General features: G+C 38.1%; 2 protein-coding genes and 1 non-coding gene across 4 annotated transcripts in view; 2 read left to right on the forward strand and 1 right to left on the reverse strand.

Annotated features, from left to right (window-relative positions):
- The first annotated feature begins 26,475 nt into the window (after positions 1-26,475).
- On the forward strand, positions 26,476-38,635 carry EIF4G2 (eukaryotic translation initiation factor 4 gamma 2). The gene is made up of 23 exons (XM_059826109.1): positions 26,476-26,643; positions 26,966-27,004; positions 28,869-28,933; positions 29,092-29,157; positions 29,598-29,723; positions 30,122-30,224; positions 30,907-31,038; positions 31,126-31,192; positions 31,276-31,427; positions 31,822-31,932; positions 32,531-32,614; positions 32,718-32,816; positions 33,057-33,198; positions 33,290-33,450; positions 33,883-33,996; positions 34,785-34,910; positions 35,160-35,264; positions 35,355-35,570; positions 35,887-36,145; positions 36,359-36,563; positions 37,027-37,238; positions 37,387-37,508; positions 37,812-38,635. Exons 1-23 carry the CDS (start codon positions 26,476-26,478, stop codon positions 37,875-37,877), a joined length of 2,940 nt encoding a protein of 979 aa, XP_059682092.1. The 3' UTR covers positions 37,878-38,635.
- LOC132318564 (small nucleolar RNA SNORD97) lies at positions 34,038-34,195 on the forward strand. The gene has a single exon (XR_009484339.1). It is a non-coding gene; the product is annotated as a small nucleolar RNA SNORD97 (small nucleolar RNA).
- Positions 38,636-53,307: 14,672 nt separating the features above from the next.
- CTR9 (CTR9 homolog, Paf1/RNA polymerase II complex component) overlaps positions 53,308-72,089 on the reverse strand; it is a 21,554-nt gene continuing 2,772 nt past the window's right edge. Inside the window, exons 3-25 of one of the 2 annotated variants that reach the window (XM_059826036.1) lie at positions 72,067-72,089; positions 71,447-71,564; positions 70,704-70,793; positions 69,259-69,407; positions 66,572-66,679; positions 66,013-66,120; positions 65,660-65,896; positions 64,855-64,944; positions 64,626-64,754; positions 64,338-64,521; positions 63,223-63,311; positions 62,768-62,953; positions 62,500-62,587; positions 62,102-62,250; positions 59,935-60,051; positions 59,612-59,757; positions 57,964-58,035; positions 56,663-56,798; positions 56,010-56,156; positions 55,428-55,585; positions 55,059-55,155; positions 54,604-54,716; positions 53,308-54,357 (exon numbers count right to left, since the gene is read on the reverse strand). The exon at positions 72,067-72,089 is cut by the window's right edge and continues 217 nt beyond it. In XM_059826036.1, the coding sequence (XP_059682019.1) occupies positions 53,949-54,357; positions 54,604-54,716; positions 55,059-55,155; positions 55,428-55,585; positions 56,010-56,156; positions 56,663-56,798; positions 57,964-58,035; positions 59,612-59,757; positions 59,935-60,051; positions 62,102-62,250; positions 62,500-62,587; positions 62,768-62,953; positions 63,223-63,311; positions 64,338-64,521; positions 64,626-64,754; positions 64,855-64,944; positions 65,660-65,896; positions 66,013-66,120; positions 66,572-66,679; positions 69,259-69,407; positions 70,704-70,793; positions 71,447-71,564; positions 72,067-72,089 (3,143 nt within the window). In that variant the 3' untranslated portion in view covers positions 53,308-53,948. The remainder of the gene's footprint in view (positions 54,358-54,603; positions 54,717-55,058; positions 55,156-55,427; positions 55,586-56,009; positions 56,157-56,662; positions 56,799-57,963; positions 58,036-59,611; positions 59,758-59,934; positions 60,052-62,101; positions 62,251-62,499; positions 62,588-62,767; positions 62,954-63,222; positions 63,312-64,337; positions 64,522-64,625; positions 64,755-64,854; positions 64,945-65,659; positions 65,897-66,012; positions 66,121-66,571; positions 66,680-69,258; positions 69,408-70,703; positions 70,794-71,446; positions 71,565-72,066) is intronic. The other variant, XM_059826037.1, reaches the window with a different exon arrangement.

Below are 72,089 nucleotides of genomic sequence, written 5' to 3' on the forward strand. Positions count from 1 at the left end.
CAAAGCAGTTGGGGTTTTTTAAATCCTTTTTTCGGTTAATATTCTGAAGCACTAGGTTTAATCACTGACACAGCAGGGCAGAGTCAATGCTCAGCTGCACACTGCATCACGCGCGATACTGACCTCCAGTGGATGCAGGTGTTCAGCACTATCACTTCTTTAACTTAAATATTTTCCTTTATTTGGAATAGGAGGATGTGAGATTATCCCTCTACTTCCATGAACTGGCAGAAAACTAGCATTCCTGAAGTCCTAAGTACACAAAAATATTCTACATTAACATTATAAAATATACTCGTTTTTGACAAAAAAAATTAAAGCCAGAAATAACATGGCACTAATTAAAGGACAAGCAGTATGCTGCATCTAAATTTAAAGTCTGTATTTGTGCCATACCTCAAATACAAGTACTAGAAATTTTGTTCAAAGTCATTTATTCATAACGAGATTAATTACAACTCTCACATAATGTGTGCAACATTCAAATCGTGCTTTGGTGCAAAAAATACACAACTGGAATGAAATATTTGTACAAAGTAGAGAGCAGTACCACTAACACTAAACTGGACTATGTTAATTACAGTAGAAGAAAATGAAAACGCTTAAGTTTCTTAAGCTTTGGATTTAAATGCAGGTATTTATAAAGCTGTATTTATAATGCTCAGACTCAGAAGAATGTTCACAATTCATATTCAGCAAGTGAGAAAAATTACATAGATCCTTCTGATTAGAGTAATAATCTGTAACAAGATTGATACCTTTTATATAAATACATGTCTGAATGTTACAGAATTTTACAGTTGAAATTGGAGTGCCTGCATTCGATGACTCTAACCTAGGTTAGGAGGACATCATGTGGCAGAGTAACATATGAACAGACACTGTAATTCCCACACTCAAAAAAAACCCCTGTCTACAGCTGCTACCCCTTGCAGCCAAAAATACTAAATACTGTTGACAGACTCTGTGTATGTAGAGGCAATGTCCAATATTTGACATTAGGATAAAAGAGAGGATTATTAAGATCATCTGCAATTATGTTACAAAGGTGTGGATGAACAATTGGACTCAGAGGTTTCCTCAGTTACTAAGCCCTAAGCGGCCATTTTACAATTTTAGAAGTACACAGTCCCATTTACAGGATTAAATTTCACCCTTTTATGCACTTAGATGAAACCGTCTTTGCCAGAGCCCTAGCAAAAGCAGTTATTTGTGCATCTGTGACCTGAAAGCATCAATAAGCAACTCCAAGGAGTATTATGAAAGAGTCCCATCCTATCCCATCAGTCAAATCTCCCCTGAACAACTCCATGATGAGTAGCACATAAATACAAAAAATACAGTGCTAGACAGGTATTTCTGGAACTATATGGTTTATGTTACCTTTCTCTAAAAAATCCATATTATTTCCCTTGTCAGAGGCCATTAATAAATCCTTAGAATATCAGATGAAGATGGAATCTACTTAAATCTTAACTTCAGAAGTTAGAAAGAAAGCAATCCACTTTAGTTATAATACTGGTCAAATTATGGAATCAATTCAGATTGTTCTGGTATCAGTGCAAGAAATCAGAACTGGAAGAACAAAGAACAATTTAATAGCATGGCTAAGGATGGACAAACATCTACATGTTTAGAATTTAATTTCAGATAACCACTGAAGACAATGGAAGTTCTGAATCAGAAAAAAAGCTGGAAAACAGAAATTCTAAGGAGATTTTTCTCTTTCCTGTTTCTGGCCAACAGACATAGGCTTGGCTTATGCAATTTCCTTTCACAAAATCATAGGATCATTCTTGAAGTACTTTTTTTCACTGAGTTAGAAAAGCTATCACAGAGACATTAACACTACTTTTCAATGCGTTCTAAAATTAAATCCTCCCTATGGATGAGAAGAATTCTGTAATGCTGACTTTAAACACAAAATTGAGATGTCCTGAAATATTTCTATTTACAAGGCTTTTGTAATCAGTCTCAGCCTGTAATACTCAGAAAAGCCAAACATTTCTTCCCTACTACAGTATTATTTAGCAACCTGGATCTTCCACCCTATTCCTACATTCTTTATGGAATACATATTGACAAAATAATACTTTGTGTATTCCCAGAACTCACCTCAGAGAGCAATCTTAGACATATCTTAAACAAAGCTTTAAACAAACCTCCTCAGAAGAGTTTTGACAACCCAAGAAACTGCATGATCAAGTCTGCAAACTGGGTAACTACCTTTCAAGCACAGGCTGACTAGCCATGAAGGCTGGACAAAGAAATCGGGTTTCTCATCAGTGGGATCCCAGAACAGCATTCTGGCAGGAGTAACTAGAAAGAAACAAACACCTAGACACTGTATTTTCATGTGTATATCCTGCATTTAGCAGTTGAAAAAAGCTTACTTAGTAGTGTTGTTAGAGGAGGGGAAGTTTATTATGAAGAGAGGTCTTCTCGGCTAGCAGTGAGCAGAGCTAAGGCCTTTGAACTTCATGAACAGCGTTTTTAAAACAATGTAGGTCATCTCAGTACAGGTGAGGTGGGTGAAGAAGTAGTTTCAAGACTAAGTTTGGTTGTTTATAAGGGGATTTATGAGATGTGATGCCTGTGATTACCCTGACAGAGAAAAAAGCAAAAACTGCATGGCTAAAATCATACCATATAAAAAGGGTCGTAGGGTCACCAAGTTTCCTAGTGGCTACATCAAGTAAAACTCCTAAGTGACTCAAAAAAAAAAATTTTGTCCTTACCTGCTCTCAACAAACCTGCTGTGAAGCAGTCAACAGCATAAAGTTGTTCTTCTGTCATACTCACTTAATCTCTTCTACTTTATCTGCTTTTGCTTTTTCCTAGGCAAATACATCAATAGACACAACATAAAAAGATAAAAAAAAATCGGTATCAATGAAAGCACATTGGTGTTGCAGAGGAGGCTTCTATTTGAGCAATAGATTCCTCCAGATCTATTCAAATGAAGCCACAGAAGCATTACAGAGAATGTACCACCAGAGCGTTATTTTATCTCAGTGAATGGGGGAAAGGAAGAGGTGTATTTACAAAAGAACACACTGTTTTTAGAACCCTGAAGGAACATTTCCCAAGGTCTCTCTCCCTGCGAGGGACAGAGAAACCTCTGCATTCCAGCAAGGCAGTTTACACAATGGGATTTCAGTCTCACCTGCTCTCATCAATCCTTTCTGGTGAAGCCAGTAGGATAAAATGCAAAAAGTAGGAATGCAAATTTCTTCAGACACAGTACTCAGACAGCAAGGAAAAGGTTTCTATCAGCCAGCATCCAAAATAACCCAAGGTCAGATTTCCTGGAACTCAGCTGCAGAGGGCATGCACTTGAGCATACAACCCTCTGCCATTCTCCTATCTCCTGATTCTCTCCAGGCTACTGATTTACATCTCCCACCTGCTGGGTAATCATATGCTATCTATCGGTAAGATTTGTTTGCACTGTCGCACGGATGGCTGTTTTTCATCTCTGGGTTGCTGAAGTCCAAAATCTCAGGTGAATACCCTCCGATACAGTTCCAAATGCAATCTGAAGGAGTTTCTAGTTGCCTGAGACAGGATTGTACAGTCTTGTTTGGCAGGTGTTTTGAAAGGATTTTCCATCTCATCTTGTTGCCTTTCAGCAGTCAGATGAAAAATTCCTTGAGCATCTGCAATGACATGTATTTGGGATTTTATACTTAGTCAAAAAAATATTTACCCAACAGATGGAAACATGATAAACTAGTCTCTAAACTAAGCACGCCTTTTGAAAATTTCATGCCTGAGTCAACATCCATAATTGGCAGTAGACTTACGATTTCAAAAGTGTCACTGCACACAACTGAGAAAATGTCAGAATCAATCCTCCTTCTTTATATAAAAAAAGCGTTTATAACCTAAGAAACATATGGGTAATAAGAGTAATTGAGAAAAATCTAATACCTTAGAGGAGCTATTTATAGACAGAATGAGTCAAAATTACATTTGCTTTACGTACTGTAATAAAGTAATCCAATCTTTGCAAAAATCCTCTATAAGGCCTGATCTACAATTAAAAGTTTTTGCCATCCTAGCCAGGTTGACTAAAAGAATGACCAAAAAATTCGCAACCCTACTCAGTACTTTTATGCAGCAATGCACTCCATAAAGACGTAACTGTATTTGAGAAAAGAAAATTGCTTCTGAGTTTATTTTATTAAACTACAGAGGCAAAAGAATTAACTGTTTAAGTTGGTTTTATGCAAGTGGGGATTGCCAATGTAAGCGCAGAAAACTATGGTAGGAAACAAACTAAACACTGGACCTAAACTAAACAACAAAGTTAACATTGGTCATCTCTGATATTTAGTTCCAGATCTGAACTTTGCAGACAGATTTTTTATCTAAGAGGTGGTACAGCTGTGTTTGTATTAGCAGGTGCGAATATTACCTCAATTTCCTTTACTTCCATCACATATTGTGGCCTCAGAGTTACAGAGAAGTGAAAAACCTCCTGGGCATGTAGACATAATAAACTCTTTCCTAACAAAAAAATTAGTCACCCTAACATTTCGATTGTACGACTTATCACAAGCCACAGGAAAAAAAAGATGTGGCATTTCATCCTGAAGAGCCTTTTGTCAACAATTATTCATGGAGGTAAAGTTCAGGAAAAATTGCTTTCTACTTCCTCAGTGATAACATTTATGAATATCATAAATTAGATCGTAAGAGTATGTTTAAAGCTTTTGTTCTACTTCAAGGGAGTTTACAGATTATCTGTACATAATATATTAACCAAATCAGCAAGTATAATCTGTATATATTACCAGAACATACTTGTCTCTATTTTTCACACTTTTTCTTTTTTTTAATTTAAATATGTACTGCTGCCTTCTGGAATAGAAATTAATGAAAATGATCTTCTGGAGACTTCATAAACATGACCATGGACTTGGAAATCAATTATTTCTGTAACACCTAATTTTTGGTAAAATAACTTCCACTCCTGTGTAGGACCTTCAACTTGACAGATGTCAAATATCACCTTGAAGAAAAACAAAAAAAAAAAGCAGGACAAAATATGTTGTCTTTCACTACTGAGAAAAAAACCAAAGTATTTTCTACATCAGTTCTTCAATCATCAGAATATATTCCTTTGAGATGATAGGCTATAGTCATTCTGTTAAGGTTAGGACAAAAAATTTCAGAGGTGAGTGAAATTAGGATTTTAAAGTGTACTAGGCTCATACAAAAAAGTTCATTTCCAAAAATATCGAGTCAGTTTCCTTAAGTACTCAAAATCTTCAACTTTCAGTGATCTTAACTGTTCAGTACTTCTGAAAACTGCAAAGACATTTGTCTTAGACCCCCCCCCAAATTAGTAATTACTTCCAAAAGTGTTTTTTTTACTTGTCCAAATACACACAATTAGCAAATGTGTTCTGGTTTGCAACAACTTTACTTTGCCTTTACTTCTATACATCTGTCATAAGACTTCACTTGTCTGTGAAGCACACAAGCCATTGATGTGCTTTTGAGTAGCATATACATCTGCACATAAACTAAGCATACTGTATCACATGTGTCTAAATGCACCTGAGTGTATCTGAGAGTCATCTATTCAATTACACTCACACAAATTTCAATAAACAGAAATCTTTTGTTTTGAAATACTTTTTTCTGGTTCTCACTTATTGATATTGCCTACTTTTCAGATCAACCAATTCAGCCCAGGTAATTTAAATTCTGAGGCATTTCCTATTTTTTAAACGCTTTAGTTTGCAGACTTAATAGGTTTTCTGTTAACATATAAATATACCTTTTATGATGATTTGTGCTTTTACTTGTGATTATCCAATTACAATCGGAATGTAGTTCCAATTGTATTTGAAGTTAAATAAGTTTCACGGAACTAAATAATCAGATCACAACCCTATGAACTCGTGAAGTTATACTCAAGCATAAATAATTTTTTCCCCAGGAAAGTCTCTCTGAGTTCTACAGGACTGCTCAGTGAATAATTTTTGAAAAGGTGAGTATTTGTGGGGTCAGACCTTAGTACATAACGTTATACTTTCTTCTTTGCTGCTTTCTCAAAAAAGGTGCTTTTAACCTGCATATTACACTTACTCATTGCTCATAAACTGTCAAATCGCATAGAAATTGTTCTTCTTCTCCTCCACCTGTATCCAAAAATTTAAAGTAACCTCTGATTTCACCATCGTACACACTGAGGAGCTCTCACAGATGTCGCACATACTTCAGCAGAACTAATTCACCATCTTTACAGTGCTGCTGATAGATGCTTCACCTTAAAAGTGTATTGAGAGCCACCATTTCTCAAAAGGCTTCAGAAGAAACATACTTTTAAGCTTCATTTCAATCAACAATAATGAACAAAGACCACACGGGAAAAAAATGTTGTGCCGTTATTTGTTCTCCTAGGTCTCAAATCAGCTGGCAGTAAAATTCCTGACCCTCTCTGTTGCAGTTATCCTATGAAAGGTTTGAGAAGGGTAATGCCATTTCGGTATTTTACAGTGACCTTTTTTTTTTAACCATAGTTGCTTAGCTGCTGAATACATATGAACACGCAGAAAGATCCAGAAAATCAGACTGGGAGTTGAAAAGAATACAAAGACCTGCAGGGAATTAATTAATTCTTACATATGCCATAGCCTTTTTTCAAAAAACAACCCTGAGGGACCAAGCAGCACTTAATAATCAAGCAATGGTTAGAATTACTCAGGCCCTAAATATGATTAAAAAGTAGATGTTCACAGTAAGATACCAAAGCTCAAATGCTCAGGGGTCAGAGACTTTTCAAATGTGTCATGCTAGACTATATTCTTCTTTCCCAAATGGGAGGCTAATGACACTGCCAGAAACCTAGTAGAATTTAAAAACCCCTCCAACTCACACAAATGAAACGCTGCTCACCAGATGATCTTAAAATCAGCAGTATGATGAAGAGACTTCCCAACTCCGGGATTTCTGCTGAATTATGAAGAAGATATTGGTTGTCTTAGCCAACTCCCTCAATATGTTACAGCTCCTAACCCCATGCTAGCTCTGCTGCCAGCCTTTCATAATCTGCAGTCATGGGTTGCCAAAACCTGCTTTAGACTGTACTCTGGCAAAACTCCCACTGACCAGCAGACATCCTGACGTAGTGCTGAAGGAAGTACCACATGTGGAACACCAATATATAGTGGTTCAGAAAAGGGGAGAGAAAGTTTGAGTTTAAAGAATGCTTGTTTTACAAATATTTTTAAAAATATGATTTTTTAGTTATGATTTCCTTTACATAAAGCCAGTAATACTTATGTTTAAAGCTACATAAATGCTGCAGGTATCGTGCTAAGGCTTGTAAAAGCTTTGGTAACAAATTTCTATATGGCTCATTACCTCTGCTCACTCGATCAATTACCTATTTTTAGCAAAGTCTGCGTAAAAAATGAAATGGCATCTGTCTTTTTGGTTTTACCTATGTGGTATACACTGTCACCAGCTTCCATTGAGAACCATACCAAACATTAACTGCAGTAAAGCTTTGTGCATTCAGTTATTTAAACAGAGTTTGAACACTAAGATGTAGGGTTCGATTCCATCGTGCTTTAGTATTCCATTATCAGGCTACCTCATTAAAACGAATGCATTCATTGCTCAGAGCAAGTCCTGCTTCACCTGAGTGAGGCTGCAGAATCAGCCTCCTCATATCATCTTTCCTCACGGGCTTCTGTGCTAGAGCTCCTGTAAACAACCGCGGTCTCAGAAGACAAGCTTTGGCAAGAAATCCATAATTCTACTAATTTCACAAGTGTTTGAATTACATAACCTTCTTCACTTCCATCATTATTACAGAACTATTATATTTCTCTGTATCTGCTGCTGTAGTATTTTACAGTAACGACTCAGAAGAATAAAGGTAGCAATAGTTTCACTGTATTGTCTGCAACTAATACAATAGAATTAAGTGGTGTACTGGATTTCATGCAAAGTCTTAAATTTATCAGTTTTCAGATTACGGAGAATAAAAAATTTGAAATCAGGGAAAGTTCTCCTAGTTGTAGCTTTATAAAAAGGTAAATATTGAAGGCTTTCCTCTTAATAAAATTTCCTTTGATTAACCTATTTTTGAAATGGATCTTTTTGTTTGCATAGGAGGAATGGATGCAAGTTAGATCCATGTCTGTCAGGAAGTTCAAGATGGAAACTCCAAGTTCTAGCAATCACAGCCTGGCATGTTACATGCATGTATGTCCATGTTATCTGCATGCACAAAGATGAATATACTGAATATGTGGTTTACATAATTCTTTTTATCATGTTTAGAATCTGCTATCATGCTTATCCTGTGACTCCAACACATTTCACCTGAAGTTTAAAAACCTATGTACTTATTTCAGAATATTTTGTGGCAAACAGCTTCACGTCTTCACTGAAGCACTGTAAAAAAATGCAAGTTTGGAAATCGCAGTTAAATCAGTGAGAGAGAACTAAGAAATCTGATAAATTAATTAAATGCACTTATTTAGTCTAGCTATGAACTCACAATTGAGATAAGTTTTGCTATTTTTGAAGCACCATCATGGAAAGGCTGATGAGGGTGGATGAACTAGCTCTATTAGAAGACTGAACTGTTTTTTGAAAATAAATCCAATTTTTCTGTCAAACAAAATGAAAAATAAATGTACTTGATAGGCTAGGCTAGGCTAGGCTAGGCTACGGTAGGATAGGATAGGATAGGATAGGATAGGATAGGATAGGATAGGATAGGATAGGATAGATATTTCAGTTGGAAGGGACCTACAACAATCATCTAGTCCAACTGCCTGACCAATTCAGGGCTGACCAAAAGTTAAAGCATGGTATTAAGGGTATTGTCCAAATGCCTCTTAAACACTGACAGGCTTGGGGCATCGCCCACCTCTCTGGGAAGCCTGTTCCAATTATATCTTCACAGAAGATAGAAAACGTAGATGCAAGTTTTTATAATCTAGAGATTTGGTGATGTAGGTTAAGAAAATTGTCCTATAAGAAACCAAAACCAACAGGGGTTTTTTAGTGAAATCAAGCTAAACTCACAAAAATATAGGATTTTTTAACGTCATAAAATATAAAAATATTATTAACATTGCAGGTGTTATTTGTAATTATTTAATAACTTGTTGTTTTCATGCTTTCATCTGTTAGATCTTAGAATTAGCTACTCTGCAACAGAAATCTCATATGACAAGGGAAAAAAAAAGACTGGCTAGAATCAGTAAGAGAAAATAGCCAGTGTATAAGTATAATATAATACTATATTAAGAATAATATTTATAGTAGATACAGCTTGATCAGAGGTAGCAACTTGGGATTCAAATTGAAATTTATAACTGAACAATGTGAAATATAATATAATTTTGTGGATTTTGGACAGCTTAGTGGATTCTTAATGGTAGGATGCAAGCCTCTCTTTAACCTGAAAGCTATTTGGTGGGTTATATGGAATATACCTGTGTTGTTAGCTTGGTTTACATCTGAGATGTACATCACCACAACCAGCATTATCTGTCACCTATTTTTGCAGTTCAAGGAGGGGCTAATTGCTGCATAGGTATGTAAGAATGAGATACTATTTCCTCTTTCGAAGTGTTCTCTTCAATTTAAATTGGCAGAAATGGAGGGAGAAACTTCTGCTATATCCACATGTTCTGTGTCCTCTGCTACACAGTCTGACTTCTTTGTGCACTCAGACAACTGATATACGATGACCACAAACTGTCATGTGGGCTAGCCTGAGCAATAGTGTGCTATCAGTGCCACCAGTACACTGTGAGTGCCCACTCGGCCCCATCAGCCTGTTTCCCTGCACTCAAGAAAAGTAACAATGTCTCTCACAGTACAAACACCTGTGTCTACGCATACTTCCAGGAGAGCAAGACTGAGAGGGCTTGAGCATCTCCCTTCCAATCTCCCACATCCTTGGCACAGCTGACAGCACCACTAAAATACTAAGTATAGTGCAGCCCTAGAGCTTTTCTCCATCTCCTCAACTGTACTTGCCAGATTGCCTCAGTTCCTAAATACAGCAAGTGAATTGAACAGGTGAGAAAAGCAGTGGTGCGTGTGGGAAATGCAAATAATAGCAGTGCTATAACAGCAAAGCAGAAAAAAGGGTTTAAAGCCTACCTCCACCTGAAGACCTATTCCATGGGATCACCCACAGCATGTGATCATTTCTATTTTTAAATGCTAAATTTTCTAACATGAGTCAGTTACCAATCTATTTCTGATTTGAAGAGGAAGGACAGCGGAACAACTTTAATCACAGCTGAACCAAAATTAGAACAGAAAATGGATCAGTTCAGTTCCTTTATTTATACTAACCAACTTTAGGTATACCTCTATGAGTCAATGAGAATAAAAAAAGAGTATCCATAAGCTCCTTCTGTAGATACTGAGGATCAGAAGCTGGTTTAAAGTGTAATTCAAAACACAGAATTGGGTATTGGAAGGGGCCTGTTCTCTCCAAAGCTTTTTACTTAGAAAACTAAGTAATTCAGCCAGCTAAATTAAGTGATCATCTAAGGGGTGGTGACAGTAGCATGCCTAAGCAATGCCTGTAAGATCCACCTCTCCATCACCTTGGTTTCGTTATGGTGTTTGTGCAGACCCAAGCACACTGAGGCCCTGACAGAGACGGGAGCTTCTAAACACGGGCAGAGAACAGGGCAGCAAGTTGAACCTGAGTCAGCGATGTGCTTCTGCAGTGATGAAGGCAAACCACATACCCGACCGCGTTAGCATACGCATAGCTAGCGTATTGGGGGACGCTATTATTCCCCTTTGCTCAGCACTTGTGAGGCCACATCCAGAATGCCCTTTACTGGAATACTGTGTCCAGTTTTGGCGCGCAGTATACGAGACAGAAAGACAAACTGGAAGGAGTCCCGAGGCAGCCTCCCCCAATGGGGGACTGCAGCATATTACATGAGCTGAGACTAAGAGAACTGGCTTTGTTTAGCAAGTTAAAAAAAACAGCTGCGAGGAACCCAAATGTGGCTTTCTACCACCTAGAAAGCAGATACCGAGAAGACAAAAGCAGACTCTTTGCAGAGCTGCGCAGAGAAAGAACAAAAGGCAATGCCGACTGTGCGCAAGGAAAGAAATCTTCGCCATCTTCGCGGCTAAGCACTGCAGCAAGGCCCTGGAGAGGCGGCACTAACTCCATCTGTGGAGGTTTTCAAAACCAAACAGGACAAGGCCCTGAACCTCTGACATTAACCATGCTTTGAGCAAGACTGTGAACTAGATAACCTCCACACATCCCTTTGGACCTTAATTCTACAATCCTAAAACTGAGACTCACACATCACACATACAAATATACATGTTAAAAGCATGACATGAACTGGTTAAAAATCAACATAAAATAGTTTTTAAAAAAAAGTCATGCCAATGTGTGACATCAGAAGCCTTTTTCTCCATGGCAGAACAGTGATACTCTAGCTACAAAAGTGAGACTGAAGAAAAGAATAAATCCTTAGTAATAAGACTATGATGTTATTGAGGACATCTTATTATTAGAAAATCAACAAAATAAGTTGGATGGCACTGGAAATGCAATCAAGCACCAAGATGCAGATACAAACTCATTAAAGTATTAAAGGTATAAGCTTTGTTAAAACCGCAGAAAGACCGCTGTCTGTACAATCTGCTGAAGCCCTGCTGTTGTTTTTTCAGACTAACTCATCTGTCTCGTAATTCCTCTGGAAAACTTGCAAACAGAGAATTACAGTAATTAAAATCTTACAGAGACATTAATAAAAATATGGAGGTATCCTGATGTAAAAAGATATAGATTGTAGTGGTTAATACATGTTCGGGTTATATATATCTAGGGCTACAAAGATGATTAGGGGGCTGGAACATCTGTCTTATGAGGAAAGGCTGAGGGACTTGGGTCTTTTTAGTCTGGAGAAGAGAAGACTGAGGGGGGATCTTATTAATGCTTATAAATACTTAAGGGGTGGGTGCCAGGAGGATACAGCCAGCCTTTTTTCAGTGGTACCCAGTGACAGGACAAGAGGTAATGGGCACAAACTTGGTCATAGGAAGTTCCATCTAAACATGAGGAGGAACTTCTTTACTTTGAGGGTGGCAGAGCACTGGAACAGGCTGCCCAGAGAGGTTGTGGAGTCTCCTTCTCTGGGGATACTCAAAACTCGCCTGGATGCATTCCTGTGCAATCTGCTCTAGATGAACCTGCTCTGGTGGGGTGGTTGGATTAGATGATCTCCAGAGGTCCCTTCCAACCCCTATCATTCTGTGATTCTGTGATATATATAGCTCTTCTTTTAATAGCCCAAAACACAAAAGTAATTTTCAGCACCAAGGCTGCCCTTAAAGCTAGTTGCATGTGAGGGAAATAAATCTAAAAAGAGGAAGAGAAAAACCTGTGTCTTTTTCCAAGCTGTTTTGACTACTAACAACTCAGTTTCAAGATAAATTCAGTATGTGTAATATATGCAGCATGTTTACATTTGGTGTTTACAGCTGCACTTAGGTAATTTTATAGATGTATGTATAGATAAGCATAGGGTCAGGCATGGATACAGCAAACTGCTTAATACAAAGATGGAGATTTCTTGTTTAGTTGCCTAGCAATAAGATCTGACTCCTGGAAGCTAAGAAATACTGATCAGAGAATGGAATAGAATTATTTAATGTATCTAATGTATCATAAAAAAAGGAACATAAGGCTATTGGAGAAAGGGAAATGTTAGGCTAGAAAAAATCAATTGTATCCAGCAAAATCTATTCAGGAAATACGTGATACAAAGAAACTACAATATCTAAATTAAAGAAAGCCTCACTCTGTTCACCCTGTCAATATTTTTCATTGTTCTTCTTTTAGCAGAAAGTCTAATTCCATCTTGGCTAATGGATCTGGCTTTTGAATTGCTGTTTTAACTTTGTTCAGCCCCCTCAATACTGTTTGGAAGCTGGAGAGAGAGAGAGAAGTATTTTTAAAAATTGAACTGGATGAACAGGATGGCATTTCTCTTCTTGGAAAACACAGTATGATACTCATGGGAAGTTTGATGACATTTACTACACTGGTGGAGAGGCAAAAGTCCACACTTGTGTTTTATTTGTTATGAAGAGATTTAAAATTGCATTGATGCCTTTTAACACATAATTTATAAGGTTTCTTCTCCCAGTTCTTTCAATATTACAAGTGTTTTTCTCTCAGTACTTCAGAGGTGTAACAGGAAGGTCACAAGCCAAGGATAGCTAGCATACTGCAAGTCCAGCACAGATCGGAAGTATTTACTTCTTGGAGCAGTACTGACATTGATCTTTTTCCCTCATAATCTAAATTTAAATAGATTAGTGTACATTAAAGCTGGGAAAACAGAGGCCACTGGATAGTATTCCAACATTATAAGCAATGTGGACTTATAATGCACTATTCATGCATTATTTAAACTTAAAAGAAGACACGTGACTTCTCTTTCTGGTATTTCCAAGCTTTCTTTAAAACATTCTTCTTTAACACAGTCTTTAAAACAGTACTTCCCAAGATCTGCTCCTGCTGGAGCTGTCACTTAACAGTATTCTGTCTGCTTGGGACAGAAACAGTCATAAAATTTCTCTCATGTGTCCTGTTACACCAGCATAAATCTAGAGTAACTCCACAGACTTCCTGTGTGACGCACTTACTCTGGGTTTGTCTACACAAGGAAGTAAACATAAAGGAAAACTAGCCTTAATTCAGAGCACAGTACCAACTCTGAACTAACTCCAAGTATAAACATTCTTACCACACAGAAAGCAAAGGTCATTTTTCCCACTCTCAATATGGATTAAACCACTCTGAACAAAGACAGTCCTAGTAAAATCCAACGGTGTAATCACATTCCACAGTGTAGTGCTTTACAAAAATAAATTAAAGTTTCAGTATCAGAAGCAGCATGTCTTCCATCTAGTCATATATATCCTGTTTCTCAAACGTTCCCTAATTTAATTTAGGGGTAGTTTTAGATACTGTACACAGCTTTGCATTTTGGCATGAAAATACCCTTTCACTGTCCATAACGTACATTTGTACGCAATAGCCCATAACTTCGTACTTAAACAGCACTAATTTTTCTGTGAAGACAATGCCTTTGTTTCTTAATCTTCCTTCCCCAGTTGCAGAGACTGCCACACAGATTAATTAACTACATCTTGATTTGGCCTTGTACTGTGGCTCCTTTGTCCTTGTTACAGCAGTGTGAAACACTCTTAAATGGGACATAAATTATATTATTAAGACCATGAAAGGTCTTAATAGAACAGGAGTTTACATTACTGATTTTTCTATGTTGTTCAGACACTATAGCAATAGAAACTACACAAATATCTACAAAAGCAAAAGCATATAAAAATGAAGGAGACACAAGTGAAGATTTTGATGTATGAATCATTGTAAGTAATTCAACCAGTGTTAATTTACTGAGATGCAAATTCATTGGCTATTTCATTACAGTACTTTCTGTAAAACAGTCATTTACGGATTTCTAATAATTGAATCACCTATGCTCCTACCACCTATATGCTAAAAAAGCTAAGAGACAATAGTATTTATTTGCACACACCCCTTAGAAGACACTTGGTCTTTACAGAGATCTGTCAATAAAGAATAGATGCTCTGGGATGAAACACATTGTTCCTAGGTCTTTCTACACACATCTGTAATTTTGAGACTGTACAAAAACATGCAGTCAACCCTCTCTACCCCTCTCTCTCACAGATCCTCAGAACAATCTGGCACTAAGGAAATCCATGTGGTCAACATGAAAAATCTTAATCTCATTGGAAAAAAACTGTAGAGGGAGTAGGGACACAGAGTTGGCTCTGATCTCTCGTTGATTCTCACAAGTTTCATACACATTCTGTGGTATAAACAGTGATTTCAGAGAGTTTCTGAAAAAGATCAAATTGGATAGAAGCCTCCAAGGTGGAAGTAATTCGTTTCCTCATTTGTGGTAACGTGGTAATCTTTGCATTTATTCTGATATTTTGAGTACAGAATCCAACTTTTACTTTTTTCCTATGTCATAAGAAATAATATCCTGAGCTAGTCATTTCAGTCATATGCACCTGTAATTTGAGCTCTGCTCTTCACTCCACTTTTTTATTTTGATCTCTTTTGACAAGTCACAATACTAAGTTTGAACTCTTAATTCATTGTGAAAGTAGTACACTCTCTAACCCACTTTCATATTTCCACGTCACTATTGACTTAAACAATATTCAAAGATCTGCTGCCAATTACATAGCAAAGATCATGTCTAATTTGTAAGATGAATTGAAAGCAACTGGTATTTATAAACATATTTACTTACAATAGTCACCGCTTGCAATCTATGCTGCCAATGTACAAGACAATGTATCTTACTTGGTGTATTGTGACAGTAACAGGTTATTCTGCATTTGACATTTTTCAGCACTTCACACTGCACAAGAAACCAAAATACTTCATGTTCCCAACCAAGATCCAGTAATCCTGGTTACTTACAGTTACTCCAGTGTAAAGAATGTGAAAGGGAGATGTCCTGGCAATTATTTATACACCCTCCCCTTATGAAGTGTGACTACTCTTTTCTATCTTTTTATCTAAATTATACACAAGCAAATAGTCGAGAAACTGTCTTAGCAATTAAATTTTATAATAAACCATATGTTACGCATATACGTAGCCCACAACATTTTTTAGTCTGGCCTAATAGCAAAGGTTATCAAGCTAAAAGCACCATAAATTCTACTCACAGTATCATAAGCAAAGTAGTAATGCCACTCTTTCTTCAATTAGATGTCCGTATGGTCTACGCTGCTTTAGGTAGTCTTATCCTCATCCTTTTTTACCACCCAAACCACAAACCCTGCTTTCACCATCCGTTTCTAAAATTCCTTTCAAAAACTAGTAATTATAAGGTCTGCATAAATCCTGCAACTGAATAACAAAAAAGACATTTTGGTGCAAGCATATTTTGTATACTTTTGTCTACAGATTTGGAGATTTACACTCACTGTCTAAGTAAACATACTTAAAATTGAGGTACAGCAAGTGTTGTACTCTCTCACTGTAAGTAGGAAATATCCATCCCACTTTCTGTGTTTGTTGTCCTCTCAGCCAGGTACACCTCAGGCATATCCTGCCTGTGAAGTAAGATGTTGTCCTTTACGTGAATCCCTTTGAATTCTCCCTCTTACAAACCAGTCCATGAAAGCAAGAATCAGTATTATAGTAGTAGTCTGACCATAGTTTTATAGAAGGGTTTAATTACAGTTGTTATCTGTAATAGGTTGTAACACCATACGGAGGAGATTGCATATGAGGCTAGATCATCAATTGACATCAAAAGGAGGCCAACAGTGTTCTCAGGTCTTTTTTTTTCCAGGCAGCCCTAGTTGCATTAGTAGTGATTTCCCTTCAAGAGCTGAGTGACAGCAATTCTGAGAGGAGACAGCAGAAGTGACAACTTTGCATCTTGTAAAAGAATGAACAGTTTGAAACATCAGTGCCAAACCTTTCAAGATCAGCTCTAGGAAGACTGAAGAGTGAGATTTCTGACATCAGTTTTGTTCATTTACTGTCCAGTAACATTTCTAGCTGCAAAAGCTTCTTTCTCACTGATTCTGAGACCTTGCTGGTCTACAGTATAAATACTGAAGCGGAGGTTTTTTCCCTCTTTTTCTTGATAGCTGGCTAAACCCCACAGAAAACAATGAATGCTTCTTAGTAATATTTACAGGGATTGGGGGGGAAAAAAAAAAGATATTAGATTTCATCAGATATAATAAATAGTTAATATTCTTGAGATTACTTCACATCTCAACACATAAATACCATGGTGATGTTCTGCACTTCTGTAAAGAAGCCTGAAGACTTCTTTTAGATTCTTTTTGCCTAAAACATGTCAATCAGTGAGATAGCAGTTTGAATAAAGAAGCAATAATTGACTGAAAAAGGGGCAATAACTGACTGATCAAATTTTGCCCTACCAACAAGGATGTGTTTTCTGCTGAAATATCCTTGATCTTAATAAAGACTTGTAACTTGTGAAACCCACCTGTCCTGCAAAGATTTGTGGAAAGAGACCACTCTCAGAATGGAGGAAGTCACTAATGAATTTAATAGATCAGCAACACAAGCATAAGGCCTTCAAATGCTGTATCTTACTCAGAATTTCTGCAGATCTGGGCAGTCACTGGATCTCAACATTAATTACAATTTATTTTAAAAGACTTTTTGTTCTTATTTCCATTGAGAAGTGACAACAATCTCCAGCAAGTATAGAGTTAAATTTCCTGTTCTGCTTTCACACAGGTGCTCAAGGTAGGGTAAAGAGGCCCCAGCGAACTAGGTAAGATTACACTCAAAGGTTTAGAGGGTCTATGCAACTTTGATTAGAGGAGAGAAAGGCCTTCAGAAGAAGTATCCAAAACATAGCTGCTAGAAGATAGACTACATGCCCAGGTGGGTTAGGGTTTTTTTGCCTGTATTCTATCTGATGTTTCTGTAGCAGTTTTGATACAATTTGGGCAGGATGAAGTTTGTTACAGATAAAATCTGTCTTCTGTAACTTGGCTTCTACTGCTTTGCAACTTCTGCTAACACAACAAAGAAAAAACAGTTAGACAGGAGCACTCTGCGCCCACAGTTCACCTCCAGTCAATTAAATGGCATATAACTGTTCTTGGCTTCTTTGCCTTGCCTCTTCATGTTGTATTGCTGCTAACAATTCAGGGAGTGCAAAGCAATCGTCAGTCCCTTTAAGTGTAGTCTTATTAATGAAAGTATCTTTTCTGTGAGTCACCCTCCTGCTAAAGCATTATCTGTAGATACAGTTACGTGTTAAACAGGAAGAGTATAACGTAGGTTGATTACAGGTAGAAGGATAGATAATCTTCTACCCATAATATAATCTAGCTTTGTGCAAGTTCTTCCTCATCTTAGTCAAACTGACGTGACTATACCTGTTGCCTACCAAACTTCATTACCTATTTCCTGGAAAATAATGCTTACATTGAAATAATTAATGGTATCCATGGTCCTTGCTAGGAAAATACAGAGGTTAAGGATGCCACCCAAATCTGTCGTTAAAGAAACAAATGTGCATTTTATTTTTACTAGTAATTGAAGGGTACAAATATGAAAATAAGAAAGCTGTATCTTATGTTTATGAGGAATATGTGAGTCAGGAAAAGCCAAAAAAGACAGAACAAAAATTAAGTTTATGCTAAATAAAGCACAAATGCTCTTTTTTCCATTTTTAGTACACCCAAACACCGTAGCCTATATCACTAATACTTGTGCAGGAGCAGTGTACCACTTGTTTTCCCTTTTGCAAATGTTAGTATTACCAAAATAAGCATATTTTTTTCAGTACATATTCTACTTGAAATCAATCCCTTATGGGTTCTGATTGCCATGAAAAGTGACACTGGGAAATGTAGCTTAGAGGACTGAAAAAGGAAAAGAGTTTTATAAGGACTCACAGAATATAGCTATTGTTTCACCCCACTTTAAAGGACTAAAGAGCTTTAGTCCTTATTTACATATAAGAAGTGAACTGCTTTGCTTATGTCTTTTGACTTTTCTCTGTGGCTTCTATGTAGTTATACCCAGGAAAAGTACTCTTAGTTATCTTTTTAAATTACCAGTTAAACTGTGCTATATTTCTAATCAGACATTCTTATTGATCACAATTAATTTGGTTTAACTGTTTTTTTTTTACTCTACTTGGACAGTGCTTTAATAATTTAATTTAAGACACCTGGCTGAAAGTATCCAAGTTCTAATTTCAATTAATCCATAAACTCTCTGCATTTGGACTCATGTTCCAGAGTGTTCTCCTGCTGACACATCTTCAACCGTGTACTTTTACTATTTGTCACAGCTCTACCATGATTCTATATCTGTTTGGCTAAAAGACATAATGTGAGTATATCTACATTGTGGTTGCTGGAAGCGATATGAATGTGGACCTGGCTAAGAATGTATTCATTACTTAAGAGTCAAATTCATCCCTGATAAAACTAACATTAAGTCAGTAGTTACGAGGCTATGTCCTTTTGTGTTTGTTTAGGCCCTAAACAGAGTTCCACTTGCTAAAAATATAGTACTAAGAGTCTATAGAAGGAATAAAGGCTTTTGATTAGCTCAAGGGTGTTTTTTATGTCACTCTCTTAAATAATTCCAAGCCCAGCAGGCTCAGCTCTCACAGTAGCTGAACAATGCTGGAACCAGAAATTAACTAGAAACTTAATCTCTAGAAAATTTTGTAATTCAACCCAATCTAGGGATCCAGCTATTTACACATGAAACAAACAGGTGTCTGTGGGCAGATATGTTAACTTGGATTCACTGTGTGTGGGACTTCTGTTTCAGACACACAGCATGTAAATGCTAAGCCTGAAAGCCTTGCAAAATTAAAATAATTTCAGTCAACCATTTATATTAACCAGAATAACTACCTAGTATGAAATTATGTTTACTCATATTTTTTCACTTAAAAAATAACAACAACAACAAACCCAAAATAAAAGACCAAAACAAACAAAAAACCCAAAACCACTTGCTTTTTACCAAGGAAGACCAGGAAAAAATGTCCCAGTTGGAGATTCTTTTGATTACAGGTATTTTACAATAAGCATACATACAGCTTACCTCCCCCCACCCCCCCGCCCCACTCACCTTGCAACCTTCATGAGATTGCTCCCCAACCATAATATAGCAATTCCTGCTATTCCTGAAGCTGCATGTGAGGCTGTTGCCAGGTGGCAAGGCCATACTAGCTCAGAACTTTTCAGACCTTCCATTTTTACTCAAAATTGCACAAGAGAGAATCCAGACAAATGGGATCATGTTATTTAAATATACCTCTTAAGTCCTTTTTAACTTTTGTTAATGATTATTCATTTCCTAAGTTCACTAAACTTGTGAAGCTGGCTAATGGGACATAATTCTGTGGTGCTGAAATGGCTTGTATCACCCCAGAGGATTAAATATTTTTAATCCGTAGAACACATTTAACCTTTTCACAGAATCATAGAATGGTTTGTGTTGGAAGGGACCTTTAAAGGCCATCTAGTCCAACACCCCTACAATGAGCAGGGACATCTTCAACTAGATAAGGTTGCTCAGAGCCCCGTCCAACCTGACCTTAAATGTGTCCAGGGATGGGGCATCTACAAGCCTCTCTGGGCTACCTGTTCCAGTGTTTCACCACCCTCATCCTACAAAATTTCTTCCTTATATCTAGCCTGAATCTACCCTCTTTTAATTTAAAAACATTACCCTTGTCCTATCGCTACAGGCCCTACTAAAAAGTCTGCCCCCATCTTTCCTCTAGGCCCCCTTTAAGTCCTGGAAAGCTGCTATAAGGTCTCCCTGGAGCCTTCTCTTTTCCAGGCTGAACAACCCCAACTCTCTCAGCCTGTCCTCATGGGAGAGGTGTTCCAGCCCTCTGATCATTTTTGTGGCCCTCCTCTGGACCTGCCTAGGTTTTACTGTATGACATAAAATCATGCCACATGAAGCCAGAAATACCTACTGGTTAATAAAAGCTAGCTTCAGAGCCAGATCTGACTTCTTTTTTTAAACATCTGAGGGCCTTCAGATGTTTGGCCTGATTTAGGTCACATCCTGATAGTGGTTTCAGTTCTATTCCCCTTTCTCTCTTCCCAAAGTAGGTATAAGCAACAATTTGGGTACAAATGGCAAAAAGCCTCCTTTATGCACTTTAGAAACCAAACTGATTTCACCAAAATAGGAAAAAATTACATAATTTCAGTCTCTAGTTGCACTTGCTTTAAATGGATTAAGGACTAAAGAATGCCAATATAAAAATACTCTGCAGAAATGCGAAACAATTTTAACACGCTGTAAGTAGACTGGATTTAATAAAGGGAACCATAGGTCAAACAATGAAAAGCTGTTTCTTGTAATCTATTGGTTTAATGTTCTTGAACCTATTTAAAAATACAGGTTTGTAATAACATGTTTATATGTACAAGTAATCGTCTTTTTACGTTAAGGAAAGGTTTTGAACTTTTCAGACAGCTAACAAGGGAAAACAGAAGGACTTCACTGACTTCCAAAAGGTTAACATGGATTTATAACTATTTGCCTGATTTCCCTGTATTTCTCCTTCCTCTTGATGACTGAAAACACTAAGTAACTTTTCCTCATCCTTTTTCTAGCTCAAGTGGATCTTTGATCCCTAAATAACAGAAAATCTGTTCCTTACAGAAACCTAACAGAGTATTAATGCTATCCTTTGTCATTAATAGAAATTATATTAACAGCAACCATTGGTAACTATTATATGTGAATATTACCTTAAATTGTAAGAAGACACACTACATTTCTGCCCATGGAAAAGTACAGCAAACAGCAAGGAGTAGCTCACTATATACAACAAAAGCCCTTTGCTACAAGCAACTAAAAGTATATACATGTTCTGTGGTATTCCTAGTGTTTCCTACACACACAAACCGTGACAGAGCATTTTCTGCAATTAAAAAGATAATACAAAAATATTTTGGTAACACCAAGTGCAGCATTTTAATAATAGTAATTTCCTATCCATGCTTCTGAGTTCATCAATAAGAGTGATGCAATGCAGCTATAGGACACTCTGATGCTCTTCCAACTCAATCAGCTGTAATTTGTGTTCAGCTCCAGTAGGTGTTTATGAATATGGTAAGTATTTCATACAGAAGATGACTGCCACAAAACCACTTAAGCAGGCAGATTACAATGGAATCAAGCCAATACACTTTAAAACTGATACAAGGATTGTTACTTTTTAAACACCATATAATTAAACCACAGAACTCACTAAGACATGATATTGGAGGGCCAAAAAGTTGTCAAAATTAGACATTAACATAGAAAATTGAAATACTAATAACTATAAAAATTACAAATTACAGACATGCTTTAAGTTAATTCAAACATGAATTGGCAGTGGTTAGGAGAAAGAAAAGCTCTTCTCTTGGCAAATAATGAAAATGATAAATTTTAAAGCTGTCTTGTAAAGCTGGTGCTAGCCAATGTCAGAAACAGAACATTGCATTACAGCACACTTACTCTCCTGATGCTAAAGAATATTAACAAAATTGTCATTTTAGAAGACTAGAGAATGTAAAAATTTTGCAGCTTACATGTTTTATTGAACTAGACCTGCTGAGAAGGCAGTCACTGTTGGGTTTGGGGTTTTTTTTTCCCAAACAATTCTGGGATACATAAGCAATCTTCTCCTTTGAAAGTTATAATGATTATGCATTAGAACAATTACATTGGCTAAAAATATTCACTGTTCTAAATAGGACTCTGAAGGCACAGCAGGCTGTACTGTTATGGGCATCGCCCCACTTTCCTTAGTTGCCTGTATAAACATTCACTGACGAAATATCAGTATCTCTGACACCCGAGTATTCTAAGCATTTTTCACTGGCTAGCTATAAAGTCACACCCCAAATATCCTTCCAAATTTCTGACAAAGAACCACCATGAAATTCCTGTGCAATTGAATTGCCAGACTAAATGTTATACTTAAGAAATCTGGCAAGTCTTCAGGGTCTTCAATAGAGAATAAGGAGATTTTTAAATTTTTTTTAAATATATCTGATAAAGTATAGAGGACTGGTTCTGAACAGCAGGAAATCCAGGTGCTGAGTTAAGGTCTAGGGAACAGCATTTCAGAAGACAACTGTGTGAAAGCAAAATTATTTGGTTTATGAGACAGAAGACTCACTGAAGTCTACTGCAAAGGATTTTCCAAAGAAAGGGAAAAGAGAAGTGACCTCCCAGGTAATTAGAAGTCCACCACTGTTTAGAAGGGTTGGAATGCTCTTGCCTCAGCGAGTATTGTTAAATCAGCCTCACTAAAGGTCATCTCTACAGACATTCAGAAGTTTTATACCAATAAATATTCTGCAAATTAAAATCCTGTAGAGAACAACCACAAAGCTTTCTACAACACTTTCACACCGGCCGTGCTATATTGTACAAATTAGGCACATAACCAGTATATTAGTGCATTTTTCCAAAAGACAATGCAAACAATTCTTATAATAGTGCATCTGCACTGTATAAATCGGTTTGCCGTTAAGACCATTCTGCTTCAGCAGAAGTGTCAAAAAATTGTTTAAATGAAAAATATAGGTGTGTTTTTCAGTTTGAGTTTGGTTTTTGTCATTTGTTTTTTCCCCAAGCCTTTTTTCTACAGTACAGCTCTCCTTGAGACAGACCTCTATCACAGGAAAAACTACATGAGTCCATTTGGTTAAATGTTCATTCCAGCTGCTTCCTTTATGGGGTGGGTCAGGAACTACATATACATGGCTTTGGGGAAAAATGAGGTTCACCTGAAAAGGCAGGCAGAAAAACTGTTTGGAAAGTAAGAAGGTGCAGAGGTGATTATGTTGGAGAAATTAGCATGGAGTGAACCAGGGTGTGAATTCTCAGTGAATTACTCTGCAGTAATTCTCTACGTGGATGCTTTGGTTCGTATTATATGCATGTCTATCCTACATTAATGGGGCACTCTGCATAAAATCCAACCTAGCCAGATCCACAACCAGTACAGTGATGAGATGCAGGATTTACTGGAGATGGTACAGCACCACACTGCTACAGCTACCCTGTCATCAGGACTCCATCTGGAATCTCCACCCAGCAGGGCTCAGCTTTGTAATCACTGCAATGCAACCTACTACACAGGATAAGCCACGGTGATTCCAGCTTGGCAATAGTAAGGAAAAACTTCTAGTTCTGTAAAGCTCCTTTCCCAGATTTTGTGGGTTGTTTTGGTAGATGACAGCAGCCAGTCCAGGTTCTGAGCTATGCCATATGTGCAGCAAGAGACATTCCTCTTCCTCTCAGCCAGATGCTGCATCTGTGGCAGCAACTCCTGTTTCTGTGCCACACAGTCTGCAACACAGTAGGTTCCTCATGACACTTTACAACCCTTCTTCTCCAAATAACCAGTGGCAGTGCACTCAAGTTGGAATTATGCATAGATTCTGCAAGTACTGACTTGCAGAAACAAATCCAGAGGCACCACTATGTCAACTGTAAAATAGCTTATTTGAACTAAAGCATCACTGGTGTTCAGAGCAAGTGGAAGAGAGAAAGGGGGAAAATACAAAGGCAGGGGGCAGGGGGGATTTGGACAATGTTCTAAGATGACTGATGGGTGCAGTGCAAGGTGATACTGAAACTGATAGCTATTAAATTCTGTTTGCCGATTTTTTTTTTTAAATTTTTTTTTCATGGAGTCAAGGGGACAAATTGAAAAAAATTCTTTAGGTAAATTTGTTACTGAATAATCATATAAACAATTGGGCTGCTACATTCTCAGACATGAATAATGGTGTCTTCCACAGTAGTTTATGGAATTTAAGAAGGAGGTGAGATGTATAAAATAGAAGGCATTTCACAATCTTTTTTGCCCTCTGTACTACAGTTCATTGCCTTCATCAACTGTACTAGTGCAGCTGGTCTACGAGGCTGACAAAATGTGGCACAGATGTGAAGGAAAGCTATGAGCAGCCAAGCACAGAAACTTCTTAGGTTCCCACCTGCCAAAGTCAGTGTGAGCTACGGAATAGCATATATCCTGCTGGTCTTAATATAATGCAAGACTGAGTCCCAAAAAACCACTCACAGTTTTAAGAAAACAGTGACCATTTGCTGCTATTCTCCTACTGACCAAATGTTGGGGTTTTTTCTGTTGTTATGGTAGTAAGTATTTTATAGTATGCTTTAAAATAAAGAAAAAAGGTGATACTTCAGTCTGTCAACATGTACCTACCATGTTCTGCAGGTTTTCCTTTCTCTTCTCCACCTCTTTCCCCTCCCCCCCCCCCAAAAAAAAAGATAAATTCTCCTTAATTTTCACTTGTTGGGTCTCTGCCCTAAACAGTGTTGGAATGCTTATGCTGGAAACACTGCATGAGAATATTCTGACATTCAATGCAAAACAAAATCCTTGCTTTCACTTCAGTTTTTAAGATTTGCAAGTATTTTTATTACCCTTTTTACTCTGAGAACATTTATTTCAATAATATTAACTGGTTTTAATATTGGTTTAAATCTTGGTGGCTTTGCTGTTGCCTCTGTGCCCATTGACCCCTTCTTCCAAACTGGATTCCATTGATTTCAACGGAGTTCTGCACAGTTCTGTTCTTGCAGATTCACATGTGAGTCCAAGCTCTTGCAGTAAAATGAATATTTTTAAATGCAGCAAAGTGTCATTGTATAAAAATTCTGGTATGACAAGTACCTATCACAGTTGTGTTCACCCTTACGCAATAGGTATGCGCTCAAAACTTACTTTCAGGTAGTTAATTCAACATTTTCTGTAACACAGTCGGATAGGTAAACTGTCCTTAATGCTTATGGGTTTGAGATGGGGAAACCTATCTCGAACAAACTTCATCCCAGATAAGATGCGACATAAGAACTCCTGTATGACAGCACCCTTTAGACCTTTATATAACCCTTGGGACACTGTGGCACACTGTGTTGAAAGCATTAGGAATGAGATTGGCTCTGGGAAACTGGAAGTTCTGTAATATTATTTGTTTGGACTTGCCATCTACACGGTTCAAGAGTTATGACATGTATCACTTTCTCCCAGTCATCTGAATTATGAGTCATACAAACCGAAAGCAGAAGGCATATGTGTGGACAAAGCAGATGTGGATGTTTGTGGAGTTTCTTGTCAGGTTTACCTAGCTCTTATTTTCTGTCCTGCCCCATCTAGGGCAAATAAGTTCGATTCTTCAGCAAGTCCAGGTAGCTGCTACCTCAGCAACAGCCTGGGACTGACACCTTACCGTTAAAGGATAAAACCTCACGCTGGTAAGTCTCTGGAAGTCTCCCATGACTCAAACTTCCACCTAAAGCTAAAAGTCTGGCCATCTTTGTTTTGTTTAGCTGAGCAGGAGCAAGAAAACCCCACCAGCTATGTGCTTAGCGTGATAAATATATAAAAACGTCTCTCAAGAATCCTGGTTTTCTATGGGTTGCCTGGAGGATGCCCCGCCATAGACAGGCCAGTTAATAGCTAAAAGCTCATGCAGAGATAGAAATAGTTTCCAAACCCAGGAAGCAAACCTGAAATTGGATCTGTACAGAAAGGCTCTTGGGGCTCAAATGGCAAGTCTCCTCCTTCGGATCTGATTGCAAGCTGAGGACCACAGCCTATAATCAGTTAATTTTTTACCTCAAACAAATTTGAAACGTGATCTGACTGAAGGGAAAGCTAGGCTGAAATGAATTTATTAAATAAAACCAAACCAAAACCTTATGAGAAAAAAAAAACTTATGAGAATACATATATATTAAACTATCCTTCTATGAATGTGACAGAATCAACTGTAACTCACACTCTAGGCCTCTAGACCTGGGACTCTGTAATCGTTGAAGCACAGGAGCAAACAGCGAAGATGCAGCCAAATTGCCGCCATTACCGGGTACGCCACTTGCGCAAATTTCCCTTCCCTCCTAGGCCCTACCGCCAACCATGTGGCGTAACGGCTTTCGCGAATACGGATGCTGCACTGCGGCGGTGGCACAGTTCAACCAAACTTCCTCCCTCCTCCTCCCACTTCGACGTTAAGGCCACCCCCTTTCTCGGTTATGATTGGCAAGACGGGCGGAGCCCTTCGCGGCGATTGGCGGCTGCTGGAGGGAGGTGGGATAGGTTGCGCGAAGGGTAATAAAGTTAGTGGGGCTGCCTCGGTGCGCTTTAGACGCGGCAGCGAGTCGGCTCTCTATGGAGGTGGCGGAGGGTAGTGTTGGGCCGTTGCTGCTCCTGCTGTGGTGACTCGGAGACTCGCCCTGTCCCGCGCGCTCCCCCCTTCCCCTCCCCAGCCCCGGTCCCCGGCTCCCTTCCCCTCCCCCCCCTTCTCTTGCCTTTTCCCCTGCCCTTGGTAGCCGCCGGGACCCGGGGAAGCTGACAAGGCCTTAGGGAAGGTGAGAAATGCGGGAGTGGCGGGAGAGGGGCCTGGGGCCGGGAGGGAACGGGTGCTGCTGCAGCTGCCGCTTAAAATGGCGGCTGCCCGGAGTGGCCGCCATTTTCTCGTCGGCTTCTTCTCGTTTTCTTCCGCACAAAATGGCGGCTTGGGTCGATGGCCGTTTCTGTTGTCGGCTTTCGGATTACCGTGGATACTAAACGAAGGTGTATAGGAGATCGGCAGACCCCGGTAGGCGCGGAAGGGAAGCTGGGCAGAAGTGTTTGGGGTTAGAGCCGCATATCTGCAGCGAGGGAGGTGGGGTCGGGTAGTGCTGGTTCATAGCTCGGCTTTTCGGGGGACCAGATGGGCTGCAGGATCCTCGTCTCTAGTCGCCGCCTCCGGGTGCCCTAGAGGTTTGTCCTTGAAAGGGAGTAGCCCTGGTACATGTTAGCGGGCTGCGGTCTTAGGATCTTTTAGGATCGTGGGGGGGGGGGGGGGGGGGGCGCAGTTGGTTGTTCTTAAGAGTCGGTGGCGAGAGGATTTTTCTTTTTTCTCGCCGTTCATTTATTCCTGTTTGCTTTTCGTGGGAGGGAGACCGGACTACCGAAAAGCCGTGTCTGTCGGCAGCAGCTTCGCCTCGCCCGTGTTTCATGTTAAGGCTTGGGCGGCGAGTAAAGCGAAAGCGCCGCTTGAGCGGGGGCATAGCGACTGCTTCCCCCCTCCCCCCCTTTCCGGGCGGACCGGGGCGGGTGCCGCGAGTGGACGGGGCCGTTTTCCGCCGGCGGCGGCGGAGCGGAGCCCGCTCATCTGCGTCGCAGAGAACAAAGAGCCGGCCCGGCTCCTAGCGGCGCCTGAGCCTGGAAGCGGGCGGCGCCCGGTGGGGGAAGGGGAGGCGGCTCGGTGCGCCCGGAGCCGCCAGCTCCATGCGGCAGGGTAGCGCCTGCCTCCTGCGGGGGGCGCCCTTCCCGCTCGCGCAGCCCTTTTGTTCGGCGGCAGCCATGTTGGGAGCCGTTCCTCGTGCCCGCGCTGGCTCCTCAGCCGCTGCGAGCGGCTGGTGGTGGGGTGCGGAGGGCTGTCTGGGGCGCGGTGGTAACGGCCGCCGCCGCCTTCACGGGCAGAGACGCGTTCTGTGGGGCGTTTCTGAGGCTGGCTTTCCGAGGAGTTGGCTGTGTGCTCAGTGCTGTAATGTCTCCGAGCAGATCTGTGATGGAGCCTCAAAATGCCTGTGGGGTTTTCTACGTGCTCCCCAGGCGTTTCTATCCCCGTGATTAGCATTCTGCTACGTCAGCAGTGCAACGAAATTTTTCTTCCTGCTGCTGTCTTGAAAGCTAGAATTTGAGGTGGGGAGGGGCGATATTTTTTCATTATTTAGTAGCTTAATTGACCGTTTGGACTGGATGTGGAATACGTCTCTTTTACTATATTAAGAGTGCGTTTTGAATCTGGTGGTACTTACTCCTTTCTTGACATAATTAATCATAGTTTGTAAAGCATATCAATAAACGATTCCTTCGATTATGCTGTACTAGCAGAAGAAAATACCTTTTTTTCTGAAAGTGCTTTTGGGGGGGTTGACGGGGTAAATTTGAGGCTTTTACGTTCTCAGTCCGTGATTCCCTTATCTCCTCCCTCACCCCCGTTGGGAAACGGCTATGATGATGAAATTGTCCTTTCTGTGAGCATCCCGAGTATTGCATAAATGCTGTCTTAGCTTTTACGAAGTCTTGTGTTTGGGGGTTCCCCTTTCTCTAACCAACACTTGTACTTCTATTGTAAGTTAGATACTATGGCTGCTAGTAAAACAACTGTAATATGAACGCTTGATTTGTCTTTCTAGGTTTTGTTTTTCCCCACCCGGTCAATTTAATTTTATTCTTTTGAAGATTCTTCGTTGTCAAGCCGCCAAAGTGGAGAGTGCGATTGCAGAAGGGGGTGCTTCTCGTTTCAGGTACTAGTAGTGTTTTTTTTGTTTGTTTGAACACTTGGAAGTGGAAACTGTCCTTTGAGGAGAATTTAAATTTCTTATGTGTATACCAAAACTGACATGTAATTGAAAGCATTGGGATTTTGAACTTACACAAGATTACATGGTTGTCTTTTTAACAGTGCTTCTTCAGGCGGAGGAGGTGGTAGGGGTGCACCTCAGCACTATCCCAAGACTGCCAGCAACAGGTATGTCATCTTGCTCTTCCGTTTGGCATGATTTTAAAGGCAGAGAATGCTTTGATGGTCAATACTGAGTTGAAAATAGAGTATCTTTAAACTTCTACAAGGAGTACTTGCTGAGTTCATGACATGTTAATGTCCTCCAGTCTATGGCAGGATAGCCTATAATCTGTTGAAAGCGTGCATCATGATACAGTGAGATGAGGTGCACAGGCTTTTCCATGCATTTAACTTGAAAAGTTTGGAGGAAGGCTTTTCTTGGGTGTCTTTTCTTAATTATTGTTGAGCGAATACTAAACAACAGATGTTGCATTGTTGGTAGGGGTAAGTGCATGCTCTTAGCAAAGCTAATGACAGAGTTAGCCTAAGTAAGGCAATACTGAAAGGTTAAAAGCACAGTTCTTGAAATTGTTTGTTTAACAGTCATATTCTTAAAAATTCTACAGCGAGTTCCTGGGGAAAACCCCAGGGCAAAACGCTCAGAAATGGATTCCTTCACGAAGCACTAGACGAGATGACGACTCCGCAAACGACAAAGAACGACATGATGCAATCTTCAGGAAAGTAAGAGGGTAAGTTCTTTGTAAGGATTTTTCTTTCTTTATTGTTTTCCTCAGCAATATATCTCTCCAGTAAATGGGCTGGAGGGAAGGAAGACATGTGGGTCTTGAGGTTGGGGGGGGGGGGGAGTGTGTGGGTGTGTGGTGTTCTTTGGAGGGAGTGAGGCAGAAACTAATAGACCAGCAGCAGCAGCAAACACTTGAAAAGTCCTTACTGTGAGAGGATTAGTCTTTTCTATAATACTTTACATTCTAAAGATTTCCCCAAAAAATGGTTGAATGGAAAATTGCACTTTTCAAGTTCTGTTTAATAGAGTCAATAAGTAAAGGTAATCTTGGGTCTAAAACTACTTGTAGCATGCTTACAAGATCTGTAATCCAGATTTTTATTTTTGTTTGTTCCTCTTTAGCATACTAAATAAGCTTACTCCTGAAAAGTTTGACAAGCTATGCCTTGAGCTCCTCAATGTGGGTGTAGAATCTAAGCTCATCCTAAAAGGGGTCATACTGCTGGTAAGCTGGCTGCATTTATTTTAACCACAGTTTCCTTCCATGTTAAAAACAAAGAGGTTGGCTGTTTTTGATGGTGTACAGAAGTACTGTGGCTAGTGTGGTGTTTGAGAACCCAAACATATGGAAATGTCATTCATCCTTTTTGTGTAAAAAGGATATACTGGGGAGGAAGTAGACTTAATGTTCTAACTTTCTGTTTTAGAAGTCTCAATCACTAAACGTGATGGGGGAATTTTTTTTTAATAATCTAAGATGCTAGTTAGCAGTCTTATTTCCATGGCCCCCCCTCTTCCTGTTCTCCTGAACAAGGCTAATTGTCTTGGAAAAACTAGCACAGGTGACCTCTTGGTGGTATGCTGATTTAACTATCATGTCACTTGGTTTCATCTGAGATCAGATTGATGATACTAACTTTGGTGTTTGATAAACCTCAAATTTGTCCCAATCCTTGGTTAAGGATTATAGAAGCTCTTTGGTAACACAGAGTAGCTTTTTTCCTTTGCCTCAGCATTAAGGCTAGTGTAAAACCAAAATCTGTTACTTCTGTATGCTTGAAATAGCAAAAAATAGTTAGGTGTCCTAGATCATATAGAGTGGTAATATTCCACTGTGTGTCTTGCAACTCACTTCGCTCATAACGTTTGCATCCTACTACATGCGGCCTTACTCGAAATTTATTTAGATCGTAGACAAAGCCCTTGAAGAGCCCAAGTATAGCTCACTGTATGCTCAACTATGTCTGCGACTGGCAGAAGATGCACCCAACTTTGATGGCCCATCAGCAGAGAGTCATCCAGGACAGAAGCAAAGCACAGTGAGTATCTCTCAGTCTGGAATGATAAATTTTGCTAGCATGTGTAGTTGCACTGATTAGCTTGTTTTCTTTGTTCTCTTTTCTTAGACATTCAGACGCCTCCTAATATCTAAACTTCAAGATGAATTTGAAAACCGAACCAGAAATGTTGATAGTAAGCTTTAAAACCACTTTAATATGGAATTTATTTATCTTATTTTTGCACAGCCATGTTAAACAGGCTTCTTTGTTTTCCAGTCTATGATAAGCATGATGGTCCCCTCCTCCCTGAGGAGGAGGAACAGAGAGCCATTGCCAAGATCAAGATGCTGGGGAACATCAAATTCATTGGAGAACTTGGCAAGCTTGATCTTATTCATGAATCTATCCTTCATAAGTGCATCAAAACAGTGAGTGTTCAGAGCAAACTAGGACTTCTAAACTAAAAAAATGTAAATGTTTAAGTGTCTTTGGGAATCTTGAAACATAAAATACCACCCACTGTTTGAAGTAAACAGTCTTTTGGTGATTAAAAAGTAAAATTGGCTTTGTTCAAAGCCATGGGAATTGTCTCCAAGTGAAGATGTAATTTGACCTAGACAGAAGTACCACAGGTACTTCAAAGTACATACACTTAATGAGTAATAAGTACTTCAGTTAGCAATTCTTAAACTGATTTGCAACTCCGTTTGTCTTTAGAACAAGATGAAATGTTTCTGCATGTCCCTGTGTATAAAGTTGTCACTTAGTATAAATTGTAATTTATAGTATGTTGAAATATCTAATTCCCCTTTAATATGTCAGCTTTTGGAAAAGAAGAAGAGAGTCCAACTCAAAGATATGGGGGAGGATTTGGAGTGCCTCTGTCAGATAATGAGGACAGTGGGACCTAGATTAGACCATGCAAAAGCCAAGGTATGTGCATATCCACTGCAGTTGTTAAACTCTTAGCCATAGACTTTAACTAGTTTAATTGCCTGAACCTTCTGTATTCCGTGTTCTATTCATAAGTACAAAACTGAGGTCTGATTTTCAGAGAGCAAGAGTCCCAACTATTGCTCTTCTATCACATCTCTGGATAGGAAAGGCCAATCTTTGAAATGGTTTTAAATGTCTTTCTAGAGTGCAGTTAAGGTCATTAGGAAGTTATACAAGCAAGAACATTGTTTCTGTAAAAGCTGCTTGAAAAGATGTGGTGAGGACCTCTGTTCTGAACTCAACTAGGTGATCTGATAACAGATGTATTTTGCACCTTGACTTGTGAGTTCTGAATGTAAACTTGAAATGGTATCGTAGTAATTTTGGCAGGTTTTCATCTCTGACTCAGATGAGATGTCTTGATGCATTAGCTTTTCTTAAGCTCTGTTGCCATCAAGGAGGTTGAGATAGCAGGAGAGGGCAGTTTGTTCTATTATTTGGTATTAGATGTCTTGAATGTGGTCACCTTTTCTGGAAACAATCAAGACATTGATAGATTCAGCCCTCACTTGTAACATCACTTTTGTTTTCCCAGTCCTTAATGGATCAGTACTTTGCCCGTATGCGCTCCTTGATGTCAAGTAAGGAATTGCCAGCAAGGATTCGTTTCCTGCTGCAGGTATGATGATAAAATGGCTTACTGCTTCCTTTGTTTGTGGGTTTTTTTTTTTTTTTTTGCAAAGCTGTCTGAATTCTTTGCTAATAATTCATTATGTTCCAAGGATACTGTGGAGTTGAGAGAACACAACTGGGTTCCTCGCAAAGCTTTTCTTGACAATGGACCAAAGACTATCAATCAAATCCGTCAAGATGCAGTAAAAGTAAGTGTTGTGTGTAAAATGTGCTTGGCTTTTGCTTAAGTGTTAAAGTGAATCCTTAGTCTCCTTACTCCATGTCACAAAACCTAGGCTGTGCACTTACGAGTAGCTCTCACAGCAGAGTGTGACAGTAGGGGGTTAAGGGTTAAAATCAGATGGACATTTACAGTGCAGGGCTAAAAACTTGACTTTGTCAGGGGCTATTACTCCAAACTGACCAAAATCATCGTTCCTGTTTTAAAGGATCTGGGAGTTTTTATTCCTGCTCCTATGTCTCAAGGGATGAGAAGCGACTTCTTTCTGGAGGGACCCTTTATGCCACCCAGGATGAAACTTGACAGGGACCCACTCGGAGGGCTTGCTGATATGTTTGGACAAATGCCAGGTATGCTGAAACTGCAAGGCTGATCTGATGACTCCGGCTGTACTGTATTGAACAAGAACTAAAATTGTTTTCTGTCTCTGTAACAATACAGGTAGCGGAATTGGTACTGGTCCAGGGGTTATTCAGGATAGATTTTCACCCACCATGGGACGCCATCGTTCAAACCAACTTTTTAATGGCCATGGGGGTCACCTCATGCCTTCTGCTCAATCCCAGTTTGGAGAACTAGGCAAATCTTTTCTGAAAAGTCAGGTAAGGAAGATGTTGTCCACAGGGTGACATCAGCATGTTTAGAAGCTCTTCTACAGATGCGTATGTTATGGATTATAGTCTGCTTATGTTGAAAGACTTCCTCAGATTTGATTCTGATAAGAACTGATGCTCAGCTGATACAAAAATTCTAAACCACTTTATAAATTGTGCAACAGATGAAAGGAATACACTTTTTTTTTTACTGCAAGAAAAGGTGCATGTGGCTTTGGTGGGTCAGAATGGTGTGTTTTATTTCAAAGATAGCCCTGTTTTTAGGGATAGATGCTACTTTCCCACCACCCCTGCTCCTTCTTTCTCCCTTCCTGGCGAATAGAATCTTTGTTCCTCTGGTCCCTCTGGTACTACTTACCATATGATGTACGCCACTCCATCATCTGCACTTCTTTCTCTATATCTCCCTTTCTGAAATAGGGGCAAAGCCAGCTCTACCATAACCAGAATCAGGGACTCTTATCCCAGCAACAAGGACAGTCGAAGGATATGCCACCTCGGTTTTCTAAGAAAGGACAGCTTAATGCAGATGAGGTACATTACATGCCTACATTACTTAAAGCCTATTCTAAATATTGCCCAATGATTATAGCAAGACGCGTTATTATGAGGACTAATGCTGGAACTCTTTCTCCTTCTCCTCCTCCTCCTTTGTCCCTTCCTCTTTTACCTTACCCCTCACTTTCCTTAGGGTATCCAGCGTCCTGTGAGCAAGACTGAGATATGAGGGCAATTTCTTGGGGTTGACCCTTCCTTCCCCCACACCTCCCCAGGAACACTACTCTGACATCAGTTCCCATGCATCATATTGATAACAGTACATTTAATTAAAACTTCAGAAAATCCTAAACTTTAGAAACCCTGAAGTGCTGGACCAGGCTAATTTTTTTAATTTATTTTTTTACAACTGGCTAGTAGGCAAAATGTCAGATGCAAAGTAAACTGCATTGTTATTTTGAGTGTTAACCAGGCCTGTATCCTGATTTCTGAGCAATTGGTAGAGTTTTACTTTGGCTATAAAATACATCAGCAAACATGCTAAGTATCTTCTTGGGTCTCTAACATACTGCATCTAAAAGGAGCAATTCCAGATCTTGATATCAATGGAACTAAATACCAGTAACTTGCAGCAAGTTGTGATTCATCAAGTCGTGCTTTTGGGGAATTTCAGTATACGTGGCTTAATCTGTATTTGAGTGTTAACATTGTAGAAATGGAAAAGTCATGCCTCAGTGGGATCAGTTGGTGTGAGTCCATGGCTGTGTATTCTTGGTCAGAATACTTGAAACAGTTTGAGTTTTTTCTGGCTTACCTGTTTACAGATTAGCCTGAGACCTGCTCAGTCTTTTCTAATGAACAAAAACCAAGTGCCAAAGCTTCAGCCCCAGATAACTATGATTCCTCCCAGTGCTCAACCACCACGCACTCAGACACCACCTTTGGGACAGGTAAATATAAAAATTGCTGTATATTGTTGTCTATGCTTAATTTCTTCATGCTTGTAAAACTTAAGAGCAGTTTCTAATATGGGAGGGGAGAGAGGGAAATCTTTTGTTGCATGGAGTAAGATATACGAAAAGAATGTCTGAAAACCTAATTTGACTTTATCTGCCTTCGTACATATGTAGTGTTTTTAAACTTGGTATAAATGGAGGTAGATGTGTACCTGAAAGAAACAAATTATGGTACTTTTTCAGCCGCCTCAACTTGGTCTTAAAACAAATCCACCGCTTATACAAGAAAAGCCTGCAAAGACCACCAAGAAACCACCTCCTTCTAAAGAAGAGCTACTTAAACAAACTGTAAGTTAAGTATGTAATAGTGGTTCTTGAACCCTTGTATATGCTTGTTAAAAATTAACGTTTCTTTAACTATACTTCTTTTTTCTTTAGGAAGCCGTTGTGACTGAGTATCTGAACAATGGAAATGCTAATGATGCTGTCAATACTGTGAGAGAAATGAGAGCTCCAAAACACTTCATTCCTGAGATGTTGAGCAAAGTAATCATTCAATCACTAGATAGGTCAGATGAAGACAAAGAGAAAGCAAGTACTTTGATCAGCTTGCTCAAGCAGGAGGGAATAGCCACAAGTGACAACTTCATGCAGGTACTGCAACCTGATAGGCTCACAGTCCTATGTCCCATGTGGCTGTTCATGATTTTTAGCTTGCGTGAAGGCAGCATGCAAATTTTTCTAAGTCCTGTTGATCTGAGGTAAAAATAATGTAGAAACATGTGAGGGGCATGAGGAGTGATGAAGGGAAGAAATGTAGGTACAGGATTTCAGGAACTGGAAATGGGGAACCTCTTGGCAAGTGATTCGGTGCAGAAAAGAAACGTGACCCCTATGTAGAAAGAGTTATCGCTGCACACAAGAATAAAATTACTTCAGAATTTCAACTGGTGTATTTACTGTTTCTTAGGCATTCCTGAACGTATTGGACCAGTGCCCCAAACTGGAGGTGGATATCCCATTGGTGAAATCCTACCTAGCACAGTTCGCAGCCCGTGCCATTATTTCGGAACTGGTGAGCATTTCCGAGCTGGCTCAACCACTGGAAAGTGGCACCCATTTCCCTCTCTTCCTGCTCTGCCTTCAGCAGTTAGCTAAGTTACAAGATCGTGAATGGCTAACAGAATTGTTCCAACAAAGCAAAGTGAATATGCAGAAAATGTTACCAGGTAAGAGTTGCCACATGGCTCTTAACGACAGCTCCTGTTAGTGTATGCAAGATGTTTTTACACTAGAGTAAAATACAAGTTTATTTTGATGCAGTCAACTGTCACAATTCTTAAGAATGGTGTTTCTTAAGAGGTGGTTAGACCCACAAACCATTGATTATAGGTTTTGATTAGCACCAGCACTTAAGTTTGTCTGTCTTATTTACTTGTCAGAAATTGACCAGAACAAGGACCGCATGCTGGAGATCTTAGAAGGGAAGGGGCTTAGCTTCTTGTTCCCACTTCTGAAACTGGAGAAGGAACTGCTAAAGCAAATAAAATCGGATCCATCCCCTCAAGCCATCTATAAGTGGATTAAAGATAACATTTCACCCAAACTTCATGTAGATAAGGGATTTGTGAATATATTGATGACCAGGTGAGATGCTGTCTTGATGTAGTTTAAACACGTTTTGTTAAGCTACCAATAAGTCACTAACTCTGTAAGGGCTGACATGTAGCTCTATGCAGAAAAAGATGCAGTACACAGGGAGTTAAATTGTTCTGGGTGGGCCTGCCCTGTATTAAACACACGTCGTATTTGAGAAGAAAAGCAAGTCCGCAGGCTTGCATCATTGTGAAGTGTTGGTTTTGCTTGGGAAGAAGTCAAAAGCTGTGTATTATTTTTCTAAAATGCTTCAGAGCTGTAACAAAAGCAAAACTAGGATTTCTGTGGTGCACAGTCAACCACAATACTAATCCACTGTGCATGCACCTAAGTGCTGATACAAGCAGGAGGGTATTTTTAGTAATAGCAAACTGAACTTGAGCGTACTTGTCTTTTTTAGAACATGAAACGTAGCTGCTTACCAGTTGACAGAACTTACCTTTTTTTTGTCCAGTTTCTTGCAGTATATTTCTAGTGAAGTAAACCCACCTAGCGACGAATCGGATTCTTCGTCTGCTCCATCTAAAGAGCAGCTAGAGCAGGAAAAACAACTGCTGCTTTCCTTCAAGCCGGTAATGCAGAAGTTCCTCCATGACCATGTTGATCTGCAAGTGAGTGCTTTATATGCACTCCAGGTGCACTGCTACAACAATAACTTTCCAAAAGGTATGTGCATCAAGATCTCGCCCAAAATTTAACTTGTGTCTGCTTGCTTGTGTCTGTATGGCTTTCAGGCTGGTCACTACATTTCTTAGAGTCAAGTAAACTGTTCAGAAGGTTATAAAGCTAACAAACTTTAAATTTACTTCCATAGGCATGTTACTGCGCTTCTTTGTTCATTTCTATGACATGGAGATCATTGAAGAAGAAGCCTTCTTGGCATGGAAAGAAGATATTACTCAAGAGTTTCCAGGGAAAGGCAAAGCTTTATTCCAGGTAAATATGCTAACATGAGAGATTTGTCTTTTGTGATCTCTGCTGCACTGGAGTGCTTGAGAACACTTTCAAATAGTGTTTGAGATTTGTTAGTATCTAGAAACTTCATGGAGTATTTCATTAGGAAGGAGTGAGGCAAGATGGACTAAATCTTTATTCTTTACTAGAGACCTACATTTAGTGCAAAATGCAGCTGAAAGATTTTTTTAATATGAGTTGGGGTAAAAAAAAAAAAGCGTTCCACAGAAGTACGTAGTAGGGAAATAATTCCTGCGGCCTTAAACCATTTTTATGTAACTGCAGGTAAACCAGTGGCTAACCTGGCTGGAAACCGCTGAAGAAGAAGAATCTGAAGAAGAAGCTGACTAAAGAACCAGCCAAAGCCTTAAATTGTGCAAACATACTGTTGCTATGATGTAACTGCATTTGACCTAACCACTGCGAAAATTCATTCCGCTGTAATGTTTCACAATATTTAAAGCTGAAGTATGTCAATAGGATATCTTCTACAAAAGGTTTTTGTAGTATGTCTTAATAGTCTACAATAAAAATATTTTAGAGTATCTTTAATGTTTAGATAACAGTGTATTAGCAGCATGCAATAATTACATCATAAGTTCTCGAGCAGAAGCAGTCTGTTGCAAGGATCTTCTTTGCCGCCAGTTATCATAGGCTGTTTTTAAGTTAGAAAACTGAATAGCAACACTGAATACTGTAGAAATGCACTTTGCTCAGTGTAATACTTGAGTTGTTGCAATATTTGATTATCCATTTGGTTGTTACAGAATCCTTAACTGTAATCGATGGTTGTTGCCGTAATAGTATATTGCCTGTATTTCTACCTCTAGCAATGGGCTTTATGTGCTAGGTTTTAATATCCTTGAGCCTGGGCAAGTGCACAAGTCTTTTTAAAAGAAACAGTTTACTTGCACAAAAACTGATCAGCTGAAGAGATGGTTTAACGCCCTTTGAAAGAGGTTTTTTGTGGGTGTGAAACATGACATGGTGAGAAATTTGAATTGGTCCCTCTATTATAGTACTGAAATTAAGTCTACTTAATTTATCAAGACATGTTCATGCCCTGATTTTATATACTTGTATCTATCAATAAACATTGTGATACTTGACTTGTTTCTGAATGTCTCCCAGTAGAAGAGCTTTGACTGACAACTAGTTTACTTATGGAAGGAAACACCAGTGGGAGTTGACTTAGACTGGGACCATCTTAGGATTCTTTCTATAGTAATTGTCTTAACCTAGAAATTAATTCTAAATAAGGTCACAGGCAAGATTAGACACTACGTATTTGCTGTGACAGGATGAAAATTAAGAAATTCTGCTGAAGAAATGGTAGGAGTTTGCCTTGTGGTCTGACGTGTGTTTTAACAGTGAGTATGTGCTTTTTAACTTCTAATGCTTTGAACTTTCCTCAGGTCACATGCATGTGTTTTAATCAAGTGGCACTGTCTATTAGCTGCCTGTTTCTCAAATTGGCAAAAAAACCCCACAGAACATTTTAATGATGTTGCATTGTACAGGCTTGAAATGTCATCTATTAAATGCTCAGATACTTTACTTCCTCGAACCTTGTCCCTAGTGAAATTTTTTTTTCCTCATTGATAACTCAGACTTTCACTGTTGAAAGGATGTATTTGTAATGGTAAAACAGTAGTGTGTCCTTGACTGAAAATTCGTTTTGCCGGTGCTGTGGAAGTGCTTTAGAGTACATACTGACTGCTGTGTTGTGAGAGGTGAAATTCAAGTGGAGCATGAGAAAACTACTGGAGATCATAAAAGGGCTTGCTTTGAGAGGAGGGTAGTCTGCATTTATGCACCTTGAAGTGCTATGACTGGGGGAGTGGGTCTGGTTCTGTCATTTTGCTGGCAACTTGCTGTGAAAGGCAGGCTTCGTAACCTACAGATAGATACAAGTAGCGGCCTCTTGTAACTGAGATTGCTTCAATGAGTTTCTTCAGATGCCTCAGTAGCTTGCTGTGCAATGTGTAGCCCAGTAAATCAAGGTACTGTGCTTCTGTAAACTAAATGACATTCATAAAGGGCATTTAACTTCTTGAATTGCTAACAAAAATTCCATGGCACTTTAAAACACTGTCTTTGCATTTCAGAAATGTGGCATATGTAGCAGTAAGCAGGATGTTTCTGTGGATTCTAGCTCAATTAAGAAAAAGGAAAGTACTAACTGCACTTAAGCAGCTGAGGTCAAGAGCTGGCTGCTTTTGATGTAGCTGCAACTTGTGTGAAACAGTGGCAAGCAGTGACATCATGGGGCCTCCAAGAAAGTTCTTAATGGTATGTTGTTCCTCCCAGTCATGATGCAGAGTAATCTTCATTTTATGAAACTATTTCCTTTCCTATCTGTAGAGTAACAGTTGATGCTAGCTCTGCAGGGTTTACCCCTCACTTCATGTTCATTCTTAGGTAGGTGAAAGATGCTTCTCAAGTGGATGTCCTATGTACTTACTAAGGTTCTGCAATTAAATACCCTAAAAAAAATTAAATATCCTAAAGAGGAGACTAGAACCAGAACCTGCAACTAACCTTCTCTGCCAAAGTTTTGTAGGAGGTTAAGTTGGCAGCTGTAGATTGTTTGAGTAGTATAAGCTGTGTATTCTTGCCCTGTCTAAAATGTAATTACTGTGATCTTACGTACTTGTGCATGGAAGCTTTGCTGCTTGGCTTGTTTGTAACTAGTCACTGAGTCAGGAACTTTGTTAGGGAAGAGTAAAACTGTAAGAACCACGACCAAAAATGTGGAATAGAACATAGGCAGTAGAAAATTCCACTAAACGGTAGAACTACTCTCCATCATAAGACACTTGCAAAATTTATATGCAGTTAGTATGAATAGCTCTGGTTTCTTGAAACTGGTATAAAAATGGCTCTTACAACTGCAATGTATATATCAAAATGGTATTTCCATAGATGAGGAAAGGGAGCATCTTAGCGTTCTTCAGCTACTTGTTAACTTTTTCGTGCTTGACTGCAGTGCTTGTGACTAAATCAAGCTGGAAGAGGGGATGGGTGTTAAGTTGGTCTAACCTTTTGTGTGGCTTTTAACTGAGTTGCATTGTACTTTAAATGTAAATAGAGCATACTCCATTTTAAATAGTAAAGTCAGTCAAGATTAAACCACTATAACTCTACAATGATAATGGCTTTTATTAATATTAGTTTATGTTGCACCTAAAATTTAACAAAATTAACCTGAGGATTGGAAAAAATTGCATATTAAGCACACTTCATACCTGTTACAGTCATGTTTACTTTCTGAAATGTTGAAATAGGTTGCAGTTACCATTCAGGAAACTTCACTTCCATGTGTCGGAGTTGCCTGGTGTACTTGGCCATGAAGTGCTGAAAAGTATGTCCATTTAAGACAGTCAATCCATACCAGATTGAAAGGTGTCTGCAAGAGAAGTTAGGGGTTGGTTATTGAAAATGAGCAGTCATGGTAAATCCTCACCTTTTCCAAGAAATAAGCATAATAGTTGGGACTGCTGTTGATTATTAGTCTTTAATACTAGTAGAAGACTATCAAGCTGCAGTTGTCCCTGGGGCTTAGTTATGTTAAATTTAGATGTTTCGGGAAGGTCTTCTGATCAAAGTTTCCAAGAGTCAAGACATAACTACACAGGCATCATGTTTCTTGGGGAATATTGCAGGAAGAAGTCTGGTGGGGGAGGAGGGGTGCGGAACAAAATTTTTCTGAGTGTGACTTAGCTGACCTGCTTTTAGCAGCTGGAAGCTTTCACCTGGATGCTGTTTGGATTCAGAGCTTTTTTCTAGAGCTGTGAATAAATACAAATGATGATTAGATAACTTCAGTGCAGTCTTCAATAATAGTTGCTGTAAATTTTTAGAATGCGTCCAAAACATGAATTATCATAGTTTATGTTGCAATCCAGGCTAGCAGCTGCAGTGACTGATTAAAAAATGAGTTTATTGCCAGTTCATGCTTATTCTCTAAAATCAGTTACCAGACAGCTGGTGCAGCAGACTGAAGGGGAGAGCTTCCTTCTACGTGTACCTGGAGAAACCTACATTTATTAGCTGTTGCTTGTTACAGTGCTTACTTCAAAAACTGCTCATTTGAGGCCTTAACTGTGGCAAACAGAAGTATGTTGGTGAGTCCTTGTCCTATGTGCAGGGGGTTTGGAGTATCTGGAACCACCAATGTCACAAGTATCCCCCTAACCTAGAACAAATCAGGAGGGAGGAGGCTGATACTTTGAAAGTTGATGAATAGCAATAGTGCAACTTGTACAAGTCCCTGTGTGCTCCTCTGTTCCACTTCACCCCCTTTACGGTGGGAAACTGATGTGGGGCTATTACCTGAGTTACCTGCAACTGATGTGTGTCTGGCCAAGGTTAAAAGCTGAAGGGCTGGGTGGGACACAGTACTGTACTGAACTAGGGAAGCAAGGGTGATAATGGGGTGTGCTTGGGAGAGAATAAAACAGCAATAAATGCTTTGCACCCTCCTGGAAGGAAGGGGCAGGCTACAGAAGAAAAGAAGGGTGGTGATGTATGCCACCTTACATGGAAATAATACAGAATTGCTGAGGCTAAGTACACTGGAGTTAAAATAGGGCCTGGGCTCAAGTGTTTTTGGAATATTTTCACCATGTGAGACCCATATGTTAATTTTGAAGCGTTGCTTAAGTAATTATTTGCATTTAATACAAATCAGTTTTGAAGCTAGTGACTTCATACAATTACAATTTGAACAAATATGGAAAATGGAAATCAGAATGTGAGACTAGTAGCAAAATGTGTCAAGATGTCACACAAAGTACTCAAATTATCAAATGCATTTGTGTAAAGCTACTTTTTTCCCTTACCTTGTGTAAATTGCTGTATCTCTTGTCCTGTCATTGCTGCTTTTTATCTTGAATGATGTTGGCCAGAGACCAGAAGTATCCAGCAGTTGTCTTGCCTCTACAGGCAGATACGGTCTCAGTTCAGGGTGGCAAAGTCTGCTTATAGTCACATCTATAAATTGGTATAGTTACTCATATGTTGTATCTTGAAAAGCAAAGTAGAAATAACCATATGCAGCTGAGACTTAAGCTGCTCACTGTAACAGGAAAAGAAAAAAAGAATTGCACCTGCACATCTGTAGTTGCAGATATTAGGGTTTAATAGAACTAGTCATAGTAATTTGAAGGAGACTATATTAATACAGCTTTTGAGATTTCTGCAGAGTTCTTCAGCATCTGCTTCCAGAACAACCAACACAAGACCTCCAAAGAAAGCTTGCCATTGCTTCAAAAATAGCAAAGGTTTTCCATGCAGCTATCAAGTAAGACAGAAAGCAGTTCCAGTATCTCCCTGGATCCACTCCCATCCAGGTATTGCAGAATAAGCTTCACTTCTAAATGACTAAGAATCCTCTGGAACAACATCAGGCCTTTACTTCTGAGGTTCAGGGACTGAGTAAGATTCTGTAGGTAGGAGTTCCTTGAATGGAGTGGCTTTTAATGTGATGTTAAGTGATACAGGCTCATCTGGATTCACTTTATAGAGCCCACATCCATTTCCTCTAACAGACCCCATACAGCTGGTAGTCGGAGACTAGTGAAATGTTATTTTTAATGAGTTGACTAAGCAGCCACGGCAACAGAGTTACACTTGGCATAAATACACGGCTGGAGTGAGGAAAGCAACTATCTGAGTGGGATTTTTATCTTCAAATATTTTGAAGTTTATAACAACATAAATCTTACGTTTAGGTTTTGTTTATGTTAGCAGTGAAAGTGCCTGAAGGATCTGATGTGTGAAGTATTCCCAGAATTTTGTTATCTAAGAAGCTATGCAAAGCACTTAAGTTTGTGAAGGAAAAAGGGATCTTTAACTGGTTTGATAATAAAGCATATGGAAGATGATGAGTTTATAGAATTTGTTCTGTTATAAAATAGATGTTTTTGGTAGAATGAAGTGAAAATTGAGAAATAAAGGGTAACTTAGCAAGAACATTAAAAATGGAAATACAGGTGAAGGTTTGATTTGCATTTCTACAGTGATTTTGTTTAACCCTTTAAGGAATAATTGCATATTCCTGGAAACTTCATAGACAGTTGAAGACTTAATCACTTGAGTGTAGAATACTGGGCCACTGGCCTCTCTCAGAGAGGAATCTTGCAGATTTGAATTAAATATTCAAAATAACACTGAATTACACCAAAGCTAGAGTTCACTGTGGTAGAGACTTCCTTTGTTTCTGCTGTTAACCAGGGCTCATACTGTCATCTGTCATGGTATGATCAGATACTTGAAAAATATATTTAATTGGCATTGGTCTCTTAACATTTTTCCTCTATATTATATTTTAAACCCAACGTCTAACACACTTGTGTTGGGAATTTACATTCTGAGGAAATTAACTTTGCAGCTTCCTGTGATACCACAGTGCTATTCTGATTCAGTGATAAGGTGACATTATATAAATACAATTCTGGAGAATTGGTTCACAGCTGCTCCTTTACAAAACAGTTGTTCTCCACCACAAAGTAATAAACAAGGCCCCAAGCATGCATGTTAGGCCATCTGCATTCCTTCTGAGCCAGATGTATAAAGCAGGGGAAGTACTTAAGGCCTTGGTTTTTTTCTGTATGTATATACACCATGTACATTATATACATACTATATATATCCTCATTTGTCTGTATTCGTTTTGTTCCTCTTAAACAAATGGCATTCAGTTACTTTAGTTAGTATTTCAGATTCTGATTAATAGTAGAAGCATTAATACTAATCTCCCTTCTCTGTCACGACACAACAAAACAGGAACTGTACTTGGGTACAGATGACATTTTAACTTTAAATATTCTCAAAGCATGTGTGTGGTAAGCTGATCTGAGAAGTGTAGGACTCTCAATTTCATACAAAGTAGAGCCCTAGCTAGAGTTCTGGAGGAAGGGCCAAGCGAGACAAAGTGATGAGAGCTAGGGTCAATGTACTGCACTTGTTTCAGGAGGACATAGATGACTGTGATTACTCACTAGATCAATAGATCCGTTTCATTTCCTGCTCCAGTGAACATTTCCATGGTGATCTGCAATTTGCCATAGTTTTCCATCTATGGAATAGATGTAATGACAGTACCAACTCCATTAACTTGCAAGACCATGAAGTATTTAGAGATGATGAAAGGCCATTCATAAATTCAATTAGATAAATAGCTCAGTATATTTACAATATTGGTAGGAATCATAATGCAATAAAAGCCAAAAAACCCCCACCCCTGTCTCTGCATTTTGGCACATGTCTTCAGTAGGTTAAACCTGTGGAGTTCCACTGAAATCAGGAGTAGTATACTGATTGTAGCGGTCCCCTGGCTGGAATATATCTGATAAAATATAGCAGTAGTATAAGCCCTATTAAAGTATATGTTATTGTATCAGCTATCCTTACTGAACTCTTGCCAGTGCAAATTCCATAGTAATCATTATAAAGACTGAAAAAGAACTGCAATGCAGGAAGTGGGCCAACATGCAAATAATTTAATATTTTATGTATTCTCCTAGAAGACTCTGTACACTTAAATCTGGTTTATAAGGAAATTTCATTGATTCAAACTCTTCCTTTCCCTCTCACTTTTAGAAACAGACTGCTCCTCAGTCAAACAACAAATTCAGGTAATATTGTTATTTCTGACATCATCTGAGCTTTGGATTTCATCTTTAAATAGGAAACATTCAAGATGATAAAAAAGATTGAGTTGAATCCTGTTAATCCACCTATTACCTGTGCAGTAGAATATATAACCAGCAGCTGAGAAATTAGACACTACACCCTGGAAACACTACTAGAGTAAGCATAGGCTTTCTATAGAATCTAGTGCATGCATTAAAACAGCTTAATCTTGCACATATGTCAGCCTGAGACCTCTGTCATCCCAGTAGATACACACATAGAGGAGGAGTGCCCCACTTCCCGCAACACTATAAATTTGGCTAAGTTATACACTGTACTGTCTTTGCGTACTTACTGCAAAACCTCTGAGAGTTCCATCTTGATTTCTCAGACACTGATTTGCTAGATGCTTTCACAGATGCACAAGAAGTAATTCTTAAGTTTAGCTGATGCTATGAGAAAAAGCTTGCTGTTGACATTTGCTGAAATAGCAGACCTAAAACCCCTAAATGTAACAACAACAAAAAATTCATAAAAGCCAAAATATGAAAGAAACCGGTAGATGGATACCAACTGTATGTAAGCCTGTTCTTGGAAATTTCCCTTTAGAGTGTGATCAAGGCTCCCATAAACTTGATCCTACCTGATTGTTCTTGTGGGGAAGGAGAGGGATAAATTACATCTAAAATTGGAAACGAATTCAAATGAGTTAACAAAGATAATGTCTGAGCTACTGTTTTGCTGGGTGGGATTCCTCTTAAATTTAGCTATCTAAATATTGAGTGTCTAGACATCTATACACTCCTTAGGCAACAGACAGAAACAGGTTCCTCAGAAGGTGATTCATGCCACCTACCTTAGATAATTATCTCAGGATAGGATGATTTGCTCTCTGGGGATGGGCCTCCATGGGCCTGTACAAGGCATCTAGACTGCTCATTTTTAGCTGTCTGACGATAAATGAATTTAATCTAAATCATCTGGCCATATAACACTGAAATAAAATTTGCTGTAATTCCATAATAACACATAATTGTACTGTACAAAAATTGTGTGCTGTCACAGTGCTCTGCCTTGATTAGGCACATCCATGTTCTGGCACCTGCTGAAGGCATAGGACAACTGTCCCTGAAAAGCATTAGCATTAATGGGTGGCTGGTGGTTCATCAAGAGTAAGTTTTTAGAAATACATTTACTGTGTTCTGATAGGACAAAATAAAATGTGAGAACATAATGCGGAAGAATATACATTGAAACCCAGTTTCAAACTGTCTTGGTGGAACCAGCTAAATCTCCTGTTTCTAGCAGCTTTCTAGAAATGGAAATGTCTAGATTTCTAGACTTGCTAGAAGTTCAGATTGTTTGAGTTAGTCCATTTGGCTAATATACAGATGTTATAATTTGTTTTAAAGTTTGTGCCCTGGAAAACCTAAGCCCCACTCTGGGGATTAGCTGGGAACGCTGAGACTTTCATACTCTGGCCCTCTCCGCCAATTTTCAATTACTTTCATTATTAAAAATGTATGCCTTATTTCCTGTTTAAATTAAGTTATCTTCAACTTTTAGTCACTGAATCTTGTCTTGCTTTTGTTGGTAGAAGAAAACTTAGGAATCTGATTGATCCAACCCTAAATTTCTCTTCTTTTTTCTGATCACACTCTTAGATTGACTCATCTTTGGGAAAGAAACTTAGAAATCAACATGGGAATTTTCTCTATACAGCACTTACAGTAACCCATTTAATTAGCATTTTAAATTTAGATAAGTGACCTGTAAGAAAAATGAGTTGTGATGCAGGAAATACAAACATCTACATGAGAAAAAAAAAAATAGCAATTCACATAAGGAAAATCTTGACCACAATGTCTCTCAAGGTCTCTAAAATTACTAGTTTTAAATACCTCCTTTCAAACACTCATTTTATTGAATTGGCAATCATTACATACAGATTTATTTCATCTTTTTGTTTTTCCCTCTTGATTTTTCTTCTTCTGGAGACTTCAGGAGTTTCTGCAAAACACTGTATTTCCACATCTATAACCCACATTCTTTCCTTCTCTTCTGTGCCCTATTCAGGTGTGTCTGCCTTTCAGCCTCACGTGTCAGCTTCCTAAGCTTTCTCTACAGGCTCTTCTGCTGCTGTAGCCCTGTATCTTTGAGACAGTTCCCTGTAACTCCAAGGGAGATAATTATTACGAAATTCAGAATCACCATAGAGGAAAAGAAATCCATGCATACTTCTCCATGCATCACCCTTATATGCGCTATCTCCCTCCTCCGCTCTCATTTTCAATCCAGCCTAACCATTCAAAAACATGAGATGGGTCCATCAAAACCTAAATCCAGGTGGTTTGAATTAGAAATACTGACACATAGTAAATATGGGTTTGGTTTTATTTGCTTTTGCAGTTTTTAATCTCTGGGGGACTTGGCTTCAGACATTCAAACTTTTCACTGCAGCCACAAGGGCTAAACACTTAAAAAACCAAACAAAAAACCCCAACCTAACACAACAACAACAAAAAAAACAAAAAACCCTCACCAAAGAATGTTAGTTTTTATTATTCTTGCAGGTACGGTTTAGAGAAAGCACCAGGTAAAACAAGAATCAGAATCAAATGAGCTAGCAGTACCTAATACAGAAGCTTGATGCTCTGTTTCTCAGGTACAACTAGGTTAATCACAAGTAACTCCTGTGAAGTAGATAGTAAGTAAAGAAGTCTTGTAATCTGACAAAGAATCACTAGATATATATCGATGCTTTTTAATTAAGCAGCTTATATTTCTTTAAATTTAGAATTGTCCACCCTTGATTCTCTCAGCTGGATTTTTTAGCTTATTCTTTTCATACTCTACATGACAGTTCTGTAAGATAACTTTTTTCATGGTTATTCTTGTGCAATTCCAACTTGCTTTCAAAATAATTCTTTTCAACTTGACATCAATCATGGCTGCAATTCCTTTAAGTAAAGTGACAAGAGCATTCCCTTTTACATCTCTAAACATTGTTGATGTGAAGTTATATAGTAGCAATTTAGTTGTCAAATTACTGTTACTGACTGCTTTTGTTTTAAAAAAAAAAAAAAATCGCCAAGTGACAAGTTTCTAAACAGCATTCCCAAGATTAAGTGTGGTTTTACCATATTTACTACCAGGGCTACAGCACTCCTTGCCTCTCAAGGCAGCACACACACTACTTCACATGAAAGGGAAGATGGCTGACCAGTGCATGTCTTCCTCTAATCTCCTCCTACCCCCACCCCCTCAAAAGAAAAACGGCAGTTGAATCCTGCTCACAGTGTTGATTTTTTGGTTGGTTGATTGGTTTTGGTTAAATATATATGCCATGAGCTACTTGGAGCATATACAAGAAAGTATATTCCACATGTTGATCAAAATTGTCATCCCCATCAGATAGATGCAAAACAGAAGGATTTCTACTTTCAGAAAAAGAAATCTATCGGCTATGGAATAACCAGCCTTGCTGTACTACCTTTTTTCCTATACCCAAAAGTGGTAACACTAGCTCATTTTAGCCCTATCAGATTTACTAATTCTTAAAAAGAGGTCATAAAAAAAGTGAGATACATTCACTAGACTGCCTCTAATGCAGTTCTGATTCACTGATTATGGTATCATCTGTGAGCTTGTAGGTTTGTCTAATGAAGCTTCTCCAGATAATCCAGATAACAGAATTTATGTCAGGATTTACCAGTTGTCTGAAAGTAAAGTATTCTTGATGTGAAGTCAACACCTCTCTGTTCAGCTGTAAGTTTTCTTCTTTTAAGCTGTCTCAAGCACAGCTGCCTCTATGTTTTCTCTTAACATTGCTGCTCCTGGTCATGAGCTTCCGCCCAGGATCTCTCTGCCTCTGCTAGAGCCAGACACCTCGACTAAGCATGGAGCACAGATCTGCCTTCTGCTAGGAAGCATACAGCGTCGGCCTCAGCTGTCAGGTCCAAAAGAAGAGATGAACATTTCTACAACCCAACCTCAAGCACAACTCAAATAGTGAAAAGAAATTCCCTGGACAGCTGTTTAGTGGGTAGCTTCTTCAAGAAATTCTGCAACGAACATATAAGCTGAAGCATGTCTGCAATGGCCCCTGCTGTCAGGCAATGAGGGTTACTCAGGTATGACTGGAACCCTTTGTACAAGCTCCCTCGGAAGTGATTCAGAGAACTACAGGTGCCAATACCAGAGGAACTGGAGCCTGACAAGTCTTGGTTACCTCAGGCACCAGAAAGTATCTTCTGTTTTCCCTATACACTAGAAAAGCTAACTACAGCATGATAATTCTGTTAGTTAGCTGTCAGTCTTCCAGTGATTGACAAGCTGCTCATTTATACTCATCTGGGTTTTGGGAGGGTTTTTTGGTTCCACATCTCATATCCACAATGACTGGTTTGTAGATTTTTGTTGGGTTTTGGGATTGGTGGTTTTTTTGGTTTTTTAAAAACAAATCATCATGGGAAGTTTCCGCAAACAAAATAATCACGTGATTATTTGGCAACGTCAATGATTGTGCAACTATAACCACAGCCTATGCTGAAGTTTTCCAGAAAATAGTGATTAATTGCCTACAGAAAGTACTCTGTAAAAGCAAAGCAGCTTTGTAGCAGTTTACTTAAGACAGCAATTGAATCAAGGCATGCATGGCCCAAAACCTAGCTCTTCAACATGGAGATCAACAATGAAGATTAGTTTTTAGCAATAAAGGTTTAATTCTGTAAGACAATTCTGGCCCTAATTTGTTTGCAAGTCATACTCTTGGCCTGGACTTCAACCTTTCTAATAATAAAATTATGTGTTTATATTATTGTTTTTAAACTAAACCATTCAAAAACAAAACCAGATCATTTTCACTATGAAAGAGGAGAGAGAGGCTGTTGTACATGTTGGAGATAGCATCCTATTATTAATCAGGCAACAATGCTTGCCATTTTATAATCAAGTAAGATACAATTTATGCTCCAAGGACCTTGCAGATCAGACAAAAAGGGTCTGACATGAATTATAGGAGACTGTATTCTCCTGTTGTGAGTTAATGGCTAAAAAAGGGTAAGTCATCTAGAATCTGAGTGAAAAACATTCACCTAATATGTATTATTCTATTTTTGTAGATAAAGTGACTTTTTTGCCACAGTAACAACTACACATGCTTTCAATAATCTAATTAAATATAAGAAAATAAAATTGTTACAAGCAGTACAATAGTTCACAAAATATGTTACTGCATTATTAAAAACAACCACCATAAAAATTCAAGTAATAATAAATATGATTTTAAAACACAGCTGGAGATCTGAACAAGTCTGGGTTGCAGTATTTTCGGTACCGTATTTGTCCTTGCTGACTACAGCTGCAGGAATCTGTCCAGGTAACTTCTGAATACAAGATTCATTTACATTAAGTTAGCTACTACTATCCACCAAGTAGATCATCAGAGCACTGCATCGTAAGAGCAAAGAAACTGCACAAAACAAAGTAGGGAGGAAACTTTTTTCAGAAAGCCTGCAAGTTTTAATCTAAGATATCCACAGTATTAATCCACCTCTAATGTAACAGTTTTTTTAATTCTGTGCAGGACGAAAAGGTCTTGCTACAACCAACATTGCTCTAAACAGTGAAATATTTCACATGGAAAGCAACTGACTCCCAGAAAGAGGCCCTTCCTTATAAAAAGAACTGATAGAATTTTAGCTGTAGTGCTCCTACCATAGGTCTTGCCTTGTCCAAAGCATATTTGGGAATGTGCTGCCAAGGAATATTCCTGAACCTTGCTTCTGTGTGGATAGACTACTGTTGTTTTCAGAGTTGAATTAGCAAAGTGGACATTTAGAGAGAGAATGAATTAATTTACACACAGATGCCTTGTTATTCAGCAGCAACAACTACTCCTTCCCACCAAGTAGTGACCTGTAAAAATTTGTGAAAGAGAAAAACTTAAGCAGTTGGATTAAAACACAAAACAAACAAAAAAAAGCCACCTTTTTTTTTTTAAGTTACATTTGAAGTGTTTGTTCTGTGAAGAGCCTAGCCTATAAATTTCAGGAATGAGTTTGGTTTTTTTTAAAATCAACTGCTTGCTAACAGCAAACACTACATGATCTTTTTCTACTGTATTCTAGATAAGATGCGCTCACATGTGAGGAGTGCAAATTACTAAGCTGCAACAGAGCTCAATAGGAAACGCTCTTTTCATACACTCATGCAACTTGTTAGTGGATGCATAACAAAAACTAGGAATAAAATACTTTATAGCAATGCAGTATTATACTTCTAACTCCCTGTATTTTATTCTGGAATAGATTACTGCTACAAAAAAAGGAATTTAGTATCTGCAAGCCAACCACCTACTTCAGAAGGCAAGGAACGCTGCCAAGAGAGAATGACGACAACATTATTCCACCACTGCACTTTCAAAAAACAAGCATTAGAAAATATGAATTAAGCTAAAACACAGCTTTCTCTCAAATTACAGCAACATGTAACCTTATGTATAAACTTAATCCTCCCATTAACCCTCCTAATCAAAGGGAAGAAAAAAAAAAGACTCCTGTTCCCCCCCCCCCCCCCCCCGCCCCTTTCTCAGTAAAAGCAGGGAGAGAAGCAAAAACATCCCCTCCCCTTTCTCTCCCTGCTGATTGGCCTCTTGTATATCATACCTTTCAAGCCCTTTCAAGTCATAACCTCTTCTTAGAAGTCTCCTTTCTGACTGCAGAAAGCTCAAAGAATGCACTTACTCCTCAGACAACAGATGTATGGAAACCCCTTTCATTTTTACACTTACTGAAAATACTTTTCTCCAACTGGATGTTAGAGCTGAAGACCCACTCAGCACCTTATCTAGAGAGCTAACTTTTACCTACAGAAAATATATTTTGCTACATGCAGCCCCAAACCAAGACTTTCAGACCTTCCATAAGAAATATACAATTAATAACATGATAGAGAAGGCTATGATAGTGGAGATGTATTTAAGGCAGAAAAAAGTTTTAAGATCCCATAGTAAATGCTGTATATTTTCTTTCCCCTTCCTATTGTTGAAAGCTGGTTACTCTCATACTTGCCAGTGCTCCATTCATTTCACCTTGCATCTATAGTTTTCCTTACATTAATCCTTACATTTCCTTGCATTAATTCCTCACACTTCTTGCTTCACAGCATCATAAGTGAAGCAGTGTGACACCAAGCGTACATACCTCATCTATCCACTACTTCCTTGTGATTCTGAAAGAGGTGAGCACCTGGGTCATGATTCTCTTGATAGGAGAATCATTTCCTACAAGGGCCACAAAGTTTCCTCAAGTGCATGTTTTCAAAGCTATCTAGCTTCCGGTCTTGGACTGTCACAAATCTGCCACCTAATGACTGTATCAAGAAGATGACTAAGTTAAGATTCAGTTTTGCTCTAATCCAACAAGCATGATAGCTGTACTTCTATTCTGAATGTTACCAAACATGAAAGTTTTCAGTAAGACTACATATAGAAACTTAATACCAAACTGAGCCACGAAAAGAAATGTCTCAACTGTTCTACATTCTGCTTTGTCTGCTATGGTTACCAACAGCCTATAAACACATGAAAAAAACCATACACAATGAGAACATCTAATGCTCACAGCAAACCAGAAATAGCAGCATGGGAAACTTAACTTTCAGTTAGTACTTGAAGCGAACTATCAGTAGTGACAATCCAGACCTTCTAAAAGCAAAGCAACGTAGTTCAGGCTTTACAGTCTATGAAAAACAGTAGTAATATACTATACAGATCTACATAATCTTCTCTTAGCAAATGCTTAAAATAGGACTTGATGACCAATGAAAAAAGTTAGAAAAAAAAAATTTTTGGACTAGCACAGAAGACTGACTTTTCAAAACTGCAGCGAGAAATCAGATTCACTTTAGTCTACAACACAGCAATTTTTCACTGTTGTTCCTGAATACATTATATGAAAGGACTTAATTCCAGAAGCCAGGTACTTAGGCTAAAATAAAGTTAAGGCTACTTCCTCAAAACACGTTCCTTCGTCAAATTTAACAGTTTCAGGTTTTCTGCTTATACCACTTAAGGGACAAAATAAATCACTCCAAGCAAATAAGCAGAAACAGTTTATTGTGACACTGGCAGCTTTACCTTTCTCAGGTACTATGGAGTTCTCTAATTTTTATTTTTTTTTTTACCTGCCAATTTAAATATTTCACCTACATCTGCGTCATTACTTTATAAAATTTCTTTAATATCTGCATCTTTTAACCTGATTTAACACAAAAACAGAAGCAAAAGAACAAACTCCTGGAAACACGAAAGTTGTATCATGGCAAATGTATTCTTTAATAGAAAGTAACAAAAACCTCCCTACTGACCTTTATTCAGAATGAGGAGAAAGATAAATATCCACAGCTCTTTGTTCCATTTGGTAGGATTTTAAGATCCATCTATGCATGTATAAGCACAGAACACACAGTTTTAGCCACACTGGAACCACCAAAACAGAGATTTTGCGTTCCATGGTTTTTACATGCATTCCATCCTTGGTGTGCTGATTATAGTACAGGGATTCTGTTCTTCATCTACAGCAGTTTCAATTTAAGAATACACCATAAGCCAACTTAGAGAAACATCCATTAGTTGCTAATAGAATCACAGGAAGGTCTCACAAGTTTACTAAAACATGAAGGTTTCTTTTAAATCACAGTTTTCAAATATAAAAATTGGATTTTCCTTATAACTGAAACATATTTACATGAACATTTTAAAAAAATTATCTGTAATTTAATCTAATCACTGTCATCTGAACCACCTTCAGACCCCTCATCGTTGGATCCTTCTGGTTCAGATTCGTTACCAGATCCTCTGCCAGAACCCTCGTTGTCAGATCCTCTCTCAGAATCTCTGTCTGAGTCAGCACTGCGAGAAGCTGGGCGAGATTCATTTTCTGAACCACCGGAACGACTTCTCCCCGACTGTACAGACTCATTGTCAGACTGCTCCGAATCTGACCGTCTCCTTTTTCTAGCCGATCTATCACTGTCAGAATCTTCCTCAGATGGGTGGACACTGGACCTCCTCAGACTACCTGCCTCGCTACCAGATTTGTTTCTGTTATCAGAATCGCTATCAGAAACAATGCGTTTACTGTGCTGCCGTTCCCCATCATCTGAATCACTGTTGCTATTCCTAGCATGTCTGTAGGGAAAAGAAAAGAAATCCAATATTAAAAGATGCTATCCTTAGCTTAAAAATAAAATGAGACACCAGGATTTGAGTAATGCTAGTGTTATCAAAATGAGAGGAATGAGTGGAATCAATTTGCAATGAAAAGTGATGTTGTGAGTACAATGAAAGGCTTCTCATTATCTCATTAACACTGCAGTTTCTCTTGAAAGCGTGCACTGAAACTTCAGTACATACAAAGTTAATTAGGGTTCTTACCCATCATCAGCAATTTTGAGTTTATCCTCATCAGAAGAGTCATCACTTGATGAAATGATGGCTTTTGATTTGATCTTTCCTTTCATTGAAGGAGGCAGACGTTCTGGTTTGGGCTGTACAGGGGAAAAACAAAGGGTTGCTTGTTCATGTGGCTGGTACCCAAACGTAGAAACATATTCAGAAAACCAGACATTCTTTTAACAGTTTTTCTGAAGTCATTAGATCAAAATTTTCCATTCATATCACTTAATTCTAGATGGCTTCAGAAATATCCTTTTCATCCTTAAAGCAGCTATAGCAACAGGGGAGAGGACAAAAATAAGCTCAAAGGCAGTTTGGTACTAGAAGTTTTGTTGTAATTATCAACATTACAACAATCTCTCTTGACTAGCATGTAATGCTGAAGTCCAAATACATATTTAGAAAGTGATGCAGTTATTCAGGATTTAACTTACAGCCTTCTTTTTCTCTGCTTTGGGTGGACGTCGTTTTTTAGGTCTTGGGCCATTTTCATGTTCTTCATCATCACTCCCCTCATCTGCCTTCTGGGGTCTTAAACAGAAACATATCTTACATGATGTAAAGCATAACATCACAAAAAAACTTAACGCATGCAAAAACATCAGTCTCAAGAAATGTCTAGGTGATCAAGTGTTACTTCTTTTGCAAAGCAGCTGTTTAAGTCTTATAATGTGCACGTGTTAATAAATCATGTGACCTCTTAACAAGTGTTAATTTTTTAAATCATTATGAAAGACTGCATGAGAACATACTTAAAAGCCATACTATTTCTCAGAGAAGTCTAACATTAAAGTATCAGTTACCTCCTCCTTTTCTTCTTCTTCCTCTCACCCTCCTCTTCTTCCCCATCTTGTTCACTACCACTACCCTTCCTCTTCTTCTTCTTTCTAGACATGGGCAGATCTTCATCACTGTCATCATTGACGAACTCATCAAATTCCCCTGCTCCTTTCTTGGAACGCTATAATAAATAAAAGCCCCACAATATAGCCTATTATTCACCTTCCAGTTAAAAAGCTAACAGAAAACAATTCAAAATAGAAACTTTATCTGAACACGTTTTCAAAGATATGAAAATACAGACTTTCTTGTGCCAACTTTCCCATAACCTCTACATTGATGTGATTAAGAAACTGAATCCAAATTTGCACATAATAAAACAATCATCTTCTCCTGTTATTTTAACAATTGAACAGATTTTGACAATGCCACTGTGCTTGGAACTTTTAAGTATTAGCTTCCAATTTTTACACTTTAGTATTAAACCTATGCAATTTTACTCAGTGGAGCCCAGGCGCTTGAAATTAAAAACCTGTGCTATTGTAAGAGACCATATAGCAAAGCAGATTTAAATAAATAATTAAATAAATAAAATTCTATTATACCCTGCCTCCACCACCACCACGTTTTTTCTCCTTTGATCCTTCTACTTCACCAGTGAACATTAGAATGTTCTTGGTTTTCTCCACATATTGAGCTCTTTGTTCCAAAAGTTTCTTCTGTTCTTCTTTTTCTCTTAGGCGCTTCTCTTCCTGAAAAAGAGAGAAAACTAACTATCACCATTGTATTTGCAGCATCACAGTGATTATAATCGCAGGCATATAATTTATTTGCTGTCAAGAAACTAGAAAATTGACTTTTGACAGTCTATGTCATAGCAGAAGGTCCACATGGCAAAAAAAAAAGTTTTCTACAAGCCTATGCTAGAGCAGGCAAAAATCCAAAAGAACTGTTGCACCAAGTGCTTCCTCATCCAGGCTGTCAGTACAGAAATTTGATGGCAGACCTTCTGGGGCACAAATTTTATTTCATTATAAAAATAAAAATTTATTTCTGAGGCTATAGGGAAGAAAGAGTATAACCTGTTAGCTAAAACATTTTCTGCTAGCACTTGCTATAACTAAGGAAAATAGCTACTAGACATCTTATCACTAACACCAGGTACCACCGCAGAGCAACAGGGGCATGTATATTGTTAATAGGTATACTTTTAAAAATAAAGTATACTTTTTTAAAAACATAGTATACAGAATAAAACCTGTTCTTTAAGTAGTTTTTGGCGAAGCAGCTCCTTTTCTTGCTCTTGCTTCGCACGCAGCTCCCTCTCTTCTTCATCCTGTTTGCGTGCCCGAGCCACATGATACTGGGCTTGGCTCAGTAAGTCAGAGCATTGCCTGTAACATGCAATGTTTTCAAGTAAAAGGAAGGTGGCATGCACATACTGCAAGAAACAGTTTTATAAAGGGCTTGCATCACAACACTATGTTCATATCGCCAACAAAGACAAAAAAAGCTACCTGAAATAGCACAACAGAAGATTAGTACAGATTTTTGAGTAAATGAAAGCACGTTCTAGTAAGCTAATTTATCTTTAAATTGCAATACACAATTTCAGAACATATTGCTTCACACTTAAAATTTAGCCAATTCATATACAAAAAAACCCCACATGAACATAAAAGGAATCATCTCAACTAATTTGGACAGCTTCAGAAGTATGGTTAATAAGAACTTGTATTTAATCACAACACACTAGCAAACCTAATGAGAAAGGTAGGTAGAAATGCTATCTTAAAAAACCTAATTGTGTAAGAGTTAAGGTTGCATAAAGTGTTCAAGTCTCAAGAAACATTAAAGCAGGGCGCTTTCAATACCCTCTTAGGTAATGTTACAATGACATTTCTTTTAAGATTAAAATTTTCTTCTCTGTACAAAACGCTTTAATGATACCTATTTAAGATGGCCAACAGGTGTTATTTGTATATCGCTATGAAAATCTTAGAAGAATGTGCGATAAATGAAACAGAGGGCACACTGAGTGAAAACCTAAGAAATAAGCTTACAAGGAAACTGATTTGAATAGGCTTGTGTACAAACTCATTACCCTGAGCAAAAGTTAAAGCAGACTCTGCAAAACAAGTGTTTTTCATGTTTTGAAAACTGACCCATGCTATTCACCCATGAACTAATTCAAAAAAATCTCCATGAAAGCAAACCTGTTGTTAGATTATTAATCAAAGCAGTTAGAGCTAGAGACATTTAAATAAACATCACTGCACTCTCATTGATGGAAAATTTGCCACTGAAACAGCTGAAGTTTTGCAGGCTCCAGCTAATGGCAGACACCACATGTTGAGAATTTTACACGACACAAAAACATTACAAAACAAAGACAGGAAAAGAATGAAACAGTAATAGGGAGTAACCCTGCACTTGTACTTCTACTGTTCTAAGAAATTGTCAGTTGAAATTTTGGAATCCAGTTTTAGTATGGAAAGACAAAAATATTCCACTTGGCATCTGAATGAAGGATTTGTTTGTGCTTTGTTTGTTTTTTACCTGGCTTCCGTTGCAGCAAGTGCCAAGTCAAATCTCATCTTATCACCTACTTTACTCAAGTAACTGAAGTACCTGGAAGAAAAAACAACAAAACAACACTAAGCAAATACAGCATTATTTAAATATTTATTGTAATTTTGCCTTAAAATAAAGCATTTCCTCCTCAATTACAATCCTATAAAACTCAACAGATGAGGAAACCTCACCAATTTTCTCTGTGTGCAGCAGCCCCTTTGAATGTACTTTTATACTGTTGTATTAAGAGTTCTCCAAATTCAAAACATTCTAAGGCCACTCTAGAGCCTTAGAAAAAAACCCAGAAAAATTCTAAAGAGAGTTCTAAGATTTCGTTTACTGGCTCCTAGCAATAAGGCCATTGCTGTAGATTTATTCCTTATCTGTCACAGCTTAAGTGCTTGAAACCAGCATAAAGAAAGAAGGAAAACTTATTTTTTAAAAATCCTTCCAGAACAGCCTCCTTAAACTTAGTTGACAGGTCCTTGTGAATACAACATACCTTCAAGTAGATGGGTAAGCTATGATAATCAGTGTTCAGAAAACAGTTTCTCCAATTCATTTGAAGGAAAACAACTTTGGCCACAGTTTCTTACCATTTTCCATCAGACACATTTTAAATGAAGTGGTTTTGTGCTAGACCAAACTCTTAGCTTGTGCATATGAAAAAAGTAATTCCTTGCTCAAGTTTTAGATTATGGAAAATATTTTCCAAAATGTGATAGACATCTGAATTTTTAGTTAATAGGTACAAAAAAAGGGCTTTCATGCAACTTTCTCAAGACAATAAATAACAACCTTCTAACTGAATTTAAGTCAGAACTTGTGTTCAAGTGTTTTGTTTGCATTATGTAAAGCACTAGAATTATGAAATGCTTGCTTGTATTAAAGGTTTGCTTTAGTTGACAAAATTACTGAAGGCAACATCTATCCTCAATATAACAGCAGAGCTAGGAATGCATAAAGCAAACACCAGCAAACCAGCAATACCTAGGAGCAGAATAAATGATTGAAAGCTTTCTGTTCAAAGATGGTGACGACTGGATCAGATTAATCACATTGTTTTCTGCCCAGAATTATTTTTCGGGGGGGGGGGGGGGGGGGGGGGGGGGGGGGAAGAGAGAGAGAACTAAAAGATCTCAAGCGCACTTAAACTGCTTCTGTTCTTAAGCCGTGAGAGTGCTTAGGCTTTACTTGCCAACAGGAGCGCGAAATTACTTTTCAAGGACTACCAGTCATTAACTAAGCTTACATAATATAAATAGATTTGCTTTTGAGCCTTATAGGTTGTTTTGAAAGAAATCGTCAAAAAAAGTATTAAATTCGTAGAATAATTTCTAACTTTTTTTTTCAACTATGCTCTTCCAGGAAGATGTGCATCTTGGTCATAGTCATACAAAACCCTTTGAGAACTATATATTGGCCACTTGGCCAAACAAAACTGGCTCTGGAGCAAAGTCCGAGTAAGTAGTTTTGTCAGGCCCAATCTTTGTTTTCCTACTAGAAACTCTAGAATTACATACAGTGTTTCATAGATGATTGCTCTTCTAACCAGATTTGTGACCTATATTGCAAATTTACTGTAAGGGAACCACAAAATAGATTGTAACGATTAGAAATAAATAATCTTTACCTGTGAGCTAGCTCCAGTTCTTTCACAGCATTAAGCACCTCCTTTAGATTGCTTTTTTCATCTTTCAGGACAGAGGTAGCTAGTCTTTGTAGCACTAAAGCCACGTTAAACATAAGGACTGTATCACTTGGCGCTACATGCCTGGCCTGTAAATAAAAAGCATATTTTTAAGATATGCTACAACATGATACAGAGGTATAGTGAAGCAACATACAGAGAATAAGCACCATTATTTCAATCCCAGACTACTGAATTCAGAGGCACAAACATGTATCAACTTACTGTAATTTTATTCTGTGATAGATGATATTTTATATTCGTACCTTTAACAAAGTTTGCTTGCATTCCTGTAATTTACCACATTTGAAGAGCGCCCGGGCCAAATATAACAATACTTCAGTATTTTGATGCTTATAGAACTTTCTGAGGCAGTTTTCATACTGAAATGGGGAAAAAAAAAAAAAAATCAAATCAACAGGTGACAATGGTTAATTATTTTGGCTAGCTAACTCCCGTTAACGTTTCTATTCCTAAAGAGCATTACTACTTAATATGCCTCTTGTTTTTTCAAGAAGTGCATCATGCTACATGGATGCCTCCTTTTCACCAATCAGAAAATTCTTTCTGTTATTCCATAGCAAGTACCTGATTTTTCTGGAAACTGGCAGCAGTCCAGGAAGCTCTGTAGGTCTTAAAATACAATAGAATACTTTGCAAGTATCACCTATTGTAACAAAGTCCAACAAACATAACTTATTTTAAGAGCACTCAATTATTCTCTGCAGTATGGGGGGAAAAAAAAACAACCTATTTTCTGTATTCATACAAGTTATTTTACAACTTGAAATACATTTAATGTAGTAATTCCATATATCTGATGCAATCAGTTAAGAAAATCCACACCTTTCAGCTAACTTGTCAAATTTGTTCTGTCCACCTAGATGAGTAACTTGGCATGCCAAGGGATATCTAGTTGTTCTGAAGTGTAAAAGACAACTTGTTACTATAGGTTTTGTGGGTCTAGAATTAAAGCTTCAAACAGTTATGAAACTTATCCTTTACAGTAACGAGCGCCTTTTGTTTGACATACTCTTTTCTCAAGGAATCACTCACCCTTTCTAAACCTCCAAAATAATAAGAAATACAAAGTCATTTTTATTTCCAGCTCAAATACAGAAATTGCCCTGAACTGTAATACCTGAAGCCACTACTCTAGGATCGCACTGTGTTGTGAGCACCCAATTTTCGCTCACCTTTACAGTAAAAAATTTTGTATTTAGCTTAAGTCTATGGTAAAGCATACACATCTGAGGCAGAGAACTCACTAGAATAATTGTTGTGGCTGCAGTAAGCTAGGCTATTAAATTCAATTCATCTCCCTTTGAGTTCAATATCGCGTATTTCAGGCTGTGGCTTGTCCCGACTGCATAGTAGAACCCAGGGAACAATAAAACACCTCAGTAAATAAACACATTTCTACTAAAAGCTTTACTTAAATATATTACCAAATGAGTACAATATTTTTCTGACAAATCAAAAGGTGAAAATGATACCCAGTTTCCCACTGTAATTCACTGCTTAAACAAATGCTAAAATTAGATTTCCTCAGGCTTTTTGTCAATAAAAACAGGTAAGGTGTTAACAAGACAACAGACCCCTTTCAAACACAACAGAATGCACGTTACCAAAGATTTTTACCGGTAGTTCACTGAAGGATAGCAACTACTGAGGTCTTGGATCAGGTAAGAAAGGCCCAGTATCTCTTCCTTACAACCATCACAAAAAGCTTCAGGATAGCTCCGAATTAAGTATTTTTGAGCCCCAGTGTGGACTCAGTATTAATGAAACAAGTTTGTTCTGAGTTCTGTCCTGTCCAACATATGCTTTTTTTTTTAGCTTACTTGTATGCTTTTGATCAACTAATTGAGTCAATTTAGTTAGAATAGGTTGATACTTGGAAGTTAGCTTGCTTGAGCAGGTTCAACTAGATGACCTCAACAGATTTCTTCCAACATGAATTAACTTGTTAACTGTGGTAGAAGAAATCACGGCACAGTTAGCTTTTCAGACAACTCTGTTATTTATGCAATCATTTGTATAAAACAAAAATAGGAAGTGTTGCTATCAAAAAAATCCCAGCAGCAAATTGCACTTACTTCAGTAACATCTGAATGTAAATCACATACAGTAACTACACTGACTGAAACCTCTTTAACTAAAAATTAATTCTGAGACCAAAATTCTAATCCAATTATGTTTTAACTCTGCTACGAAAAAAAAAGCATACAAGTTGTTAAGTGCTTTGTTACCCCTTACCCACATTTGGCAGTTTTTTTTTAAATCTAGACTTGACAGTCAACAGCATGCTAGAAATAGACCTACAACTAGTTAAAGTACTGTTCAGAAACTTGTGCAGCTGCTATCACAGCAGAGAAACATGCAGAAGTCATCTAACCCAACATATTATGTAGTTCAATTTAGAGATGTTACCATCTGCACAGCACTGATGTACTGTTTCTGTTCTACGTAGATATGTGCCAAATTCAGCCACACATCACTGATATCTGCTGTTGCCTCTCTCACTTGGGCAAAAACATCACGAGCTTCACGGAAATATCCTTTATGTGCCAAGACAGCTCCTAAGGGGAAAGTAATATGTACAGTGTAAGCTTCCAGGTTCATGTGCTATGTACTTCTACCAAAGAAAACAAAATATTGCCTGACTAAAGTTCCCCATTAAAAACTAAGTGACATAGCTGCTATATGAAAGCTATTCTTTCCTGTGCTCCACTACATAGCGTTCAGGCCCTGCAAAAACAATTCTGTATTAAAGCATGAAACATAAGAATATCATCACCTCCAAAGGAAAATTAGAGTCTAATATTCACCTATGCCATTAGCAGCATACAAATTCTTTGGATCATTTCTGAGTACTTGCTTGTAGATTGCTAATGCACGGTCCTGATGACGCTTCTCCTGCAGAAAGAAGTATCCCAATTGATCACTCATTTCTATAACAGGGTATTAAAAGATGTGTGCAGAAATTTTATGGACTACAAGATGCCAACCAGGCATCAAGAAAAGGCTCTGAGTAGCTAAGAGCATACAAAAATTAAATAAATAAAACCACACACAGGGCAGACAGACGCCCATTACCTTTTCCCTGTCTCTGGTGGGTTGATGTAGAGTCTGCAACCAGACGTTGCCAAGAGCTAGCATGGAATAAGTATCATTTTGTGTGGAGGGCTGTTTCAATATTCTTTCAAATTTCTTCTGTCCCGGACCCCACTCTTGTTTAGCCAAATGAAGATTACCAATCAGAGACCAAGCATCCGGATGGTCCTGAAGAAAAATTCACTGTAAGTTGCAAAAGCATAATTTTCCCTTGCAAGGTTACTTCTTCAAATATAAAACGCTCTTTTTCTTAAATAGAATTCCATATTAAAAAACCCAACAAACAAAACACACAGAGAGCAGATTACAGTAGTTCTCTCTTCTTCCTCTAGTTTATGTGAACAAAAAAAATAAAAATGCAACAAAATTAAAATAAAAATTTAAGTTTAGTTAGTATTTCAAGTGTTTTAACTTTAAACACATAAAGGGTTACAAACCTGATTTATCTGAAGTGCTTCTTTAAACCAATCAGAAGCCTCATAAAAATTTCCTTTATCCCTAGCCATAGCTCCCAAGCGCAAGTAGCCTAAAAACAAAAATAGAGAATAAAATAAATATCAGAAAACAGGTTAAAGTCATCTCAAACAAAGAAAATATTGGCCATGCATGAATTTCAAAAACAATCTTTTTCTTGATCTGCTAAGGACACCAACACTAAGACACCTTTCATATTCTATTCACAATGAGACACACCATGTGAAGAGGAACGTCCATCCACAATGGTGATACAGAAATTGCAGATTTCTAACAGTTAAAGTAATGCAAACATTTTTAATTTGTTTCATAAGTTAAAGACGATTGAGAAACCTCAAAGAAAGACAGATCATCAGGCACATAATTCTCCTCCTTCCACTTTAAACAGCTCTCCCATCTGCGCAGGCTTTGGGAAGAGTATCAGTTAGCAGGTGACAATGGAAAACAAGCAGGGAAAGGCTATAGATTAGGCTGGGGCATGTTGCATGCTGCAGCTTGCTGAGCAAGGGCTACCACCTTGCCTTTGCAGCAAATATCACAGGTCAGCTACTTGGGGGCAAGAGGAAAATCAGAGCAAGGAGAAAAAACAGGATGTGCCACACAGAAGCTGTGCTAACACCCCCACAGCACTTCTTCCCTGGAGGACGACCAAGATCCAAGATAAAGTGATTCTCCCAAAGGGTCTCCATTTCCACCCACAACAGCACAGTTGCAGAGCCTGGGCATATCAAGCGGATGGTCTGGATTGCACCTAAGTGCTGAGGTGCTAAGGTTTTGGTGGGAGTGGGGAACAAGTGAGCAAAGGCATGCCAGCCTAGATAAGCGAATTTTGCTAGATTTTTGGAGTACAGTATGATTTACCAATAATTAGAAGGCTTAAGGCTGGAGATTGGACTATAAGGATGACACAGGCCTTAAGAAAAAAAAAGATAGGGAAAATAGCAGGTAGGTAAGCAGGCCGCAAAACTACAATGAAAAGAAATGAAGACAAATATAAGGAGACCAGAAGACACTGTAATGGGAAGATTTTGGGTATTATAGGGAGGACCATGGAACTAAAATACCAAATGTTTCTTACAATCAACGTAATTGGGATGCTCTCTTAAAATGTTTTTATACAGCTTTTCCGCTTCATGAAATTCACACATCGCCTCATACAGTCTGGCAAGGTTATAGGACGTTGTTACAGAGATAGCATTGTAATAATGCTCATCATGTTCAGCTTCTGCTTTTGCACGATCCAGTGATGCCAAAAAATATTTCTAAAGTATAAAAAGAAAAAAGAAATAAAGCACTCCAGAATATTCTTAAAGGGAAACTTCTGGGTGATCAAGAAACTCAGTTCAAACTTTGAGTAATTACATACCTTCGCTTCTCCTAGGTTTCCTAGCCTGAAGTGCAGAGCACCCACATTATTCAAAATCTCTGGTGGGACATCAGCCTGTACTTTCTCTTGCAGAATGCGTGTGGCTGTACCATAGGCTGACAGTGCACCCTTTACAAAGAAAGAAGTGGATGAAAGAAATAAGAGAATGAGCTCTATGTGCTCTTATGAAAAGCGCACACATAATTCACCAAGTGTGTGTTAATAATACCTGTATATCAGTCTGTTCTAGAATTTGGGCTAGCTCAATCCATGCCTCTACATCATCAGGATATTGTTCTGTGACTTTCTTTAGATGTCCCTGAAAACCAGCAGAAAATAATTATGCCTCCTCGTGGACACACACAGAGTTTTAAAAAAAAGTAAATAAATCAAAAGAAAGAGTGAACATATTAACCTTAACACTAGAAAGATACACCATAATGCAAAAGAAAACATCCTAAACATCTGCACAACTCGGTCATAAAAAAATTGCATTAGTTTCCTTCCTTCATTATTGTATTTTTCTGTAGAATGCAACACTGGCTTAAAGACTTAGAGAAGCAAAAACTATTACACCAACATGAGAAGCTAGAAAAGTCATGTCTAACATTTTTTGCATTTATTTACCCAACATTTCACTTAAAAAAGCCCAAAACATAACATTGTCCTTCCAGATAAGCTAAGACAGCTGTCTTCAGGAAATCACTTGCTAACTTGCCATCTTCAGAGAATTTTAACATATATGGGAAGAATTCTGCCCTTTTCATAATACTAAATACAAACGTGAGGCTGGGGCTCCTCTAAATTCCTAGACTTGCTTTAGCCAGAGCCCAGTAGGAGTCTCAGTTCTGTCCAGGAGCTGCGACTCTTCACAGTTAGGAGGATCTCTCATGACAGCCAATATTAAATATTCTATACCTACAGCCAAGTAACCCTGAGCTTTATGCACCTCAAGGTACAGTCTGATTTCAAGTCTGAATTTCAAGTTCTACCCTTGTATGTAGAAGTATGATGCTGGCAGAGGCAAAACTCACCTTCGCAATATCCCGTTTCTCCTGGTCTTCTGAAGCTGCATAAAGTGATCCAAGGATTTTCATAGTCTCATAATTGTTAGGATAGGCTTTCAAAACTTTTTCAAAGCACTGTGATGCGTTCTCTTTGTCCCCTCGATAAATGTACATTTGACCCAATCCAAAAAAAGGAAGTACAAAAGAAGATGAGGCAAACTGAGTGGCCTGGTAATAATACTGGAACGCTTGATCATAATCTTCCTAATTAAAAAGAAGTACATAAAGAGCAGGTAGTGTTTTCACAGGTAAGCTTTGTATGAACTTTAATAACACAGATTAAGTGTAATCTCAAAGGGGGCTTTTAAAAACTGTCCCACCTGTACATGAAAAGACCTGGCCAGCTGGTAACAACTCTCTGCCTGCATTGCTTCAACTTCTGTATTATGGAAAGCATGAAGAGCCAAGTGTTGTACTTTACCATAGTCCTGAAAAAAGGGAAGTTAAATGAAATTTGAAAGCTGTCACTTTATTAATGATCAAGTGATTTATTATTTAAACTAGAATAGCTGGCAAATACAAGAAACCCTAAGCCATAGCACTGACTAAATTAATAATAACAGATTTAGTTTTAGTGGTTACTGTTCTTTTCTCTATTTCATATTTTAAAGCTTGGAAGGCAGGGAGAGGGAAAACAAACCCCAACCTTTCAGGACACAAAGGTGACCTTGACTTAAGAAATAAGCATACCTTTTCTTGGCTTTCTTGAGAAAAGTTTATACAAAATCTAAGTCAAAAACTTTACACTTGTCCATCTAGATTAACAGTTCCTTATTAGGCACCACTTAGCCTGATGAAATGAGATTGAATCTAACGCTGGAATCCTTGCTGTTCAGAGGTTATCAAGTATTTAACTGTAAAACTCCATAGCCCTCTTACCTTCTTGAAGAAGAAGTGATTAGCCAAGTGATTCAACACCATTGGATTACTGGGATCAATTGTGTAAGCCCTAGAGAGGAGTTGAACACCATTCTTGATGGAATCAGCCTAAATGAAACATTGACAGATATCAGCAGCATCTCAATAGCTGTATCTTATTAGCATCTTCAAAACTATTCTTCAGTCTAGGTTGCTGAAGGAACTCTGACAAAATCCTTGCTGGGCTCACAGATAAAAGTAATAAATTCAGCTAGTAGCTTTTCTTCCTGCAGCATACAGATGGAAAATGGGAAATGAAGCCACCACGCAGGGATGGAAAAAAGCAGAACAGGACTTGCTAGGGAAAAAAAAATACTTAGTCTTGGTGTCCTTTGACATTTCACGCTCACACCCTGATAGCCTTCCTTCTACTGTTCAATGTCTCCAGTTCATGTTTGGTTTAGGTTTTAATCTATTACACAATCTGTTCAACAGCAAAAAGAAAATATTCTCATGTTCAAATTCTAAACAAGAACTTTAGATGTTGAATGAAGAGCTACTAGAAGTTAAGTTCTAATTAAAAGAAATGGTAGAAGTTTGCTGTGGTTACATAGGGATATCATTGTATCAACTTACTCTTTTCTAAAGAAACTTTACAGTTTAAAAGAAAGCTTTCCATGGGTATAAATTTGACTTACCTACAAGTTCAATTCCATAACTGATAAAATAATTGTTATTTATTTGGGACGCACATGAGATTTATATCACAAGCATGTCAACTTAAATCTGTATTAATTTCTGAACAGAAACACCAAAAATGTTATCATTTAACATCTGTGCTTTACTTTGCAGTTATTATCAGCAGAAAGCTATCTTATTGAACGGATTAGGTTTTATGAGGTTAAGACATAAGATGAAGTCCAATAGGTGGCTAAAAAACATTATTTCAGTTTGAAATGGCACTATCTTTCCAAATCTAGTATAACCTAGTACCTTGATTAGGAGATATTGACTCATTCTTGGTTTAATTTTCAAAAGCAAAGAGGTTTTATAATCACACTATATATGTCTGAGAGTTCTCCAATAATTTGAGTCTCATGTGCAATTTCAGTCAAATCCCATAGATGGTTAGAGATCTCAAAGCTCCTAAGCACTTTCATTAAAGAAAACCAGAGATAAGACGGGCCTCAATGAGAACACAGTGCAATCTCAACCCTGAGTTGACATCGTAACATCTTCAAGGAAGGAGAAACATTAGAAATCTCTAAGCACAGAAAAGATGTCAATTACTACTTTGCAGCTCAGAGAGAATCTTTTCCCCAAAGAAAGTGTTTTCGCTCCCCCATGTCAACTCTTCGATGTCATGCTAACTTTGCAGTGCATGTTGTGGAAACAGTTTGAAATAAAGCACAGATGATGCATTTCTTACAAAGAACAAAAACCATATCTGAGTGGGTCAGCTTTTAATCACAGCTTTTTGAAGCTTAGGGTGAGTGGGCTCATCCCTTGACTTCAGTCAAAAGACCTTCAAGAAAAAAAAGAAAGATACCAGGTTTCATTACTTTCTCACCCATGGAATTATTTATTGAAATTTGACTTTAGAATATTTTTGGTTGTCTCTGTAGTTTTAGGAAAGAAAACGCTCATACTCACACTTTTTGGAATTCTTCATGGAATTCGTAACAGTTTGGGTTTTTTCTCCATGACTTAGTAGAACTAAGTCATTCTCAGACATTCTGTGCCAACAAAAGATCTTTCTAGGGAGCTACGTGTTCTACGGATAGCATAACACTAAATTTTAGCAACATACAACTATGTAAGAACTATTTTTTAATTTTTTTTTTAAAACACTTAAAGGTCCCATCCTCCACTGATAACTTCCTTAGCAGGGATTAACCATCTCAGACCTCATGATCCCATGCTATATGAGCATATGTATTTTTCCAGTAATACATCTAGAGAGTTAGGATCACCACTTGATTGTGGTTTCATCAACCTAGTTAAAATTTGTTCTTGCCTACTCTTTGGTTTACCATGTCCATGCATGCCAAGGTAGCCTGAATAGAACTTTAACACTTGTTTGAAAGCCTATGTTCCTTAAAGCCCACGACTAATCTCCTGGGACTACGTCTGTTATTTTGACTTTCCTGTTAGCATGATGCTCTTTAAAAAAAGATGCATGACGCTCTGGAATAGAGCTGCCATTGCAAGTGAGGTCTCCAAGTATTTGAGGACTTTCAGAGCATCCTGAATACAAACTGATTTAGTTAACCTTCACAGAGTCACAAATGATTAAGTAAGGCTGGTTATTATACATATTATAACTATTGCTAATTAAAGTAAGATTTTGAAATCAGAACTTGTGGGATTTTTAAGTGATTAGACATGCATTCACACATCTCGCCACAGATGGTTATTATTTTTTAATTAAAATAGTTAACCTAGCACTGTTTTTCTGTACTTAACAGCTCTGTAAGCAACAGAGTTGAAGATTTTTAGCAACAGAAGGAAGTTATTCAGAATGTGCTGCTCACATCACAAGTACATATCTAAAACATCATTCAGTAGCGACACAGACTTAAAATGATTTAACCACAAATGCTATTACCCCTTTTACAAACTGGACTACGTTTCAAAGGATAAGAAGTTTGCTTTTTCAGACAAGAGGAAAGTGAACTATGTATGGATTCTTGTTAAATCAGACTCACCTCTTTATTATTGAGTTCCAGAACAGCCAGTCCAACCAAAGCCCCTACGCATTTTGAATTTAGCTCCAGAGCCCTGCTGAACGCTAAGCGAGCTTTTTCCAACTTGTTCAGTTTCACGAAGCAGTGGCCCATACCTAATCGAACCTCAGCTACAAAACAAGATGACACCATTCAGAATCCCGAGATTTCAACTTTATGACTTTTTTACATTCTGGACATCAATTAACGTGAAGGCAGCATTTTTAACATTTCTTTAAAACCTCTAAGCCATCTAATGATTTACTGTTTTTAAAGGCAACCTCCCACTTGGCAAAAAAACTAACGTAAACAGATTAGTAAGACTTTATTTCTTCATATACCCCAGAACACTGGTCTATATTTCCAAAAGGTTCTGATATTAAACAAATAAAAAATTACTTTTATGGAAATGTATTAAAAAAAATAATAGAGAAAGGCATTAAAAAATTGCCAGATGAAAGGGCTGGAAAATTCTTAGGCAGGATAAGTTCACCTGAGACTAGCAGACCTTTAGAAAACACAGATGAACGAACAAGCTAGGAAGACATTTCTCCTCAAAGGATCAACTGATTCACTGCTAACAAAATGCTGTTTATCATCCTCTAAGTTCCATGATCGTGTACAAATGAGCTAATACAGAGAATTCACATCATATTGCCCTTTCAGACTGCCTATGAACTAGGAATATGGAGACATTTATATACAGCAATTTCAAATCTATGTGTGTTGAAAAAGGGGAGTGAATGAAAGATGTTTGTTTAAAAGTAAGACTTGCGTTTCTAAATCCACTTTCAACAATGATTCTTATGCTAAACCAGACTACAGAATACACATCAACTTTGTAATAACTTATTTTTCAGATAGGTTATGGCAAAGTATACTACATCTCTCAAGAGACTTTAGAATAGTTATGATCCTAACGCAAATACCCCGAACTAATATCTCTATATCACATGCATCACTTTTACAGCTGTTACTGACAGCTTCTCATACAACACCAGGAAAACTCACATCATACATTACAGGTAGAATTTTACTTTCCATGTCTTGTTTCATTATTAATGCTAATACATCATTTTCTTAACCCTTATTCCAAAAGCTCACAGATAGGTTCTGCAACAGTCTTGAGCAGTTCCCCACCCCGGTATAATTTTAACTTCTCTTACATGCAACTTCTCATTTTCTAATAGCTCTTTAAAAAGTAATAATTAGAAAAAATGAAAATTATTTTCCAAAACACGATTTCCTTCTCTAACAATTAAGGAACACTTCAAGTCAACAAACACCTGAACTCCTCCATAATGAGGCATGGAGGTTTTTTTTGACAGATATAGATAACAAAAAAGCCCTTAGGTATTTGAATTAAGAAAACTTGAGTTAGTTTGCAAGCACAGCAAATACTTCCACTAGCAAATACTTTGTCTTACCTGGGCAACCTGGATTGGTACGCAATGCTTTCTTGTAGTAGGCAAGGGCTCCTCTATAATCTTTCTTGTTGAAAGAAATGCATGCTTTACCTGTTGTAACATACCAGTTACGAATAAATCAGAAATATAAACAAAGCAGTTATAAATCAGAAGCTCATAAATATTATTTGGTAAACTTGTGCTGTGCTGATTTTCCAGAGTCACAATTAAAAACTAACAGAAAATTCAGACAACTACAACTTTTATTATCTTTGATGATGTCACGTGTATGAAAGAAATCAAACATGGGAACACATTCAATTTACATTTTCATGGTTTTCTGCAGAAACATAATTCTTCCCTGGTCCAGGGGAAATACACTTACTAAGACTAGATTAATCACTGAACAAATTAAAATACAAGTGTCACAGCCCACTGACCCCTCACTACTGGTATCTTTACCTTCAACAGACTATATGGCTTAATTGGCATCATCAGGGAAATATAAGTAGTTGGGAACTGGATGTATGCCCACGGGTCTCACAAGATGCTAGCTAGCATTATACTTTTTCCTAGCTTTTCCACCTACATATACTCACCAAGTTTAAAGTAATCTCTGTCATGTGTTTCTGGTCAGAAGTGCACACTTCTTTATCCCATTCTTTCTCTCTACTCATATATGCACCCTTTTCTTAAGCACATAATTAATTCTAAAACTCAACTGGAGAGACCAGGATTTTACACAAATACCCATAAACTCATACCGAGAAGGGCAGGAATATTATTTGGAGACTGGTTGAGCACAAAATGGAATTGTGCATCAGCTTGGTCCATCTTATCACCTTCAAGCAGACAAAAGCAGGCTCTTCCCAACAAGTGATTCTAGATAAGGAAAAAAGTTTCCGCTACATTTATCTTTGTAAACTATGAAGATTAGACTACATGAAAGATTAACTGGCTATGCTATAATGCTTTCTATGATTAATTTATTTCTCTAGCATAAGGACAGGAAAAAAAAAAAAAAAAGTCTTTATCATCCCCGTCTAAAGTTCACATATTTTCAAGTAACAAAGGAACAACCAATCCTTCCTTCCCAACCCCCTGAAGTTGACTGCCATAGAACTATCAGGTGTCCCAAGCTACCGATAATTATTCCTGGTGGCACCGCACACATTTCAGATACTTACAAGTTTTACTTACATGTACTACACTAACAGACTTTAAAGCCTGAGCAGTTTCTATCTTACCTTTAGTGAATCAATACCTGTTTTCTTTAGAATCACTTTATGAATTCACACAGAAAACATATGTTGAAAGTAAGCTAAAAAATAAGAATCATTAAATAATTTATAAATATGGATTTTTAAACAGATTTTCTTTTTACCTGATCATACATGATAATTTTGT

This window comes from Gavia stellata, chromosome 17, assembly GCF_030936135.1.
Source record: "Gavia stellata isolate bGavSte3 chromosome 17, bGavSte3.hap2, whole genome shotgun sequence".
Classification (NCBI taxonomy): domain Eukaryota; kingdom Metazoa; phylum Chordata; class Aves; order Gaviiformes; family Gaviidae; genus Gavia; species Gavia stellata.

Excerpts from the sequence above, each read along its gene's own strand:
- EIF4G2 (XM_059826109.1), top strand. The coding sequence starts at position 26,476 with ATGCAGCCAAATTGCCGCCATTACCGGGTACGCCACTTGCGCAAATTT. Across the intron at positions 30,225-30,906 it reads TAAAAGGGGTCATACTGCTG|ATCGTAGACAAAGCCCTTGA; the intron begins GTAAGCTGGCTG and ends AAATTTATTTAG. Across the intron at positions 37,239-37,386 it reads CAACAATAACTTTCCAAAAG|GCATGTTACTGCGCTTCTTT; the intron begins GTATGTGCATCA and ends TTACTTCCATAG.